We start from the raw sequence: 60,948 nt of genomic DNA on the forward strand, positions 1-60,948 counted from the left end.
TATCCTAAAGGAAATCAGTCCTGAATATTCATTGGAAGGACTGATGCTAAAGCTGAAACTCCAATACTTTGTCTACCTGATGCAAAGAACTGACTCATTGGAAAAGACCCTGATGCTGGGAAAGATTGAAGCCAGGAGGAGAAGGGGACGACAGAGGATGAGATGGTTGGATGGCATCACTGACTCGATGGACATGAGTTTGAGCAAGCTCTAGGAGATGGTGATGGACAGGGAAGCCTGGCGTGCTACAGTCCATGGGGTTGCAAAGAGCCGGACACGACTGAGTGACTGAACTCACTGAAAAACCAGCTTCAAAAAGGTGACAGAGGGGAACAATTTTAATACAGAAGTTTTGAAAATTTAGACACATTTAGAATAGTTGTGGAGAAGGCAATGGCACCCCACTCCAGTACTCTTGCCTGGAGAATCCCAGGGATGGGGGAGCCTGGTGGGCTGCCGTCTATGGGGTCACACAGAGTCGGACACGACTGAAGCGACTTAGCAGCAGCAGCAGCAGCAGAATAGTTGTAAAACACCTGCATAAACGCTTAAAATTAAATCCCTAGGGTGCACTGAAAGGGTTATATGCCACACTTTTTGCTTTGTTATTTTCCATAAAGTGATAATTTAGAGTACACTGTTTTTGCAAAAAAATACCAGTTAATGTGTATACATTTTAGGGAAAAGGAGAAGTCTTGAGACAACAAAGTGATAGAATTTGAGATGGTAAATTCCAATATGCCTAGATGTATCCCTTTTTATTGATATACTTTAATATCATTCAAATAGAATTACTTAATATTATTTATTTAGTTAATACAATTAATAATTAAAATTTTGAATTTTTGGTTTTACTGTATATACATTATACCTCAATTAAAAATATTAATTGTTGGTCAATTTGAGTACAGTCTCTTGGTGGAGAAAGAAGAAACATTGGAGCAAAGGAAAGGGGGCTTCTTTCTGCTCCTTGAGCAACATTTACCTGAGGTCCATTCATCTGCAAAACCACTGTGGTGCAATGTCACTAGGAAGTTACCAAAAAGCAGAGAAAAGTTTATTTTAAATATTGAAAAAAATTAAGTTGATTTAATATATGTATTTATGATTTTAAGATAGTTCACATACATTTTGTTAGTGTGTGTTTTGTTTCCCTGGAAACACTACCCCTGATGCTCATGCCCAAGGCCAGAGGCTCTGACAGAATCTGAGAGCCTGCGTTCAGGTCTGCAGGCCTCCCCGGTCCCCTTAGGTGACGGGTGGTGACTAGTGGTTTCCTCACCATTGCACTTACGGTGCAGCAGACTCTGTTAATGAATTACTCACATAACCAGCCCTGAACTTTCTTCTTGCAGAGTTTAAGGAAAAGATGGAACTTACCTGACAACAAATAAACAGGCATAGAAAATCCTGATTGGCATTATTAATCTTCCCTAAGGAAAAACACAGCAGGGCCCTTGAAAATGTCAGGCTGAGAGCTTTTGACACTGAATAGCCCAAGAGAAAAATGTTGCTAAGTGGGTTCACAGCCAGCTCCTCACATCCCTGCCTTCCGCAGTAAACTGCTCCGTGACGTCGGAAGTGGTGGAGGCAAACTTTGCTTCCATCGGAGCAGCGTGGGCTCTTGGTCAGGACTGGTTCCACCCTGACTCTCAGATCAGCGATGGTGACGGTTCAGATGAATCTCTGGAAGGGACTCATTGTCCTTCTCAGCACCGCCAGGGACCTCTGTTGTCACCCATGGGAAAGGCTAGAACTGCTGGTAGGTGTTGTGGGGGACAACATTGTGAACCCGAATCCCTACCTCAGGCAGTCTGCCTGGGGAGGTTACACACACACAGTGCTTATTTGCCACCAGAAAGTAAGGAAGGAGGGGATAGTGGCAGCGAGGAAGAAAGGGAGGGAGAAAAGAAGAAAGAAAGGATGGAAAGAACGAAGGAAGGAAGAGAGGGGAAAGGGAGGTAATTTTATTTTAGTTTTAGCTGCTTATTTTATATTGGAGTGTTGATTAACAATATTGTGTCAGTTTCAGGTATACAGCAAAGTGATTCATGTATCTATTCTTATCCAAATTCTTTTTGCATTTAGGTTGTTACATAATACTGAACAGAGTTCCTTGTGCTATACAGTAGGGACTTGGTTATCCATTTTATTTATTTTTAAAACCTTTTTATTTGGTATTGGGGTATAGCCAATTTGCAATGCTGTGATAATTTCAGGTGAAGAGCGAAGGGACTCAGCCACACGTGGACATGTATCCATTCTCCCCAGACTCCCCTCCCACCCTGGCTGCCCTGGAACACTGAGCAGGGCTCCTTGTGCTGCCCGGTAGGGCTGCTGGCTGCGCGTGTTAAACGCAGCAGAGTGCACATGTCCGCCCCAAACCCCCTAACTCCCCCTTCTCCCTCCAGCTTTCCCCTCTGGTAACCAGCAGTTTGATCTCTAAGGCTGTGAATCTGTTTGCAGATAAGCTCATTTGTACCAAAACAGAGGTAGTAAAAGAACTGCTTTCATGTGACCCCTGATCCTGGTTTTTAAGTTGAATTATTTAAGACTAATTTTTAGAGGTTCAATGCTTAATATTTTTTTTTAAAAAACTAATGACTTAGCATTTTAAAGAAATCACATTTAATTTCTAGTAATGCATGTCAGACACTACTTTATCAGTGTTTTGCTACCTACTTTGCTCATAACAAAACAAACAGAAAAGTATTTCCCTGGAAAAGCTCAGCTTTCTGAGGAGAAGAGTGAAAAAGAAGCTTCTTCACTTCTCCACAGGCAGGAGGAGGTGGCAAGAATCCAGAGACTGCCTTGAGTTACGTGGGATCACAAATGGAGACCTGTGTTCCTGTCTTTCCTTTGGGCTTCCCAGGTGGCGCTAGTGGTAAAGAACCCACCTGTCAATGCAGGAGACAAAAGAGACGTGGATTTTCAGTATTTCTCCAACTCTGTGGAAGGTGAAAGGGGTTGACTCACAGTAGAGCCAGCAGAAAAGGAGGGGAGCCACAATCTGACTGAACATCATTTGATTAAAATATAATTCTTTAATATAATTTTGCAGAAATTATTTCAAGTTTACAGAAGAGTGGCAAGAATAGTAAAATAAATTCTGTATAGTCTCCATGCTCCATTCTCTAACCCCTTTTCCCTCATGTGGGATTAACGTTTTACCACATCTGCCTCATCCTTTGCTCTCTGTAATTATGACTTTTTATTCATTTATTTGGCTGTGCCAGGTCTTAGCTGCAGCCCATGGAATCTTTGCTGCATCATGCTAATCTTTTGCAGCAGCTCAGGGGCTCCAGAGTTCCTGGACTCAGTAGCTGTGGAGCGAGGGCTTAGTTGCTTTGTGGCATGTGGGATTCTCCTAGATCACAGATCGAACTCATGTCTACCACATTGGCAGGTAGATTCTTTAGTACTGAGCCACCAGGGAAGCTCCCTCCATCTTTATTTGGTATTCCATGACTGTAGTGTAATTTTTTTTTTTAGCAGTACAGGCTGGTTACTTTTTAGAATGTCTTGCATTTGAGGTTTGTCTGATACTTGCTTATGCTTAGATTTAGTTTATACACTTTGTGGCAGGAATACCACAGAAGTGATGCTGTGTTCTTCTCAGTGAATCATATCAAGAGGCATGTGGTGGTGATTTGTCTGATCACTAGAGATGATAAAAGAGATGTTCCATTCTGTTATCATGCATTAAGACAGTGTCTAACCAAAATTCTCTACTTTTCCCAGTAGTCATGTACAGATGTGAGAGTTGGACCATACAGAGGACTGAGCACTGAAGAACTGATGCTTTTGAAGTGTAGTGCTGGAGAAGACTCTTGAGAGTCCCTTGGACAGCAAGGTGATCAAACCAGTGAATCCTAAAAGAAATCAACCCTGAATATTCACTGGAAGGACTGGAGCTGAAGCTGAAACTCCAATAATTTGGCCATCTGATGCAAAGAACTGACTCATTGGAAAAGACCCAGATGCTGGGAAAGATAGAAGGCAAAAGATGAGATTTACAGAGGATGAGATGTTTGGATGGCATCATTAGCTCAATGGAAGTGAATTTGAGCAAACTCCAGGAGATAGTGGAGGACAGGGAAGCCTGGCATGCTGCAGTCCACGGGGTTGCCGAGTCAGACACAACTTAGTGACTGAACAACGACAAGACTTTTATACCTTATAAGTCATCAATACGCATTTTATAGGAGATAGTTCAAGACTTTTTACATGTCCTGAAATTTTTGCCTACTAGTTTTAGCATCTGTTGATGAATCTTGCTGAGTCAATTGTTCTTGTTATAATTGCCAATTTGTTTAGTTCCATTAACCCTTTATATTTATTAGCTGTTATTCTATGATAAGATCAATCCTTCCTTTTTCCTTAATTTCTTTATTATTATGAGTGTGCATTCATGAATCCCTGTTTTATTCTGTGACTTATAACTTGTTGCTGCTACTGCTAAGTCACTTCAGTCGTGTCTGACTCTGTGCAACCCCATAGATGGCAGCCCACCAGGCTCCCCCGTCCCTGGGATTCTCCAGGAAAGAACACTGGAGTGGGTTGCCATTTCCTTCTCCAATGCATGAAAGTGAAAAGTGAAAGTGAAGTTGCTCAGTCGTGTCCGACTCGTAGAGACCCCATGGACTGCAGCCCACCAGGCTTCTCCACCCATGGGATTTTCCAGGCAAGAGTACTGGAGTGGGGTGCCATTGCCTTCTCTGTATAACTTGTTACTATCCTTATTTATTTTGATGCTGAAATGTTGCAGATTTGGCGAGGATGAGCCCTTTTAAGATGGTGCCCATGTTCCTTTGACAGATACTCATCATTTTTGGACCAGTTTCTTACTTTATGGCACAAAATGTTGAAGGCGTATCTTATGCTTTCCCTGCATCAGCCCTGTAATTAGCCATTTTCTGAGGAGCCTTGGTTCCTTTGAAAGAATATCTGTATGTGCTCAGTCTGCTGGGGTGTCATTGTTCTTAGGCCCTCTCAGAGCCAAGAAACGTGTGTGTGTGTACACATGCACACATACACACACAGGTATCGTGGTGGACATGAAAATGTACAACTCAGATCCCCCTACAAGGAAGGACTTGTTGCAGAGACAGGCCTTGCCCAAATCTCACCTTTTCAGCCAGCCCTCATCTAATGACTGATTTCAAGACAGGGGATAAAGATTAGTCATTTTGGTCCAAAGGGAGCAGCTCTGAGAGGCCATGTAAGCTCCAGAGCTGAGCTGACCAAGACAGTCCTGGGCCAGCATCGCAGTTCAATGTCCCCTTCTGCCCAATCCATCCCCTTCTACATATTTTGACCCCTAATAAATATCCTAACTCCAAACTTCATCTCAGTGTTTATTTCCAGGGAACTCAATCTGCAACACACACACACACACACACACACACACACACACACCTATTTCTACATTTATGAAAATACAAGTTCATACAGGGCCTGGAGGGAGGTGGTTGATTCATGGTAATATTGGCTCCAGAGAGACTGAGTGGCAGGGGCTCTCAGAATCTCCTTAGCTGCGGTTCACGTTGGTGAAGACTTGGGAGATTCTCACTGGCAGAAGCTGCAGGAGTCCACAGGAGCAGTGAGGCCTTTGTGGGGTCCTCAGTGGTGAAAGGTGCTGGGGTTCTCCTGCTCCCCTTTTCTTCCATGGAGTGAACTCAGGTCCAAGAGGAGTTCCTGAGCTGAAGGATGGAGCGACACACATATTTTACTAGATTGTTTTCATAAAAATCTGAACAGTCCATGCGTGGATCAGCAGCACGTGAGCACCCTGTTTTCCTGATGGTAAAGCACCAACAAGATCAAGCCCTGAGCCCTTGGAGTGGGAGCACTGACTCCAAGGCCCTAGACAACCAGAGAACTAACCTTAGGGAGTATCAAATAGTGAGAACTCACACAAAGGAAACCACTTGAATATAAGACCTGGAATCACCCAACCAGCAGTAGCACCCTATGCAGGACGCCTCATCCAAGCAACAAACAAAACAAAAATACAAACCCAATCATCATTAGGCAGGATTAGCACCTCACTCAGCCTTGCCCATTAGAGGAAAAACAAACAAACAAACAAACAAACAAACAAAAAAAAACTCAGCACAAATCTCAACCTATGCAAAGCTTACACAAACCACTGGACAAACCTTAGGAAGGAAGAAACAAAAAGGAAGAAAGAATTCAGTCTTGAAGCCTGGGAAAAGGAGACTTCAAACACAACAAGTTAAAAAAAAATAACGAAAAGGCAAAGAAATACTACATAAATGAAGGAACAAACTAGAAACACAGATGTCCAAATAAATGAAGAGGAAATAGGCAAAATACCTGAAAAAGAATTCAGAATAATGGTAGTAAAGATGATCAAAAACCTTGAAAACAAAATGGAGAAAATGCAACAATCAATTAACAAAGACCTAGAAGAATTAAAGAATAAACAGAGAGACAAACAATACAATTACTGAAATTAAAAATACTCTAGAAGGAATCAATTGCAAAATATCTGAAGCAGAAGAACAAATCAGTGAGCTGGAAGTTAAGTGGTGGAAATAACTTCTGAAGGGCAGAATAAAGTAAAAAGAATGAAAAGAACTGAGGATAGTCTCTGAGACCTCTGGGACAATAACAAACATACCAACATTTGAATTATAGGGGTCCCAGAAGAAGAAGAGAAAAAGAAAGGGTATGAGAAATTTTTTGAAGTGATTATAGTTGAAAATTTCCCCAACATGGAAAAGGAAATAGTCAATCAAGTCCAAGAGGTGCAAAGATAAACCCAAGGAGAAACATGCCAAGACACATACTAATCAAATTAATAAAGACTAAACACAAAGAAAGAATCTTAAAAGCAGCAAGGGAGAAGCAACAAGTAACATACAAGGGAAACCCCATGCGCTTAACAGCTGATCTTTCAGCAGAAACTCTGCAGGCCAGAAGGGAATGGCAGGATATATTTAAAGTACTGAAAGGGAAGAATCTACAACCAAGATCACTGTACCCAGCAAGGATCTCATTCAAAATTGAGGGAGAAATAAAAAGCTTTTCATACAAGCAAAAGTTAAGAGAATTCAGTACCATCAAACCAGCTTTACAACAAACGTTAAAGAGATTTATATAGTCAAAAAATACAAGAGAAGAAAAAAGATCTACAAAATCAATGCCAAACAATTAAGAAAATGGCAAGAGGAAAAAAAATCAATAATTAACTTAAATGTAAATGGATTAAATGCTCCAACCAAAAGACACAGACTGGCTGAAGGGATACAAAAACAAGACCCATATATGCTGTCTACAAGAAACCCACTTCAGACCTTAAGACACATATAGACTGAAAGTGAGAGGATGGAAAATATATTCCATGCAAATAAAAAGCAAAAGAAAGCTAGAGTAGAAGAAAAGCTGAAAAAAGAAGAGAAAAAAAAAAAAAAACCCACAGTTAGTAGAAGGAAAGAAATCATAAAGATCTGAGCAGAAAGAAATGAAAAAGAAATGAAAGAAACAGTAGTAAATATTAATAAAACTAAAAAATGGTTCTTTGAGAAGACAAACAAAATCAACAAGCCTTTAGCCAGACTCATCAAGACAAATAGAGAGAAGAATCAAATCAACAAAATTAGAAATGAAAAAGGAGAAGTTACAACAGAAAAGGCAGAAATACAAAGATTATTACAAACAACTATATGCAATAAAATGGATAACCTGGAAGAAATGGACAGATTCTTAGAAAAGTTCAATCTTCTAAGACTGAACCAGGAAAAAATAGAAATTATGAACAACTCAACAAGCACTGAAATTGAAGCTATGATCAAAAATCTCCCAAAAAACAAAAGACCAGGGCCAGACGGCTTCACATGAGAATTCTATCAAACATTTAGAGAAGAGCTAATGCCTATCCTTCTAAAACTCTTTCAAAAAATTGCAGAGGAAGGAACACTTCCAAATTCATTCTACGAGGCCACCATCACCCTAATACCAAAACCAGACAAAGACAACACACAAAAAAGAAAACTATAGGCCCATATCACTGATGAACACACATGCAAAAATCCTCAACAAAATTTTAGTGAACAAAATTCAGCAACACATCATAAAGCTATATATCATGATCAAGTTGGGTTTATTCCAGGGATGCAAGGATTCTTCAATATACACAAATCAATCAATGTGATACACCATATTAACAAATTGAAAGATAAAAACCATATGATCATCTCAATAGATGCAGAAAAAGCCTTTGACAAAATTCATCACCCTTTTATGATTAAAACTCTTTAAAAAATGGGTATAGAAGGAACCTACCTCAACATAATACAGGCCATATATGATAAGCCTACAGCAAAGATTATTCTCAATGGTGAAAAACTGAAATCTTTTCCCCTAAGATCAGGAACAAGACAAGGGTGTTCACTTTCACCACTGTTATTCAACATAGTTCTGGAAGTCCTAGATACAGCAATCAGACAAGAAAAAGAAATAAAAGGAATCCAGATCAGAAAAGCAGTAAAGCTCTCACTGTTTGCAGATGACATGATACTGTCCATAGAAAACCCTAAAGGTAGTATCAGAAAATTACTAGAGATAATCAGTGAATTTAGCAAAATTGTAGGATACAAAATCAATATACAGAAATCACTTGCATTTCTATATGCTAACAATGAAAAATTAGAGGAATTAAGGAATCAACCCCATTCACCATTGCAACAAAAAGAATGAAATATATAGAAATAAACTTACCTAAGGAGACAAAAGAACTGTACATAGAAAATTATAAGACACTAACAAAAGAAATCAAAGATGACATAAACAGAGAAATATTCCATGTTCTTGGGTAGGAAGAATCAATATTGTGAAAATGACTATACTGGCAAATGCAATCTACAGATTCAATGCACTCCTTATCAAATTACCAATGGCATTTTTTACAGAACTAGAACAAAAAATTTCACAATTCATATGGAAACACAAAAGACCCTGAAGAGCCAAAGCAGTCTTGAGAAAGAAGAGTGGAACTGGAGGAATCAACCTTCCTGACTTCTGATTATACTACAAAGCTATGATCATCAAGACAGTATGGTACTGGCACAAAAAGAGAAACATAGACCAATGAACAATACAGGAAGCCCAGAAATAAACCCATACACATATGGACACCTTACTTTTGATAAAGGAGGCAAGATATAAAATGGGGCAAAGACAGTCTCTTCAATAAATGGTGCTGGGAAAACTGAACAGCTACATGTGAAAGAATGAAATCAGAACACTTCCTAACACCATACACAAAGATAAACTCAAAATGGATTAAAGATCTAAATATAAGACCAGAAATTATAAAACTCTTAGAGGAAAATGTAGGTAGAACACTTGATGACATAAATCAAAGCAAGACCCTCTATGTCCCACCTCCTAGATAAAAATAAAACTAAACAAGTGGGACCTGATTAAACTTAAATACTTTTGCATAGCAAAGGAAACCTTCAGTTCAGTTCAGTTCAGTCACTCAGTCGTGTCCGACTCTTTGCGATCCCATGAATCGCAGCACGCCAGGCCTCCTTGTCCATCACCAACTCCCGGAGTTCACTCAGACTCACGTCCATTGAGTCAGTGGTGCCATCCAGCCATCTCATCCTCTGTCATCCCCTTCTCCTCCTGCCCCCAATCCCTCCCAGCATCAGAGTCTTTTCCAATGAGTCAACTCTTTGCATGAGGTGGCCAAAGTACTGGAGTTTCAGCTTTAGCATCATTCCTTCCAAAGAAATCCCAGGGCTGATCTCCTTCAGAATGGACTGGTTGGATCTCCTTGCAGTCCAAGGGACTCTCAAGAGTCTTCTCCAACATCACAGTCAAAAGCATCAATTCTTCAGCACTCAGCCTTCTTCACAGTCCAACTCTCACATCCATACATGACCACAGGAAAAACCATAGCCTTGACTAGATGGACCTTTGTTGGCAAAATAATGTCTCTGCTTTTCAATATGCTATCTAGGTTGGTCATTACTTTCCTTCCAAGGAGTAAGCGTCTTTTAATTTCATGGCTGCAGTCACCATCTGCAGTGATTTTGGAGCCCAAAAAAATAAAGTCTGACACTGTTTCCACTATTTCCCCATCTATTTCCCATGAAGTGATGGGACCAGATGCCATGATCTTCGTTTTCTGAATGTTGAACTTTAAGCCAACTTTTTCACTCTCCACTTTCACTTTCATCAAGAGGCTTTTTAGTTCCTCTTCACTTTCTGCCATAAGGGTTAGGCAAGGTGAAAAGACAACTCTAAGAATGGGAGAAAAAAAATAGCAAATGAAACAACTGACGAAGGATTAATCTCCAAAACACACAACCAGCTCATTTGTATAATATACAAAATATGCAACTCAATACCAGAAAAACAAACAACCCAATCAAAAAATGGAGAAAAGATATAAACAGACATTTCTCCAAAGATGGCTAACAAACACATGAAAAGATGCTCAACATCACTCATTATTAGAGAAATGCAAATCAAAACTACAATGAGATATCACCTCACACAGGTCAGAATGGCCATCATCAAAAAGTCTACAAACAATAAATACTGGAGAGGGTGTGGAGAAAAGGGAAGGCTCTTGCACTGTTGGTGGGGATTAAATTGATACAGCCACTCTGGAAGATGGTATGGATATTCCTTAAAAAGCTAGGTTAAAAATACCATATGACCCAGTAAATCCACTTCTGGGAATATACCCTGAGGAAAACCAAATTGAAAAAGACACATGTATCCCATTGTTCATTGCAGCACTATTTACAATAGCTCGAACATGGAAGCAACCTAGGTGTCCATCAACAGATGAATGGATAATGAAGTTGTGGTACATATACACAATGGAATATTACTCAGCCATAAAAGGAACACATTTGAGTCAGTTCTAATGAAGTGGATGAACCTAGAACCTATTATACAGAGTGAAGTGAGTCAGAAAAAGAAAGATAAATATTGTATTCTAATGCATATATACGGAATCTACAAAAATGGTACTGAAGAATTTATTTACAGGACAGCAAAGGAGAAACATGGAGAACAGACTTATGGACATGGGGAGAGGGGAAGAGAGGGTGAGACATACGGAAAGTAACATGGAAACTTACATTACCACATGTAAAATAGATAGCCAACGGGAATTTGCTGTATGGCTCAGGAAACTCAAATAAGGGCTCTGTATCAACCTCGACGGGTGGGATGGGGAGGGAGAGGGGAGGAAGCTTCAAAAGGGAGGGGATATATGTATACCTATGGCTGATTCAAGTTGAGGTTTGACAAAAGACAAAGAAAAAAATTGCAAGTTCAGACCAATATTTCCAATTCCAACCAATCACCATGGGTTTACCCCAGTCTCCCTTCCCCCATCATTGTCGTCAATATATTCATTTATTTTCTGTATCCCTCTGTATTTAGGCAATCTCCTAACTGGGCAGGGTGTCTCTTCATCCCCAATCCCACAAGCCTGACCACACTGGTCCTGATGACCTGTCTGGCTGTAGTTAGCTGAGTCTGCAGCAATGAATAAGGATGCAATTCATTGCATAAAACAGGGTTATAAAACTTCATATAAAAATACATTTTATTTGATTTAAAAGTGCATTTAAACTGTATATGATACTTATTTCCTTTTTAGTGGTGACTGTGGTCTATTAAAAATGAAATTCCTTATTAGAATTTCTGGCACATATGATAGGAGAGAAATGTCAAGAGAAGGCCCTAATTTTAGGAAATTGCTCAGTAAAAACAGCAATCATATCCTACTGAGCATTTGCAGAGGTGGTTGGGTTTGAAATGGCTTCTCTAGGATGTACTGGATTTCAATAAATGGATCAGAGAAACAGAAGATAGGACATGTTGCCAAAGAAGAAGCAGAATGAGTAAAATCAAGAAGTACCTGGGGGAAGTGAGTAGGTCAATTTGGCAGAAGAAAAAATTCATGAAGGCAGATTGAGGAACAAAAACATGTAAAGGTAGCCTGTGGAGAGGATCCTGGTGGTGGTTCAGATTTATTTTGTAGGCAATAGAGAGATACCATTCATCCTTTGAGTGTCATGATAAAGATGAGTCTAGCAGCAATGGTCAAGATGCATTGATGGGAGAGAGAGAGTTAGGCCACTCTTGCAGTGGTTTTAGTCTTAACAATAAAGGCACTGGTGGGCTGGTGGGTCAGTCAAGGTTTAATCTGGAAAGCAGAGCTACTCTGAGTATATGGAATAAGGATTTGTTGTAGATAAAGACCTTAACCATCATGAGAGAAGCCATGGAAGTAAGGGTCCAACAAGGGGAGTTGGAACATTCAGGATAAGTCACTAACTAGTCCACCTGAAGCACTGGCATGGGTGGAAAGCTGGAGCTTCAGCTTGGAGGATAGGTGTGTATAGCCTCCAGGGCGGGACCTCAAAGGAGAGGTGGCAGACAACTCTGTGGGAAGTTGTCACTTCTGCATGGCTACTCTTTCTCTGATCTGCAGCCATGTATTTGGTAGTGAGCCTGGGCTACTGTTAGTCATCAGAGCCAACAATTGGGAATGAAAGCTAATCATCTAGTAGGCGAGAGCAAGACAGTCCAGATAAGAAAGAACACCCCTCTTCCTCTGCATCTATCTGTCTCTACTTCTCATCATGATGACCTTCAGAGAGCAATGGCTGTGAATTCACTCCACCTTCCAAGACTTGCACAGATTATTTGAATTATTCTATGTCCCCTGGGAAGTAGAAGCCAAAATGGAGTTAATGATGCAAGAGACTTTTAAGGGAACCATCTCTGCAGGAAACTGGAGAGTCAGGGTAGGAGGGAGGCGAAAGAGCCATCAGACCATGAAGCATATCTGGTCCTGGGTGAAAGAGAGAAGGGAGAAATGATGGTTGGATGGATCAGCATAGTTCTAAGAGACTTTGGCAAAACCATGGGATTCCTTAAGCAAAATCAGAGGCATGTCCATCAGAGGAACCTTCCCTCTCATAGATATGAGCTGCTTTAGTATCCCTGCCACACTCAGTCACTGTTTGAGGGTGGCCCATGGGAAGTGAAGCCTGGGTGCTTACGTGGTGATGGATTTTAGAATCCAGCATCTGACACCAGTCAGTTGCACTCCCTGTAGCTGGAAATCCAAGAATCTTCTCATAGCCACCACATTCTTCTCTTGATCAAGTCTTCAGTTCAGTCGCTCAGTCGTGTCTGACTCTTTGCAACCCCATGAACCACAGCATGCCAGGCCTCCCTGTCCATCACCAGCTCCCGGAGTTCACCCAAACTCACGTGCATCAAGTTGGTGATGCCATCCAGTCATCTCATCCTCTGTCGTCCCCTTCTCCTCCTGCCCACAATCCCTGCTAGCATCAGGGTCTTTTCCAATGAGTCAACCTGAAACCATATAGGGAAAATACTAAGTTCTAGCCTAACTAAGGCAGTGGCACCCCGCTCCAGTACTCTTGCCTGGAAAATCCCATGGACGGAGGGCCTGGTGGGCTGTAGTCCATGGGGTCGCTAAGAGTCAGACACGACTGAGCGACTTCACTTTCACTTTTCACTTTCATGCATTGGAGAAGGAAATGGCAACCCACTCCAGTGTTCTTGCCTGGAGAATCCCAGGGATGGGGGAGCCTCGTGGGCTGCCGTCTATGGGGTCGCACAGAGTCAGACATGACTGAAGCGACTTAGCAGTAGCCTAACTAAATTAGCCACAATTGGTAACAGTAGGGATAAGCAGAGGACTTGGGAAATGCCTCAAGAAGGCAGACAAGGACAGGGGTTGGTGACTGGCTGGATGAAGGGGCCAAGCAGAAGAGGATCAAAATGTGTCTTGTCTAGGCTGCTGGGTATCTTTAAGAGAAAGAGAAAAGAAAGTTCAAAGAAAGAGCTGGTCTGAAGGAAAGCCAACAAATCTAGTTTTAGATGAATGAGAGATCCTGGAAGGATATGCAGGGAGAGCTTTCTAACAAGCAGCTGGAAACACTTCACTAGTTCTTGGGCAGAAGCACAGAGAGAAAGATTTGATGGTCATGCACCAAGGAGATCAAACCAGTCAGTCCTAAAGGAAATTAACCCTGAATATTCATTGGAAGGACTGATGCTGCAGATGAAACTCCAATACTTTGGCCACCTGATGCAAAGAGTTGACTCAATGGAAAAGACTCTGATGCTGGGAAAGATTGAGGGCAGGAGGAGACGGGGGCGACAGAGGACAAGATGGTTGGATGGGATCACTGACTCAATGGACATGAGTTTGAGCAAACTCTGGGAGATAGTGAAGGACAGGGAAGCCTAGAATGCTGCAGTCCACGGGGCCACATAGAATCAGACACAACTGAGTGACTGAGCAACAACAGCAACAACAAGGATTTGTGGAAGGCATGAGAATAGGTGGATTCTAGAGAGTGGAGAAAGAAGAGAGGACTAAATCCAGGCTTTTACCCACATCTAGGGAGACTCTGAGACCAAAGGGACATAAAGATCATTCTGAGATAGAAAGAAACTGGGAACCAAGATCACAGATGGCAATAAGGGCCAGATGAAGTAGAGTCTCAAGGAGGAAATGATCTTGGGTGGCCTTGGTTGAAGCGGCTTGAAACAGGGCTTTGCTTCCTGGAAGAGGTTGAGGTTGGGTTGCAATAGTGAGAGCACCAAATTCTAGCCCCTAGACCAGTGGTTGTAATCTTTGAAGTCTCACCCATGCAGTGGATGTGCTACCTGGGACCTTTTCCCAACTGGGACTCCAGATGTGCTGTGACATGGGACTTACCAGGGCTGATTAAGTCTGATATTGATTCAAACCTAATTTGCCTTGCCTTGGACACTGAAAAAAAGATCTTAATGACCCAGATAACCACGATGGTATGATCACTCAGAGCCAGACATCTTGGAGTGCAAAGCCAAATGGGCCTTAGGAAGCATCATTATGAACAAAGCTAGTGGAGGTGATAGAATTCCAGTTGACCTATTTCAAATCCTAAAAGATGATGCTGTGAAAGTGCTGTACTCAATATGCCAGCAAATTTGGAAAACTCAAAAGTGGCCACAGGACTGGAAAAGATCAGTTTTCATTCCAATCCCAAAGAAAGGCAATGCCAAAGAATGTTCAAACTACCCCACAATTGCACTCATCTCACACACCAGCAAAGTAATGCACAAAATCTTCCAAGCCAGGCTTCAACAGTACATGAACCATGAATTTCCAGATGTTCAAGCTGGATTTCGAAACGGCAGAGGAATCAGAGATTAAACTGCCAACATCTATTGGATTATCAAAAAAGTAACAGAGTTCCAGAAAAACATCTACTTCTGATTTATTGACTACGCCAAAGACTTTGACTGTGTGGATCACAACAAACTGTGGAAGATTCTCAAAGAGATGGAAATACCAGACCATCTGACCTGCCTCCTAAGAAATCTGTATGCAGGTCAAGAGGCAACAGTTAGAACTGGACGTGGAGGAGTGGACTGGTTCCAAATTGGGAAAGGAGTACGTCAAGGCTGTATCTTGCCACCCTACTTATTTAACTTATATGCAGAGTACATCATGCAGAATGCTGGGCTGGAAGAAGCACAAGCTGGAATCAAGATTTTTAGGAGAAGTATCAATAACCTCAGATATGCAGATGATACCACCCTTATGGCAGGAAGTGAAGAAAAACTAAAGAGCCTCTTGATGAAAGAGGAAAGTGAAAAAGTTTGCTTAAAACTCAACATTCAGAAAACTAAGATCATGGCATCTGGTCCCATCACTTCATGGCAAGTAGATGGGGAAACATGGAAGCAATGACAGACTTTATTTTCTTGGGCTCCAAAATCACTGCAGATGGTCACTGCAGCCATGAAATTAAAAGATGCTTGCTCTTTGAAAGAAAAGCTATGACCAACCTAGACAGCATATTACAAAGCAGAGACATTACTTTGCTAACAAAGGTCCATCTAGTCAAAGCTAGTTTTTCCAGTAGCCATGTATGGATGTGAGAGTTGGACCATAAAGAAAGCTGAGCACTGAAGAATTGATGCTTTTGAACTGTGTTGTTGGAGAAGACTCTTGAGAGTCCCTTGGACTGCGAGGAGATCCAACCAGTCCATTCTAAAGGAGATCGGTCCTGGGTGTTCATTGGAAGGACTGTTGCTGAGGCTGAAACTCCAATACTTTGGCCACCTCATGTGAAGAGTTGACTCATTGGAAAAGACTCTGATGCTGGGAGGGACTGGGGGCAGGAGGAGAAGGGGGTGACAGAGGATGAGATGGTTGGACTCGAGGGACATGAGTTTGAGTCAGCTCTGGGAGTTGCTGATGGACAGGAAGCCTTGTGCTGCGGCCTTGTGTGCTGCAGTCCATGGAGTTGCAAAGAGTCAGACACGACTGAGTGCGTAAACTGAACTGAGACCAGTGGTCAGTGACAAGGTCCTGCTCTTCAGCTTTGCAAACAAAGAATTCCCATGAAAAGGGAAAGTAGTGAAACAAGTAAAGTGTCTTATTAGGAGGAAAAAAAAAGAGTACAGTACACGTTGATAGCCACACAGGCGAACTCAGAGAGAGAGAGAGAGTTGGGCCCTCGTGTTAGTTTGAATCACTTTTATGGGGCATTTCGTTTGAGTTTCCTATAGCCAATCATTTTGATTTGCCTGGTTCTGAGTCCATATTTGCTATGTCTCAGGATCCTCCTATGTGTGCACATGTATCTCTTAGCCAAAATGGATTCTACTGAAAAGGCCTGCGGGTAGTTAGCATCACTTACTATGGGATGGCACCCCTCTTCCCATTTTGATCTTGAAGGAGGTTTTCTGCACATGCTTAGTCCAAGGGGTCCTCTTTCCTCAGAAACACCAGCCATACGGTAGATCCAGAGACACTAGGAGATTGAGGACACAGCACACCTGCTGTTAAATTTGGGATTAAAAGCCCATTTGAGTTTTTGCATAGTGTAATTTCCAAGGAGAGGCAGAGGTGAACACAGTTCTTTGGACATGAAGAAAGGAAGTGTTAGTCACTTAGTTGTGTCTGACTCTTGGTGACCTGATGGACTGTGTAGCCCCCCAGGGTCCTCTGTCTGTGGGGTTTCCCAGGCCGGAACACTGGAGTAGGGAGCCATTCCTGTCTCTAAGGGATCTTCCCAACCCAGGGATCAGACCCAGATCTCCTGCATTGCAGGTAGGTTCTTTACCACTGAGCCACCAGGGAAGCCCTGAGGAAATGAGCAGCAGGTTAAAAAAGTGGTGGCTGCAGGAGTAGGCTAGTGGAGCCGTCTGTCCACATGGAGAACCATGGAGGGTTCTCAGGTGAGGGCAGATTTGAGCAGGATTGTGTGCAGAAAGGGAGGAGCCGATAGAAAAAAAGAGAGGCTGGTAGTGTTACAAAGGACAATACCCTGAAAGGGCCTGGAAAGGTGGAACCAAGAGCTCAGCAGAAGGAGGGGTTGCTGTCAGAAGGAAGACACATGGACTTCTTTCACAGATACACCCCCTCCCCTGCCCCCAGCGGAGGTAATCCTGACCTCTTCTGTAGATGTCCTCCCTAATATCCTGAGAGTAATTAGCTCCATGCATTTTATTACAAACAGCACCTCATAAGCCAATCATACTTTCACAAATTAAAAATATAAGTCTCTTGGCTTTTTAACACAGCTTTTGCTTATTAAAACTAACTTCATGGAGCAATTAACAAATAGAAATATCTTGCAACTCACTAGAGAAGAATCATCCATAGATGTCAGAATTCTGGCATTTTATTCCTACATTAAATCTAAGGACATGGGGGTTTGTTAAAGTGCCTTTTTATTTGGAGATTTGTGGAGTTAGCATCTTCTGGCTGTCTTCAGCAAGATAATTTAGGTAAGAAAGTTTGTGCATATCTTTTAGCGCAGGTGACAACTTCCAATGAAGGATTTTACAGAGAGCAGAACACGGGCATTAATAACACAATGTCCTCACCAGTCACACATATTTCTTTTTTATAACAAGCATCTTGTTTGGTAATGCCAGGACAGCAGAGTGAAGATCCTGCCACATTGAAATTCATGAAGTCCATTCCACTTTATGAAATGCACACATAAAGACTTTGTGCTCAACTCTTTCTAAATTGCTGTATCTATCCTTATGACTTAGGGATTTGTGAAATACTCTCCTGATAATAATACTTTAAAATGCATCTCCCCTGCAGTATACCCATTATGTCGATTGAACTACATAAGAGATTCTTAAAATACAGACTGTCTTATTTGTATAAGGATCATTATCTGGGGAGGATGCCATGCTTGGGAGTAGGGGGAAGAACTAATGGCTGTATTAGAGGTCTGACTGGGGCTCAGCATCTTTGGAAGAGCAGCTGGACATCCATGCTGTCAAAGTACATGAGGCAAATCAAAAGACTAGAATTCATTTCCTTTTGTAAGATGAAAGGGAACGATGAAGAAAGTGTGCACTCACCATCGCTCTGGTTCAATCCCTTTCTGTAGGCTGCTCTGCCAAGCCTGGCTTATTGAGACTATCTAGGGAGAAGAATTGTCTGATTTATGGAATGTTTTCAAAGAAATTCACTTTTTATACTCCTAAACGCAAATAATCACTCAATAATAGCTCAGACTGGGTCCACATTTTCCCATGTGGGTGTCCTGACGAGCTGACAACGATTTGTAGTTAGCCTAGTGACTGTTGTGCAATATGTTGATGCTTCTCAAGGGCTGTCTTTAAGCACGCTTTTTACTCTCAGTATTCTTCCTGAAACTTTGTTTATTCTAGTAAGTAAACTTTTAGGAATAAGCTTTAGTCATGTCTCTGTTCCATGAATTAAAATTTAGTGGGGCCTCAAGTGAAGTGAAGTGAAGTGAAGTCGCTCAGTCGTGTCCAACTCTTTGCGACCCCATGGACTGTAGCCTACTACGCTCCTTTGTCCATGGGATTTTCCAGGCAAGAGTACTGGAGTGGGTTGCCATTTCCTTCTCCAGAGGATCTTCCCAACCCAGGGATCACAAGGAGGATTTATTTGTGTGTGTGTATGTGTGTGCACATTTGTATGTATGTTTTTAGCCATTTTATTTTTAACTCAGGAAGGAGAAAAAGAAAACAGCAAGTTATCACCAAGTTATAGGCCACAGTGTCATATAAGCTCTGAGCATAGTGATTAGAACATGATCTCAAGGGAGGTGAATTGGTTTTTTTGAATGTATGCTGTGCTCCAGACCATGAATTAGGTGATTTTGTGTTAGAATCCAGGATTTAGAAATCTCGACATACTGCATGCATGGTCACTATGCTAATTGCAAATCACTGTGGGTTCCAGTCACGACACCCACCTGGGAAAAGAGATTCTTGTAATCTAGTATTCTAATCATCTAATATCAAAATATGCTCCCTGAAAAGACACAGAAAAGCTTGAGATTAGGCCCTGGGACAGAGAGTAATCAGGAGGCAATTAAGTGGCAGCCTTGACTCACTGAAAAAAGCAGACGACCTAGAATAAAGACAAAGAAGGAAAAAAAACCAAAACCAGTGTCCCTCAAGATAAAAACAGTAACAAAAAAACCCTGAAGCAAAATCAAATACAGAGCGAGTAAAACAGATAGACTCAAATCAGCAGACTTAAGCTCACACGCTTTTCATAAGAGTCCAGCTTCATGATTCTTCACTCAGAATCAATATAGTCTTTTTCTAAGTTTTTTATTGTAGTAAAATTTACATAATATGAAACATACTATTTAGCCATATTTAACTGTATGGTTCCATGGCACTAAGTACATTGACATTGTTGTACAATTTTTATCATCATCCATCTCCTGAATTTTCATCACCTTCCTAAACTGAAACTCTGTCTCCCTTAAACATTAACTTCCTATTTTCCGTCCCCACCCCTCCCACCCACCCAGCCCTGGGCCTCTACCAATGTACTTTCTGACTCTCAGTTTGACTGTTTAGGTACCTCATGCAAGTGGACTCAAACAGTATTTGTCTGCATATTGTGCTTCCCTGGTGGCTCAGTGGTGAAGAATTTGCCCTCTATGCAGGAGCCACAGGAGCCGCAGGTTCGATCCCTGTGTTGGGAAGATTCCCTGGAGAAGGGCATGGCAACCCACTCCAGTATTCTTGCTTGGAGAATCCCATGGTCAGAGGAGCCTGGTGGGCTACGGTTTATGGGTTGCAAAGAGTTGGACGTGACTGAAGTGACTGAGCAACGTATATTGGAATGCATTTTTAGGGTTAATTTAATGTATGTCCTACAAACAGTCTTGTGCCTTCCTTTTCTATCCCCTGCGCTGTATAGGTTCTCACTAGCTATTTTATACACGGCAGTGTATATACATCAATCCCAATCTCGCGATTTATCCCACCCCCTTTCCCTTCTTGGTGTCCATACGTTTGTTGTACACATCTGTGTCTCTATTTCTGCTTTGCAAATAGGTTCATCTGTACTATTTTTCTCTATTCTTATATTGGACACAATTTTAACTCACTTCAATGAGTGGTTTCTGGTTTCTTAGCCAATTAAAGATTAGCAGCAACCTGTTCCATTAAGATGCTGGTAGTATCACCTGTAATTCTAATAGAAGGAGCAGCTATAGCCCACTATGTCTAGCAGATGTCCAAACTCAACATCTGCCACTCCAGGGTCTCTGACATAGAGGGTGAAGTGCTTCAATAATCCCTACATATACTTCTGTATTATAGCACAGAGAAATATGACTCTGAGTCATCAAGCAAAGAAGGGTTTATGTCCACTGAACTCATGTTAGGGTGGGAAAGATATCCAAAATATCAAAATATTTTGGAGTATAGTTTCTAATGCATTTAAATTTTATTTTTTAAAAAATTTTATTGTAATATAGTTGATTTACAATGTTGTGTTAGCTTTAAGTGTACAGCAAAGTGACTCAGTTCCACATTTATATATTCTACTTTACATTCATTTCCATTATAGGTTATCACAAGATATTGAGAATAGTTCTCAGTGCTATACAGTAGGTCCTTGTTTATTTTATATACAGTAACGTGTATATGTTAATCCTAAACTCCCAATTTATCCCTCCCCCACTGTAAATTTTATTGATAAGGGATATTTAATTCATGACAGAGATAGAAAAACACTAGTTTTTCTTTTATTTCATTCTTTTCCTCAGTCATTTACTTACTCATAATTTTTATCCATTCAACAAAATTTGATGTGGCTGAGATATGTCTATATTAAGACATTAAGGAAGTACTGTGTTTTCAGGTGGTCTGATTTCCAGTTGATTTTTTTCTTTATGGCCACATATAGCTGGGTAATGAGTTGTTTAACGGATTCCCTGTTGGACATGCAGATTACTTATAGTATCTTCTGCTACAACAGAACTGCCTCATTTCTCCAGCCTGTTCCCTGAGAGGGGCTGACCAGTGCCCGGTGGCTGAGCCGTGCCCTGCCCACTGCCCTCCCGTCTTCCCTGCTCTCCAGGTCGCCGCTCTGACCCATGTGCTTGGACGCTCCCCCGCCCCCCCTCCAGGGCCTTGGCCTGATCAAGCGTGGCCCTGCACCTTCCTCCTGTTTAGACATCTCTCCTCTTGGATTGGGACATGCTTCCAGTGCAAACCCCCATCTCCTCTTGAGGACTCCCCTGAATCCCCAGGTAAGGGGTCGGGGGCTCTCTGTGTATCCTATGTCCCTTGGCCAAACAAGAACCTCTTTTGTTGGGTTCTCCCTGGCCTCCCGCTGGGGTGAGAGTCTCCTTCCCAGCACAGGGCCTCGATCTTGCTGCTTTCTCAGGAAACACCAGGGGAATGAGCCCCTTGGGGTGGCATCAGGGGTCCCCATCCTCATGGAGGGGTAAAGTGTACCGGAACACCCAGAAGGTCCCAGGCAGGGTGGGAGAGCTGGAGTGGGGTTCAGAAACCAGGGGAAGACAGGATCATAGCTGGCCAAGAGGAAAGAGGGGGCAGTGATCACTGGTGGGAAATTGAGGGGATTCCTGGGGAGACAGAGAGGCGGGGGAAGGTATGGCAGGCTGTGAGCTGAGGAGTTTAAAGGCAGGGAAATGGAAGATGGGGCGGGGCCTGGCCCTGAGGGCTGGAGCTTAGGGAAGAGCCTCAACCAGCCCGCCTCGCTGGGTGCAGGCAGGGCTTCAGGACTGGGGGTCTGAGGGCGTGGGATTTGCTACTCAAGCACCTGAGAACGCTGTATGAAAGAGGGCAGGTGGCAGCTTACTCTAAGTGCCTCAGTCTGCCTGTTTGTGGGGTTGGAGAACCCTCCCTGGCTTGGAGAAGGTGACCCAAGCCTTGCAGTCTACTGCCTGCTTGAAGCTGGCACGGCTTGTTTGGCTCTGCCTGGTCCGGGTTCTCAGGGGGCTGGCTCCCCTGCTCCCCCTCACAGTCCTGGGATAGAGACCGATGCACACGCTCTAGGAAGGCTCTGATGGGGGCCTCCCCAAGTTGTCCTACTCGAGAACCATCTGGGAACTCAGAAAAAATTTCTGGTGCCAGAGGCCCCCCCAGCCTTGGTGACGGGGAATCCCTGGGGCTGGGGGCTGGGTGTGGGGCCTTTGAGGTTCCCCAGCAATTCCACTGTGAGGCTGAGTTGAGACCCCCCCTACCCCGCAAGCTGCACTGGGCAATGCTGACCACACAGCAGAGGAACCAGGCCTTTCCTCTTTTGCAGTGCTGGCCACGGGCCAGCCTGACACTGCATGTGACTGCCACCTGGAGTGGCCTGGGCGCCTAGAATGGGCAGCAGGTAGATTCACCTCAAAGCTATCCCCTCCTCTCTCCCCGTCCCACTGTAGAGGACATCTTTGTTGATCACGTCTGTCCTGGGCAGACTGGCTGACCAGCTCTACTAGTCCTGCGATCACGCTGCCTGGGCTGTCAACGCCACAATCCTCTATGTGGAATCCGCTGGCTGGCGGACACTGAGCACAGCCCTCTGCCTCTCTCTGCCGCAAGTGACATCGCCCCCACCTGGAGGCTGAAAGGGAGCACCTGAAATCCGGGGCGGATGGGCGATAGGCGGGAGGCCCAGGGGTCTTAACCTCTCTGCTTTTCTTCCTCCTGTCACCGCTTCACTGCCTCCGTCCCCAGTGCTGCTGGAACAGTTGAAAGAACGGATGAACAAACAGAGTTCCTCAAAGCTGGTGGCTTTAAGCAACACAAGTCGATCATCTTCAAGTTCTGGAGCTCAGAAGTCCAAAATGAGTCTCCCTGGGCTAACACCAAGGGGTGGGCAGCGCTATGCTCCTCCCGTAGGCTGCAGGGGAGGATCTGTTCCCCGCCTTTCCAGCCCCTCAAGGCGTTCCTCCGCTTGTGGCCTCTTCCTCGTCTTGGAAGCACATCCCTGCAGCCTCTGCTTCTGTCGTGACAACTCCTTCTCTGCCTCTGAGCCTCCCCTGCCTCCTTCCTGTGAGGATCCTCAATTAAACCCCATCTGTAAAGGCCTTTTTGCCCTAGTAAGGGAGCACACATCCTGGGGATTAGGATGCGGACATCTTCAGGGAGGGTGACTGTGTTCCTAGACCCAGGAAGAGGAAGTAACTTGAGGTCCTGGGCAGAGGTGGCTGGTGTGGCTGCCTTTCCCCAGGTCCCTGCGTCCTGCTTGCGCTGTCATCAGCAAACATCCTCAGATAAAACAGCCAGGAGTTTCCATTGGCTCAGGGCTTCCAAAAACCACAAGGTTTCTAAAACTTTCAAACAGTGGTTTCCTCCCCTCTGCAAATTTTCGGTGTGGCTTTGTTCAGCGTGCCCTGACCCAGAAAGCATGGGAGAAGCAGGGCCTCCGCGCCCATGTTTCCTGGTGGCAAAAGAGTCTCAGATCCCTGAAGGAGGGCGGGTTCTGATTGATCTTAAACTACACAGATCTAAAAACCTTTAGGATCCAAATGCGACCTGGGGAAATGTTTCCTGGATGAAAGGGAAATGAAGAGCTATGAGGGAGCCATAAGAGCCAAATCACAGCCCAAAGCATTTCCTTTGGGGAAAGTTTAATTGTAAGTAAATGAATGCTCTGTCATTAGCACAGATCTTGTGTACATAAACAGAGAAAAACCATTTGGGGCAATGTTATAGATTTAAAAGAATAAAAGGGAAAAGGAACAGAGGAGAAACAGAGAAAGAAAAGGAAGAAAACACTAAAACAGGAGGAGGAGGCCTGTTTCAGAGCATCAAGCTACTTCTCAGCTCAGGGTAAACTCTTTGGCTGCACCAAAATAATGTACCAACCCAAGAGATACAGAAAACCAGTCTGAACCATGTTCTAAGGCAAAGCTTACTCTGCTTGAAAACTCTCTTTCAAAGTTGGGTTTCGTTTATGCGTACAGTTGTGTTCAGCTAATATCTCAGACATTTATTTAGCCTTAAAATATTGTAGGGTTATTCAATCTACGCACTCTATTAAAACTATCCCTTACCAATTAGTTCCAAAAATATTTGGAGAGACACACATACGCCAACATTTGTATTACTTTTAAACAATCCTAATCAAGTGTACCACTTCTTTGTGATCACTGTCTTTTTGATCTCTGGCAGCCTTGGTCAGCAGTGACTTGAAGCAGAATTTTGATTCCCAGCCAGAGACTGAGGGCGGGTCATGGCAGTGAAAGCTCCAAATCCTAGCCCCTAGATCGGTGGTCAGTGACAAGGCCTGGCACTTCATCTTTGCAGAAAAAGAATTCCTACAAAGACAAAAAGTAGTGAAACAAGTACAGTATTTATGAGGAGGAAAAAGAGTATAGTATGTGTGGGTAGACACACAGGCTGACTCAGACAGAGACAGTTGTGCCCTTGTGGTACTTTAAATCACTTAAATGGGGCATTTTTTCCAGGTTTCCTTTGGCCAGTCATTTTGATTTGCCTGGTTCTGAGTCCATATTTGGTATGTCTCAGGCTCCTCCCATGTGTGCAAATGCATCTCTTAGCCAACATGGGGTATAGCGAAGAGGCCTGTGGGTAGTTAGCTGCACTTCCATGAGGTGATGCCCCCTCCCCCCCACTTTTTTTACAGGTTTAATGGGTTTAATAAGTTTACGTCTTCAGTTCCTATTTGCAGCACCCAATATTCCTTTGAAACACCAGACAGACCCAGCAGTGGCCAGACAGACCCAGCAGTGGCCAGCAGTCAAGTTCAGACAGCCAGAGTTTAAAAGTTCAGCTTCTCTGATTCTGTGCTGCAGTGGCACTTGTTGGAAATTGGCACCTCCCTATCTCTGGGGGAAATTTAAATGTAGATGCCTGTAAAGGGAGTGACCAGGAGCAGGGGAGCCTCCGTCCCTCCCGCATCCAACATGTGTGCTTCACAGAAAAATAATAATAATAGGTCCACAAAATACAACAGCTAGAATTACAAAAGTCCATTCATCCAAGGGCAGCAAGAAGGTGGTGGGGGGCAGGCAGAGGAAGTGGGAGGGGAAAAGGTGCAGGGAGAAAGGGGATTCAGGTCAGTCTAGGCATGGGGCTGGCAAACGCTAGAAAAGAGCTGTAGAAAAACCTGCGGTCTTTTCAGACTCACTGGTGTTTAAAATCCATACTGGTGTCAGGAAGATTCTGCCTTACATGCACCAGAGACAAAAATCCGGATTCCTCAGAGAGAAGGGACTGCGGACAGGGCTCTTGACAGGCGGGCCCTGCCTCCCCTGGGAGGGGTGGAGGGGAGCCAGCGGCTTCCAGCCCAGCCAGCCCCTCTGGGTGGCGGGCGACCCCTCCGCGGCCTGCAGCAGCCTTCAGTTTGACAGGAGCTGGTGCGGAGAGGGGGACTTTTTCCGCAGAAGTGGAGCTCCTTAGGGCCGCTCGCAGGTAGACCAGCTTGTGGAAGAGGCTATTGCTTAAGAAAACCACCAAGGAGAAGAGGCGCACCTGGAAAAGCTATGCTTTGCCGGGGTCTTTGCTTCACTGGCGCTGATGATGAATAGAGGAAAAAGGAGAGAGAAGAGGATCCACTGAGAACGCAGGAGGACCGCCTTGTGAGGAAAGCCAGGCAAACCAATCCAAAGTGGCAAGGCCAGTTCCTTTCTATGCCTGACAGCCGTGGGCGCATTTCGATTCCTGAAGGAGGAAGAGGGCCTCAAGCAAGAGGTTGAAGAGCGTGTCAGCAACGCCAGGGAACGGGGGAGGCCTCCTCACAGATAGCTCTAGTGCCAGGTCAGCTATGTCCTGAAAGCAAATCGCACCGAGGACTTTGCTGAGCACAGAGACGGGGAGCATCCAGACAGCACTGAAAACTGACGTGAGGAAGAATCGCAGTCACCAGCAGACATCCCCGGGTAGTGACAGATCACCAATCTGGATCACCCAGATCACCAGTCTGGGCCGTTACTGACTGAGGACAGGAATAAACACTGGATAAAACAAGAGGAGCCGGAACCAGACACAGACCACCCTTCCAAGCGCAGCACCGAAAATCTCTGCTAACAGCCCGGTGGCTCACCCCCACTGCTTCCCCTCTAGCTCTGGGCTCTCCTCTGAGCCAGGACACCTCTTGCCCTTCTCCGAAGCCTTCTCTCTTTTGCTGAATTCGAGCATTCAGCTTTGAGAGGACACAGATTCCCCAGATGGCGTCTTTGATTCCCCTGGTAAGGTCCTGCGGAAAGGTTTGACCCTGTCCGCCATCTCGTTACCGCCCAAACTCTCAACAACACGTGGGAGAGAGCAGTATCCCCAGACGTTCCATCGGAAGGACCGCGCAGCTTCGCTGCACGGCTCCGGCAGAGCGCCCGCCGCGGGTCGCCTCTCTGAGGCCTCCGCGCCTGTGCCCGTCTGACCTCCAGTGTCGCAGGGAGGTCTCCTGACTGAGGATGAGAAAGTGTGGTTTCCTGTGCTCTGTCTGTGCAGGGCGCAGCCTCCGCTCCCAACCGTCCTGCTATTTTCTTCTTGGAGTATCTTCTTTTCCTAAACAACTGGAAGCCAGAGACATCAAATCTTGCACACACAGCCAAAGTGTCACAAAACTGATTCAATAAAACTGTGAAATGGGCTCACTTGATTCTCTTTGCTTTCATGACTTGCCTTTCTTGTAACATCTTTTAATTTCCTCATTTATCTTCATTATTAATTTCCTCATTTATTTATTGAGCACTTACTATCTGCTGGTATTAAAACATCTTAGAAAATACTAAGAATAATTTTTTTGACTTATTTTAGGCTGTGCTTTCCTCACTGCTGCACGAGCTTTTCTCCAGTTGCAGCATGCGGGCTTCTCACTGCAGTGGCTTCTCTTGCTGTGGAACGCGGGCTGCAGGTGCACAGGCTGCTGTAGTTGCAACTTGCACTTTCCAGGGCACAAGGGCTTCAGTAGTTGTGGCTCCCCGGCTCTGGAGCACAGGCTCAGGAGTTTGGCCGCTTGGGCTTAGTTGCTCCGAGGCATGTGGGATCTTCCTGGATCCGGGATTGAACCTGTGTCTCCTATATTGGCAGGTGGATTCTTCACCCCCAAAGCCACCAGGGAAGCCCCAAAAATATTTTGATATAATTTGTTTGTTTATTTCATTAGTTGTTTAAAGTTTAGTTTAGTTGCTCAGTCGTGTCGGACTCTTTGTGACCCCATGGACTGTAGCCTACCAGGCTCCTCTGTCCGTGGGATTGTCCCAGCAAGAGTACTGGATTGGGTGGCCATTTCCTTCTCCAGAGGATCTTCCCAACCCAGGGATCGAACACGGGTCTCCCACATTGTAGGCAGACGCTTTACCATCTGAGCCACCAGGGAAGTCCTATCATTACTTGTTAATTTACTTACAAATGAATATCTATCCATTCTTTTAAGTGTCAAGCTAGGTACTGGTGTTGCACTAATATACAAGATAAATATATCTATAGTCTAAGAGTATGGTCTGTAAGTCAAAGTGTTGCCTTCCCCAGGATATCTGCTTTTAAACTTTTTCAGATTGTAGAATAAAAGACTTTGAACTGTAGGATATTTAAAGAAACCTCCTTCTCTACCCTCTTATATGTGTCTGGAACCTGAGGATTAAGCTGACAAAAGACAGATTAATGCACAGGTGGGGAAAACAGGTTGGGGATAAATTGGGAGACTAGTATATATATATTATATATATACTACGTATCAAATGGGCTTCCCAGATGGTACTAGTGGTAAAGAACCTGCCTGTCAATGCAAGAGATTTAAGAGATGTGGGTTTGAGCCCTGGGTCAGGAAGATCCCCTGGAGGAGGACATGGCAACTCACTCTAGTATCCTTGCCTGGAAAATTCCATGGCCAGAAGAGCCTGGCGGGTATTAGTCCCTAGGGTCACAAAGAGCCAGACTTGACTGAAGTGACTTAGCACATGCATAAAATAAGTAACTAATGAGAACTTATTGTATAGCAGAGGGGGGAAAAAAGATGGTACAATCTGTTTGTCGGACATATATTAAATTCACCTTAAAAGTGCATTTCTGACAAAACGAGTTCTGACAAAATGTGGTTCACTGGAGAAGGGAATAGCAAACCACTTCAGTATTCCTGCCTTGAGAACCCCATGAACAGTATGAAAAGGCAAAAAGATAGGACACTGAAAGATGAACTCCCCAGGTCGGTAGGTGCCCAATATGCTACTGGAGATCAATGGAGAAATAATTCCAGAAAGAATGAAGAGATGGAGACAAAGCAAAAACAACACCCAGTTGTGGATGTGACTGGTGATGGAAGCAATATATTATATATAATATATAAATATATTATATATTATATAGAATATATTATATATTAAATATTACATATATATATATATATAAAACCAAGGTTGGATGCTGTAAAGAGCAATATTGCACAGAAACCTGGAATGTTAGGTCCATGAATCAAGGCAAACTGGAAATGGTCAAACAGGAGATGGCAAGAGTGAACATAGACATTTTAGGAATCAGTGAACTAAAATAAACTGGAATGGGTGAATTTAACTCAGACCATTATATTACATATTATAATTATAATATTATATAATATATATTATTAATAATATATAATATAATATATAATATTATATAATATATCTATTAAATAATATATAATATAATTAATACATAATATAATATTATAATTATAATATTATATAATATATATAATATTTATATATATTGTATTATATATTATATATAATATATAAATTACATATTATATAATACATAATATAATATTATATAAACTACATATTATATAATATTAATATTATAATTATAATATTATATAACTTAGACCATTATATTATATATGACCATTATATCTACTACATGGTCAGGAATCTCTTAGAAGAAATGGAGTAGCCATCATAGTAAACAAATGTCTGAAATGCAGTACTTGGATGCAATCTCAAAAACAAGAGAATGCCTATTCTCTTCCAAGGCAAACCATTCAATGTCACAGTAATCCAAGTCTATGCTCCAACCAGTATGGTTCTATGAAGACCTATAAGACCTTCTAGAACTAACATGCCGAAAATATGTCCTTTTCATTATATGGGACTGGAATGCAAAAGTAGTAAGTCAAGAGATACCTGGAGTAACAAGCAAATTTGGCCTTGGAGTACAAAATGAAGCAGGTCAAATGCTAACAGAGTTCTGCCAAGAGAATGCACTGGTCATAGCAAACACCCTTTCCAACAACACAAGAGAAGACTCTTGTGGTCAATACCGAAATCAGATTGATTATATTCTTTGCAGCCAAAGATGGAGAAGCTCTATACAGTAAGCCAAAACAAGACTGGGAACTGACTGTGGCTCAGATCATGAACTTATTGCCAAATTCAGACTGAAATGGAAGGAAGTAGGGAAAACCACTAGATCATTAGTATGACCTAAATCAAATCCCTTACAATTATAAGGTAGAAGTGAGAAATAGATTCAAGGGATTAGATCTAATAGACAGAGTGCCTGAAAAACTGTGTATGGAGATCCATGACATTCTACAGGAGGCATTGATCAAGACTATCCCCAAGAAAAAGAAATGCAAAAAAGTAAAATGGTAGTCTGAGGAGACCTTACAAATAGCTGAGAAAAGAAGAGAAGCTAAAGGCAAAGGAGAAAAGGAAAGATATACCCAATTCAATGCAGAGTTCCAAAGAATAGCAAGGAGAGATAAGAAAGCCTTCCTCAGTGATCAATGCGAAGAAATAGAGGAAAACAATAGAATGGGAAAGACTAGAGATCTCTTCAAGAAAATTAGAGATACCAAGGGAACATTTCATGCAAAGATGGGCTCAATAAAGGACAGAAATGGTATGGACCTAACAGAAGCAGAAGATATTAAGAAGAGGTGGCAAGAATACAAACTTGCCATATACAAAAAAGATCTTCAGGACCCAGATAATCACGATGGTGTGATCACTCACCTAGAGCCAGACATCCTGGAATGTGAAGTTAAGTGGGCCTTAGGAAGCATCACTACAAACAAAGCTAGTGGAGGTGATGGAATTCCGGTTGAGCTATTTCAAATCCTAAAAGATGACTCTGTGAAAGTGTTGCACTCGATATGCCAGCAAATTTGGAAAAGTCAGCAGGGGCCACAGGACTGGAAAAGGTCAGTTTTCACTCCAATCCCAAAGAAAGGCAATGCCAAAGAATGTTCAAACTACCACACAATTGCACTCATTTCACAAGCCAGCAAATTAATGCTCAAAATCCTCCAAGTCAGGCTTCAACAGTACGTGAACCATGAACTTCCAGATGTTCAAGCTGAATTTAGGAAAGACAAAGGAACAAGAGATCAAATTGACAACATCCACTGGATCACTGAAAAAGCAAGAGAGTTCCAGAAAAACATCTACTTCTGCTTTATTGGCTATGCCAAAGCCTTTGACTGTGTGGATCACAACAAACTGTGGGAAATGAAGATCTTCAAGAGATTGGAATACCAGACCACCTCACCTGCCTCCTGAGAAATCTGTATGCAGGTTAAGAAGCAACAGTTACAACTGGACGTGGAAAATCAGACTGGTTCCAAATCAGGAAAGGAATACATCAAGATTATGTATTGTCACTCTGCTTATTTAACTTACATGCAGAGTACATCATGCAAAATGCCGGGCTGGATGAAGCACAAACTGGAGTCAAGATTGCTGGGAGAAATATCAATGACCTCAGATATGCAGATGACACCACCCTTATGGCAGAAAGTGAAGAACTAAAGAGCCTCTTGATGAAAGTGAAAGAGGAGAGTGAAAACGTTTGCTTAAAAGTTAACATTCAGAAAACTAAGATTATGGTATCTGGTCCCATCACTTCATGGGAAATAGATGGGGAAACAGTGGAAACAGTGAGAGACTTTATTTTAGGGGCTCCAAAATCACTGCAGATGGTGAGTGCAGCCTTGAAATTAAAAGACAGTTGCTCCTTGGAAGAAGTGCTATGACCAACCTAGAGAGCATATTAAAAAGCAGAGACATTACTTTACCAACAAAGGTCTGTCTAGTCAAAGCTATGGTTTTTCTGGTAGTCATGTATGGATATGAGAGTTGAACCATAAAGGAAGCTGAGCACTGAAGAATTGATGCTTTTGAACTGTGGTGTTGGAGAAGACTCTTGAGAGTCTGTTGGACTGCAAGGAGATCCAACCAATCAATCCTAAAGGAAATCAGTCCTGAGTGTTCATTGGAAGGACTGGCGCTAAAGCTGAAACTCTAATACTTTGGCCACCTGATGCGAAGAACTGACTCATTGGAAAAGCCCCTGATGCTGGGAAAGATTGAAGGCAGGAGGAGAAGGGTTCGACAGAGGATGAGATGGTTGTATGGCATCACTGACTCAATGGACATGAATTTGAGCAATTCTGGGAGTTGGTGATGGACAGGGAGGCCTGGAGTGCTGCAGTCCATGGGGTCACAAAGAGTTGCACACAACTGAGCAACTGAACTGAAAAATGCATTTCAGTAAACACCAGGTGCAGACAAATACTGTTTGATTCCACTTACAGTCAAATTCATAGAGTCAGAAAGGACATTGGTAGGTGCCAGGGTTTCAGGGATTGGGAGTGGCAGTGGGGGAAGGGGGCTTGGTGTTTAGTGGGGACAGAGTTTCTGTTTAGAAAAACGAAAAATTCAGCAGATGAATGAAGGTGAGAGTTGCATAACAATGAGAATGTACTTAGTGCCACTGAACTGTACAGTCAAATATGGTTAAAATAGTATGCTTTGTATTATGTGACTTTCACCACAATAAAGAGCATTTTAGAAAGGACGAATTAAGAGGAGAAAAGTCACACACAAATTTTACTTGATGGTAATACTTTATTTTTTACGTGCACAGAGAACTTCACAGAAAAGTTAAGACTCAACAAGGCAGTTAAACCTGGGGGCTTATATACTATTGTATCAAAGGGCAATATATTTACAGAAAAACGACAAGACAAGGCAATAAATCGTGGAAAGAGAAATATTTGAAAGTGAAAGTCACTCAGTAGTGTCCGACTCTTTGTGACCCCACGGACTATACAGTCCGTGGAATTCTCCATGCCAGAATCCTGGAGTGGGCAGCCTTTCCCTTCCCCAGGGGATCTTCCGGAGTCGAACCCAGGTCTCCTACATTGCAGGCAGATTCTTTACCAGCTGCGCCACCAGGGAAGCTGGGGAAAGCTAATGGAAGGTGGGTGCTGTTTCAGCAAGACTCGTTTGTGCAGACCCATCTTGGGGCTTTCTGTCTCCTGGCTGTTCTCCTGATGTGGAAGACAGGAAAGAGAAAATGGTTGCAAAGGAAACTTTTTAGTCAGCTTTCAGGCAGGTAGGGCGAGGGCAAAGAGCTGTTTCTGAATTTGCCACTTCTTAACTTGTTTAACTCAGAAATAATCTCTATGCCAAAGTGGCACATCTTAGGGTGTCATATTCTGATCCTTTCAGTTCCTTATTAAAGGGGTGAGGGTACTGGGGCCCAGAGACGGAATCCCTGGGGACCACATCCCATCTGGATGAAGGCGTTAGGAAGCTGGAGGCTTGAAGGGCTTTCTTTCTGGACCAAGGTACTGGTTATCATCTGCACAGCATACTCTCCAGTCAATCCTTTTGCATTGGTTTCATCTAAGTCACTGAACTTGCCTTCTGTTAATTAGCCTTTAATTTGGGCTTCTAGTGGTTGAAATCCCTGGTTTCATCCCTGTGTCATGCTCATCGCTTTCCGTTTCTCTGTCTTCTTCACCACTCAACCCCCTGCCCTGGTGGAGCTGATTTTCCTGGGCTGTGAGATTTCTTGTTGGTTATAAATGTAGGTGAAAAGAGGGCCTTGGAGACATCAAATCTGCACTCCTCAGTCTACACCTCAGTGACCTTGGGCAAGTTATGTAATTTTCTAAATCTCTGTTTCTTCAGCTATGTTGTTGTTCAGTCGCTCAGTCGGGTCTGACTTTTTTGTGACCCCATGGACTGCAGCCCACCAGGCTCCATTGTCTGTGGAATTCTTCAGGCAAGAGTACTGGAGTGGGTAGCCATTCCCTTCTCTAGGGGATCTTCTTGACCCAGTGATTGAACCTTGGTCTTCTGCATTGCGGACAGATTCTTTACTTTCTGAGTCAACAGGTTCACTCTATGTACAGTGTTGACATTATGTACATTCAGTTCAGTTCAGTCGCTCAGCCGTGTCTGACTCCTTGCGATCCCATGGACTGCAGCACACTTCCCTGTCCATCACCAACTCCCAAGTTTACTCAAACTCATGTCCATTGAGTTGGTGATGCCATCCAACTATCTCGTCTTCTGTCATCCCCTTCTCCTTCTGCCCTCAGTCTTTGCCAGCATCAGAGTCTTTTCCAATGAGTCGGTTCTTTGCATCAGGTGGCCAAAGTATTGGAGTTTCAGCTTTAGTATCAGTCCTTCATATGAATATTCAGGGTTGATTTTCATTAGGATTGATTGGTTTGATCTCCTTGCTGTCCAAGGGACTCTGAAGAATCTTCCCCAACACCACAATTCAAAAGCATCAATTCTTTGGTGCTCAGCCTTCTTTATGGTTCAACTCTCACATCCATAAATGACTACTGGGAAAACCATAGCTTTGACTAGACGGACCTTTGTTGGCAAAATAATATCTCTGCTTTTTAATATGCTTCTAGGTTTGTCATAGCTTTTCTTCCAAGGAGCAAGCACCTTTTAATTTCATGGCTGCAGTCACTATTGGCAGTGATTTTGGAGCCCAAGAAAATAAAGTCTCTCACTATTTCTATGTTTCCCCATCTATTTGCCATAAAGTGATGGGACCAGATGCCATGATCTTAGCTTTTTGAATGCTGAGTTTTAAGTCAGCCTTTTCACTCTCCTCTTTCACCTTCATCAAGAGGCTCTTTAGTTTCTCTTCACTTTTTGCCATAAGGGTGGTGTCATCTGCATATATGAGGTTATTGATATTTTTCCCAGCAATCTTGATTCCAGCTTGTGCTTCATCCAACCTGGCATTTAGCATGATGTACTCTGCATATAAGTTAAATAAGCAGGGTGACAATACACAGCCTTAACATACTCCTTTCCCTATTTGGAACAAGTCTTGTCCCGTGTCCAGTTGTAACTGTTGCTTCTTGACCTGCATACAGATTTCTCAGGAGGCAGGTGAGGTGGTCTGGTATTTCAGTCTCTTGAAGAATTTTCCACGGTTTGTTGTGATCCACACAGTCAAAGGCTTTGGCATAGTCAATAAAGCAGAAGTAGATGCTTTTTTGGAACTCTGTTGCTTTTTCTATCATCCGACAGATATTGGCAATTTGATCTCTGGTTCCTCTACCTTTTCTAAATCCAGCTTGAACATCTGGAAGTTTATGGTTCACATACTGTTGAAGCCTAGCTTGAAGAATTTTGAGGATTACTTTGCCAGCTATCAAAGAGGGCTAATAACAGCTGCCCAAAGACTCTGAGAATTTTATGTATTGAGAAACTCTCAGTTACTTACAACTAATATTTATTGAGTATTTATGGAATACCAGGCACTTTTCTAAATACCTGAAGTATATTTATCTCAGTAAATCATTTTAACCAGGGTGTAAGTAGACGTCATTCTTATACTACTTTTATAGAGGAGGAAAGTAGAGGGGAGAGAACCTAAATATGGTTATTTAGGTGCTAGAGCTGTTTGGGATTCACTCTATCAGGCTCCAGAGCTCTGGTTTGTAACCTCTATCTTACTGGCAGCCAGCCCAACCACATTTTCTCTCATTTTTTTTGAGTGTCCTCAATCTTGCCTAGGGCTTCCCTGGTGGCTCAGAGGTAAAGAATTTGCCTTCCAGTGCACGAGACACAGGTTTGGTCCCTGGGTCGGAAAGATTCTCTCGAGGAGGAAATGGCAACCCACTCCAGTATTCTTGCCTGGAGAATCCCATGGACAGAGGAGCCTGGTGGGCTACAGTCCATGAGGTCACAAAAGAGTCAGACACGACTGAGCGACAGAGTCCTGACGCACGCGCGCGCGCACACACACACACGCACGCACATACACACACACACACACACACACACACTACACACACACACAGAGCTTGCCTGCTGTCCTGCTGGTCCTCTCTGCTGACCCCTACTGGACACCACACAACAGGGCCAGTTGTCCCTTGGGTGGCTGAGGACGTGTTTTCATAAGCCTGAGGGATGAAACTCAGGAACCAGCTCCTTAGGAGCCCCTCCCCCTGGCCTATTGCATCACACCCGCCACCGACCAGCAGTAATTGCCCACAGGTCTCACCAGCTGCAGAAACTCGAGTCTCTGGAAAGCAAACACCAAAGTTCACAGGGTCTGGCATTCAGATCCTTCTCTTCCGGTTTGGACCCAACGCCCAGATTAGCCACCTAAACAACAACGCAACGCCCAGATTAGCCACCTAAACAACAACGCAGCCCCCAGATTAGCCACCTAAACAACAACGCAACCCCCAGATTAGCCACCTAAACAACAACGCAGCAAGACTGGTTTGATGCGTGATTTTCTGCTTGCATTTGTTTTCTCCCCTGATAGCTGGCCTCATGTAGATGAAAAGTGAAAGTGTTAGTGGTTCAGTCTGACTCTTTGTGACCCCGTGGACTGTAGCCCACCAGGCTCCTCTGTCCACAGGATTCTCCAGGCAAGAGTCCTAGGGTGGATTGCCATGCCCTCCTCCAGGAGCTCTTCCTAACCCAGGGATGGAACCCACATCCTGCACTGATAGGCAGGTTCTTTACCACTAGCGCCACCTGGGACTTTGAAGTCACACAGTTGGAATCCCAGCAACACCATTTCCTGTGCATTGAAGAGTCACTTAGTCTTGCTGAGTTTCCTTCTGTATGACATGGACTGGGGCTGGGGAGAAGGTCAAGTGACTGGATATGTGAATGGCACCTTGACTGATGCCTGGGATCTACTCCCATCCCCAAAGACCCCTCCCTTCCTGCCTGGGAGCCCCTGCTCCAGCTAAGTAAATAGCAGAACTCTGGTTTCCCATGACAACAACTTTCTCATTATTTAAAAGAAAGAAAAAGTGCTTTATAATGAAAAGTGATCAAAACAAGATTGAGGTAAAAGACAAGGCGATCAGAAAGTAGGAAATGAACATGGCACCTAAAAAACTGCATAAAGCCATGAGAGACCAGGGCAGTGCAAGCTGGTAATTATGTGTTAAGACTGAAGCATTTATTTCTCACAAGTTAACATTTTGCATGATGAACCTTCTGTGAGTAAATGCATGGGTTCTTTTTTGTTCTTATAGATTTTTTTTTAACCACAAACATGGCCTAGAAGAAAGGAGGAATAAAAAGGAGAATTGTTTCTTCATTATCAACATAATTATTCAGTTGTCATGGATTACATTTTTATTTTGGCTAGTTTGGGTTCCCCAAGTATGGGAAGCATTTGAAAGACTATAAAAACAAACAAATTGATAAAAGATTCTTGTAAAAAATGAGCTCTGCTAAAAGGCTGCTAAGTCACTTCAGTCGTATCCGACTCTGTGTGACCCCATAGATGGCAGCCCACCAGGCTCTTCCGTCCCTGGGATTCTCCAGGCAAGAACACTGGAGTGGGTTGCCATTTCCCTCTCCAATGCAGGAAAGTGAAAAGTAAAAGTGAAGTTGCTCAGTCATGTCCGACTCTTAACGACCCCATGGACTGCAGCCTACCAGGCTCCTCCGTCCATGGGATTTTCCAGGCAAGAGTACTGGAGTGGGGTGCCAATGCCTTCTCCGCTGCTGAAAGGTTAAAGATGGCTATTTGTTCAAGGGGAAAAAGTGGAAATTTACCAGTCAGTGCCTTTTGTTATAGTAGTCAGTTATTTTTCTTTGCCAAGAGGAAAAAAGGAATAGATTTTAGCTATAGCCAGAAATGTTGAGAGGCTACAATGGAACCTCATTCCAGAATTACTAAGCGTCCATGTGACTGCAGTGTTAGCACAGGGCGTGGCTCTGAGATAAGGACCCGCACGCTGCTTTCTGTTGATCTCATTACCCGCACCCACACGCACTCAGTCTCAGCTCCAGGGGACAGATGGTTGGAGCCGCTCCTGCCAACTGCCTGGTGAGCAATGCTCGGTGGCCTCTGCTGAGTCTGGGATTTGACTCCCAGCAGCGCACTTCCCAGGCCCGGCCGGGGCAGAGCACAGGGCAGTGAGCTCAGTATCAGGAGACCTTGCTGGCAGGTCCTGCTCCCCAACCTGCCTGCCTCCTGGGATCAAACGAACAGGTTGATCTTAATTGTAGCGCTTTTCAAATTTCAGTGCAGATGAAAATTTTGACAATTATTGGATTATTTATTTATTTTTGAGAGGGTGCTTGCTTAAATTCCAGCTTTCTAGCCCCTTCCCTGACTTCCTACGTGGCGCAGTGGTAAACAATCTGCCTGCCAATGCAGAAGATCAGGTTTGATCCCTCGGTCAAGAAGACCCCCTGGAGGAAGAAATGGCAGCCCACTCCAGTACTCTTGCCTGGGAAATGCCACGGACAGAGGAGCCTGGTGGGTACAGTCCATGGGGTCGGACAGAGTTGGACGTGACTGAGCACACACATACATCCGATTCCCCACGTAAACTTTTATTTTTTATTTTTACGTGGAATGGAGCACAGGACCCAAAGTTATGTTTATTAATAAACACCTGATATGAATAACCCTTGGGCTAGTGTATTAGTTTGGGAGGGCTGCCATAACAAAAGACCACAGACTAGGTGGCTTAAGCAACAGACATTAGTTTTTTTGCAGTTCTGCAGGGTGGAAGTCCAAGATGATTGATTGACAGGCTTGGCTTCTCCAGAAACCTCCTCCTCTGGCTTGCAAATGGCAGCTTCTTGCTATTTGTTCACAAGGTCTTTTTTCTGGTGTCTAGGGGCTCAACATACAAATTTGGGTAGGGGGAAAAATTTGGCCCCTGACAGCTAGATAATCTCTAAAATTCTATGACTGATGAAAGCTAGGTCATACCTCTCTCCAGGCTCAGCTTCTTTACTTAAAAAATATTTATTATTTGTTTATTTGGTTGCACTGGGTCTTGGTTTCGGCCCATGGGATCTTTAACTTTGGTATGAGAATCTAGTTCCTTGAGCAGGGATTGAACCTGGGTCCCTGCATTGGGACTGCAAACAAGTAGCCACTGGACTGCCTGGAAAGGGACTAGCAGGTAAGTCCCTCAGCTTCCTTTTTGAGACTTCTTGTAGCACCAGGGTGGAATATCGAAACTAGTCTCTCCACTTCTCCAGCCGGAGCTCCCAATCCTACTTTGGTGACATCTGGCCTTAATTTCCTGCCCTAACTGCTGCTACCACCCTATCTAAGGTGCCTGCCACCCTGTCCTCCTACACTGATTTGAGGTCTTGATTTATTTATCTGTTTCCTCATTTCCTGTTTTTCTCCCCTGCTGCTGCTGCGTCACTTCAGTCATGTCCGACTCTGTATGACCCCATAGACGGCAGCCCACCAGGCTTCCCCGTCCCTGGGATTCTCCAGGCAAGAGCACTGGAGTGGGTTGCCATTTCCTTCTCCAATGCATGAAAGTGAAAAGTGAAAGTGAAGTTGCTCAGTTGTGCTGACTCTTAGCGACCCCATGGACTGTAGCCTACCAGGCTCCTCCATCCATGGGATTTTCCAGGCAAGAGTACTGGAGTGGGGTGCCATTGCCTTCTCCGGTCTTTCTCCCCTGCTGGACTGTAAATTCCATAAATCAACCTAGCACCACACACAGTGCCTAGCATACAGTAGGCCCTCGTTAAATACTGATGCATGAATCAATGACTGAACAATTGAGCTAAATTGAGAAGACCTTAAGGTCCATTCCAACCACAGAATCACCTTGTCTTCTGTATCCTTTCACTTGGACAATGTTTAAGAGACTTCGCCCCAGCCAGAGGCAATAAAATCTGTAATGCTATCCACCGTGATATCTTCACGGAGGCCTGGGAGAGGTGAAATTTATGCTCACTTATCATCCTACTAATGTCTTGGTCACCAAAGTGTTAACAGTGCCCTGAACCTATTGTCCCCGGACTGCACGACCCGGAGACAGGTCAGGGACGGAGGGCGGCAGCTTGTCAGCCGAGAGCAAGCGTCACCCATCATCCACCTCGTCAAAAGCCCCGCGCGGATCAGGAGTCTGCGGGTGACAGGGTGGGACCTGGGACCGCTGCCAAGGTAAGAGTGTTTGCACCTGGACAAAGTCTCCTCCAGCAAGCAAACACAAAGAAACTGTGAGGACCGAAAAATAACTGCATGCATGCACAGTTGGGGCAATTAGGAGAATAGGATACCAAAGGCCACAAACCAATGGCCGTTCCTGAGGTGCAGGGAGCAAAAGCGGGCTACTGCGCATGCTCCCTGCACACACCACTAGGGCAGGGGGTCCGTAGACCCCCTAAGCTACACCTATTGCCCCACCCACCGACCCACCCCTGTCCTCACCCCAATTAAGGAAACAGCGGGACCTAGAGACTGTCATGCTGAGAGAAGTAAGTCAGAGAGAGGAGAAACATTATATAACACCCCTTACATGCGGAATCAAAAAGACATGATACAAACGAACATATTTACAAACAGGAAGAGACTCACAGACTTGGAGAAGGAACTTATGGTTGCTTGGGCCTTGGCGGGGAGAATAGGGGGACGAGACAGGTAGTTTTGGGTTGACATGTAACTCTTCTACATTTAAAATGGATAATCACAAGTTATCCTACCGTATAGCACAAGGAACTCTGCTCCATGTTATGTGGCAGCCTAGATGGGAGGGGAGTTTGGGGGAGAATGGATACAAACGTGTGTGTGGTCGAGGCCCTTTGGGGTCCACCTGAAACTATCGCAACTTTGTTTATCAGCTATACTCCAATACAAAATAAAAAGTTAAAAATAAAAAGGAACCAGCTCACCTCTGGCCCCAGTTGGATAGAGAACAAGAACACCTGCTTCTTGTTTTCATCCCCTTGTGCTGTAGCCCGACCCCAGGAAGGCCTCATTAACATCTATTGATTAAAGAGTTTTCAAGAGCCTGGGGTGGTAACACACAGGACTCACAACCAGGGTCTGGATGTGATCATCCGTCTTCCCGCAGCTGGCCAAAAGCTCTTTTTTATAAACTTCAGGCCTGAGACATTTGCCAGGAAAACAGTTAAGCTTTTTATTGCCTGTCATTCTTTTAGGCTGATGGAGAGAAGCTGGACTGTGTCAACAAAAGCAACACTATTAATGCAATAAGACTAAAAATAAATGAAAAAACAAACTATCAGCAATAGTTTAAAGAAGACAGTCTCAGCTCACTGAAGACAGGTGAATTTTAATCCCAGATTGGGTTGGATCTACATAAATGAAAGCGGGATCATATCTTTGGGCTGCTGCTGCTAAGTCGCTTCAGTCGTGTCCAACTCTGTGCAACTCCATAGACGGCAGCTCACCAGGCTCCGCTGGATTCTCCAGGCAAGAATACTGGAGTGGGTTGCCATTTCCTCCTCCAATGCATGAAAGTGAAAAGTGAAAGTGAAGTGGCTCAGTTGTATCTGACTCTTCACGACCCCATGGACTGCAGCCTTCCAGGCTCCTCCATCCATGGGATTTTCCAGGCAAGAGTACTGGAGTGGGGTGCCATTGCCTTCTCCGATCTTTGGGCTACAGGGAGGCAATATTTTTAGATAGTGCTCATGTGTATTTTCACCAAAGGCCTCACCCCAGGTTGAGTTGATTGCTTTTTCCTTATACTTACTAAATTTGTGGGCATATATTTCTTTCTATGCCTGTTTCCTCTTCTATACCAGTGGTTCCTGGAGAACAATAACCACATCTTATTTATTTCTGCATCTCCTGTACCTGCTACTTGGCCTCAAATATTGAATGAATAACTTAACAAGGAGATTTAAATATTGACTAGTAGGTACTGCCAAAATGTTTTATGGCAGATTAGTCAGAGACATATTAATTACTGTCATAATCATCCAATATATCCCACTCTCAATAATTTTATTTACAGAATTAAAAAAAAAAAAATCCCACTGGTTTTAGCCTAAGGCTAAAATTTCTTAGAATGGGCCATACCATGCATGTCTGGGGGAGGAAAGAAGCCAGAGGAAAGATGTATGCATGGCCCACCTCTGGGAATGTAAAGTGATTTTCAAATTATGCCTCATCAGACAGAATCAGAAAAGGAAATGTATTGGACTTCCTTGGCAGTCCAGTGGTTAAGAATCCGTCTGCCAATGCAGGGGACATGGGTTTAGTCACTGGCCTGGGAAGACCCCACATGACGCAGGGCAACTAAGACTGAGAGCCACAACTCCAAGGCCCATGCTCTAGAGCATGGGGGCCGCAACTGCTGAGCACGCACACTGCAACTGCTGAAGCCTGCGCTCCCTAGAGCCCACGTTCTGCAACAACAGCAGATCCCACAGTGAGGAGCCCACGCCCTGCTACTCGAGAGCAGCCCCTGCTCACCACAGCTAGAGAAAGCCTGTGCACAGCAACAAAGACTCAGTGCAGCCAAAAGTAAATGAGTTAACTTTAAAAGAAGGAAATGTCTTAGAGGGGAGTCAAAGTCCTGGAAGTGAAGTGACGTGAAAGTCACTTAGTCATGTCTGACTCTTTGCGACCCCACGGACTATACAGTCCATGGAATTCTCCAGGCCAGAACACTGAAGTGGGTAGCCGTTCCCCTATCCAAGGGACTTTCTCAACCCAGGGATCGAACCCAAGTCTCCTGCGTTGAAGGCGGATTCTTTACCAGCTGAGCCACAAGGTAAGCCCCTAAATACCTGGAACACAACGCAAAGCATTAAAAAAATCATCATGTGCTCCAAATTATACACAGTATTGCACCACTCGATAATGTACATAATGGTAAATTAGCTCTAATTATTAATACCAATAGCCTCATTCACTGAGAAATCAGTTTATAATAAAGAGCTATTTAGCTTCTGAGCTCCTGAGGCCACAGCCAGAGAGGCAGTCACAGGGGATCACTGTTAATTATCTCCCAATCCCGCCCCTCTCCCTGAGGAAGAGCCACAATGTATGCTCCACATTTAATGAGGGCAGGAAGGCGCCATCCGTGCCTCCCTCGCTGTTTGAGGGTCCTTTCAACAGGGAGATTGTCCTGAGTTGGCACCGAGGACCACTTAGCAGGTAACATAGCTCGTAAGAAGCTTTTAGAGTTGCACAGAAATTTCCTTCTTGAGCTAATCTTTCTCGTTGTGCTCCCAATCAAACTGATTTTTTTTTCCCCCTCTTTTTTAGAAATAGCTTGGGGATGTGTTATGAAAGAACCGAGAAGCATCCTTAAGTTGAATTACGCTTTAAAAAATTACGGTAAAATACATAATAAATGTAACATTTTGACCATTTTAAAGTGTTCAGGTTAATGGCACTTACTTCATCCACAATACTGGGCAAACAGCACCACTACCCAGGTCCAGGAGACTTTCATCTCCCCAAAAGGAACCCCCTCCACCTTTAAGTAGTTTGTCCCCATTCCCTCTTCCCACCGCCCCCTGGCAACCACTAACCTGCTTGTTATCGCTATGGGTTTGCCTGTTCTGAATATTTATTATTCAGTCTGTGACCTTTTCCAAAGAGCTGCCTTTGCTTAGCTAGGTGCGTCCACTTTGTGGCATGTGTTAATACCTCACTCTTTTTTATGACTGAATAGTATTCCACTGCATCACACTTTGTTCTTTAGTTGATGAACACTGGGTTGTTTCCATCAACCAACCTTTTTTTTCTTTTTAAAAATTTAAAAATTTTATACAATTTTTAATGTTTACTTTCTGTTTATAAAATATTGGCTACATTTCCTGTTCACCAACCCAACCTTTTAAGGCTAGCCCCTATGTATTATCTCCACTTCCTTAACCTAGTGGGATCTGGCTTTGGCTTTAACCAGAATAACAGCTAGTATTGACTACAGCCAATGGTGATGGAGAGCTTGCCCTGTTCTAGGTATTGTACACAGAGGTTTATGGGTATAACCCCACCTAATCCTCATGGGACAAAAGCTTGTGCAGGTTAGCCTTACACTAGACAGCCCAGCACAGGGGCTGGGAAGTGAAAACCAGCCCAGAGTCTGGTGGCTGTGTCTGCCCTGAGGGAGAGGCACTGGTCTCCCCAGTGTGCACAAAGGCAACTCTGTCACCAGCACTTGGGGTAAATATTATCTTTATTCCTGGAGAAGGAAATGGAAACCGACTCCAATACCCTTGCCTGGAAAATTCCGTGGACTGAGGAGCCTGGCAGGCTACAGTCCATGGGGTCAAAAAGAGTCGGACACAACTGAGCAACTTAACTTTCTTTTTTCTAACTATCCTTATTCTGAAACTATACTTAAAGTGTGTTGTGTTAGTCACTCAGTTGGGTCTGACTCTTTTTGACCCCATGGACTGTAGCCCACAGGCTCCTCTGTCCATGGGATTTCCCAAGCAAGAATACTGGAGTGGGTTGCCATTTCCTTCTCCATTCTACACTTAAGGAAAGGGAAAATTTGAGAGTTTCCATAATAGTCAAGATTATACAAATATCTAACAAAGAGGAAGACACCAGGGCTTAAACCCAGACCCAGATGAGTTTATATCCTCAGCCTTGTACCCTGTACCTGGATAACATTGGGAAGAACTTCTGTGCTCTCCCTCTTTCAAGATTCTTCCACCATAATCCAAAGCAAAAGTTATGTCTTACCCATTAGCTAATCACATATATAACAAAATGAGTTTCATGAAATTCTACTTAAGCTCAGTACCAGCAATGTACTTTTCCAATCTATTTCATTAAAAGAAGTACTGGTGAAGCTCCACTAAACTGGCTTTTGACAGGTTGTCATCCACAGTTTCAAAACCATGGCTGAAAACCAACCATTCATTTTTCAATCTTTTTTTACTTGAACTCTTGGTGATACTTAATGTTAAATGAGCATTTACTTCTTGAAATTCACCCTGTTTTGGGATCACTCTCTCGCAGGCTTGAGAGTGCTCTGTCCAGCTCTTTCTCCACTGCTCCCTTATCTTAGTTAATGCCTTCTCTACTTTCCCAGTCTCTCAAGGTATATAACTAACGCATAATCAAAAGACAGAACAGGTGCTTTATATTTTTTACCTTAAAAATTTTTATTTATTTATTTTCTGGCTGTTGTGGGTCTTTGTTGCTGCACGTGGGCTTTCTCTAGTTGCATGGCTGCTCCTGCTGTGGAGCGCAGGCTGGAGGCACGCAGACTTCAGTAGCTGCAGTGCATGTGCTCAGCAGTGGCAGCTCGCCGGTTCTAGAGCACAAGCGCAATAGTTGCAGCCATAGGCTTAGTTGCTGCACAACATATGAAATCTTCCTGGGCCAGGAATCGAACCAGCGTCCGTTGCACTGCAAGGTAGATTCTTAACCACTGGACCACTAGGAAAGCCCCCAGAACAGATGCTTTAAAAAGAATACATACAAATGGACAAGCGCATGAAAACATTGCTTAACATCATCAGTCATCAAATAGATGAAAATTAAAACCACTGTAAAATACCATTATATACCCACATGAGTACTTGCTAAGTCCCTTCAGTCATATCAGACTCTGTGCACAAGAATGTCTAAAATTAAAAGGAAACATAAGTATTGGCAAGGACATGGAGCGACATGTATTGCTGGTGGAAATGCAAAATGGTGCAACCACTTTGGAGAACTGTTTGGCAGTTTTTTATAAAGTTGCTTTTACATTTACTCTGTAATCTGGCAATTCACTCCAAGCTATTTCCTTGATAAGAAATTAAAAACATATTTCATACAAAGAAACAGCTTTGTTTGTAACAGCTTCAAATTGAAACCAACACAAACATCCATCAGCGAGTGACTGAACAAATAAAACAGAGTACAGGAAACAACAGAATAATATTCAGTGAAATGAAGGCACAAACCACTGATACAGACAGCATCCTATATGACTTTCAAAACTATTATGCTGAGTGAAAGAAGGCACATTCAAAAACAGTGCGTGCTGCAAGATTCTACCTACATGGAATTCTAGAAAAGAAAAAAACTAATTTATGAGGACAGAAAGTAAATGTATCAGTGACTATCTGGGCAAGGTAGGGGAACTGCTTACTGACTGAGAGCATAAGAGAACCTTTGGGATGATGAAAATATTTCATGTCTTGGCTGTGGTTACATGGATGTATATATTTGTCAAAACTTATGAAAATCATATATCAAAATTGACACATTTTAACTTTATGTAAGCGTAACTTTGTAGAGTTAATTTAACCAGCCAATAAGAACTTTTCAAGGAGTGTTCAACCTCTTCCTTCTATTCCTTTTTGTCACCTCCTCCAACTAATCAGTTATTCAAATCTCCTGCTTTGACTTCAAACATTTCCCCCAGATGAGTCTCTCCTCTCACCCTCTGTCCCTGGGTCTTAGTTCAGGTCCTTAGAGTCCCTGTGCTGAGGTGAGAGCCTCCAGTCTTTCCTCAACGCCTCACCCCTCAACTCCAGCCAGTGTTTTCCTCCTCACTGTTCCTATTCACATGCTGCCACTCCCTGATGAAATCGCTTCCGTTGGCTACACTCTGTTGACAGGCTGAGACGCACGTTTCCGCTTCCTCCCGCCCTTCTTCCTCTCAGAGATGCTCACTGGCTGGGCGCAGGCAGGCACTCAGCTCTGCAGGGCATGCCGAGTGGCTGCACCCAGCCTCTCACAGCCTGGCCTCCCTCCAGGCTCATTGTTAGTCCCTGGGAGCTTTCACAACTCTGTTTCTTTATATCTTCTATACCTGTTACCTGTTTGCCCTTCCTTCTCTCTCTTCTTGGGCTTCCCAGGTGGCTCAGTGGTAGAGAGTCCATCTGCCAATGCAGGAGACACAGGAGTCTCAGGTTCCATCCCTGGGTCGGGAAGATCCCCTGGAGTAGGAAATGGCAACCCACTCCAGTATTCTTGCCTAGGAAATTCCATGGTCAGAGGAGCCTGGCGGGCCATGGCTCTTGGGATCACAAATAGTCACAACTGAGTATGCATGCACTCTTTCTCCTTATTGATTTCTATTTCTTAGAGATTCACACTCTGGGAAGCTTTCCTCCATCTACAGGCAGATATATGTGTCTCAGTACCTTTTGCTTACCCTTAATGTAACATTGCCCAGTTATCATTTCACTGTCTATGAAGATTGTTCCCTTTTTAGACTGTATGATTTTTTTTTTACTTATAATGTTCTCTTCATTTTTCATTTTTTATTGGGCTTATTATCTTTTTACCTTTTGGCACATTCATTAAATATATCGGATTTTTACTGCAAGTGCAACAAATGTGTTTTTACTATAAATGCACAAATATTTTCTCTGAGTCTATGAAGCTTATGAACAGAAATTCTTAATTTTACAATGATTTAATGATCAAGTTCTCACTTCTTATATTTATTTTTCAGTGTGTGTTTTAAGAAATGTTTTTCTTGAAGTCACACGTTTATTCTTTAATATTCTTCCCTAAATTATCAAAATTTAAGTTTTTAATCCATTGGAATTTTTTTATGTGTATGGTATGAGGAAAGGATCTGATTTTACCTTTTGCTAAGACTGTATGATTTGATGCCATAGCCATATCTGTGCCTCTAATAACTAACATGATGGTGCTTAATAAATATTGTTTGAATTAGAAGAACCAGACACATACATTGGCCATACTTTTTTTGATGATGAAGTTAGCATCATAAAAACTCCTGTTAGAATTAATTTTTTCTTCTCCTGTCCTCCTGTAATCTTTTGTCAATGCCTGTTTTATATTGCTTTTCATTTCTCTACTTGATTGGGACTTTTTTAAAGTTTTGAAATATTCTAAGCACCTTACGAAGTGTATAGCGAATAATAAACTCCCAGGTACCCATTCTTGACAAATCATAGCATTTTTGCTCTATTTACTTCAGAGGTTTTAAAAAATTAAACATGACTTTTGTAGATACGGTTAAAGTCTCATAGGACCTCTTCCCAATGCCTTTCCCTTTCCTCACTCTCAAAGGTGCTCACTCTCTTAAATTTTGTATTTATTGTTTATTTGTATATTTTTATATGGCAACCCACTCCAGTACTCTTGCCTGGAAAATCCCATGGACGGAGGAGCCTGGTAGGCTGCAGTCCATAGGGTCGCTAAGAGTTGGGCATGACTGAGCGACTTCACTTTCACTTTTCACTTTCATGCATTGGAGAAGGAAATGGCAACCCACTCCAGTATCCTTGCCTGGAGAATCCCAGGGACAGAGGAGCCTAGTGGGCTGCCATCTAGGGGGTTGCACAGAGTTGGACACGACTGAAGTGACTTAGCAGCAGCAGCAGCATACCATGTATGAGTGAATTCACAAACAGTGCATGGTGTTTTTACATATTTAAACTTTATACAAATAATATAATATTGCACATATTATTCTGTAAGTTGTTCTTTTGTTTTGTCTCAACATGATATTTTGATTTATCCATGTTGCTACATGCAACTCTAATTTAAGTGAGGTAAAAATATATGCCTGCATAAATGTTAAATGAGGTGTAACCCATTGTAAGCAGAGAACAGATTTATGCTGTGCAGTCATGATTCTCTTAATTTGCCTGCAACAATATGAGACATCATTAGCTTGCCTACTGTTGTCTGCTGTACTGGAGACCATGTCACAGTACAGGACAGATATCTCTGCAGACACATTACATGAAGAATCAGGACTGGAAAGCATCTTTCATAAACTATGGAGATGGACTGAATCTACAGATTTGAAATTTAATGAAGACAGATGGAAGATGCTACGTTGGGGTAAAAGAAATCCAATGGCACAAATATAAGGGGGGAGATGTGGCTTAGAAGCAAAACATGAGCAGAAAATGGGATGTTTTGTAGTTGACAAGCAAGCAAGGCTGTGAAAGGAAGCCCCAGCTGGGAATCACTGAGATGAAGTATGGAATGAGGAGGCTTGGTAATGGAGTATGCTTCTTGGGGCTGCTTGGACCACACAGGGAGGCAGGCTTCAGTTTCTGGATGTGGAGCTTGTTCGGAAGAAAGTAATGAGGATATTTGAAGGAAAAGTGTTGCTTTCAAGAAAAGAGGTTGAGGCCCACAGGGATCTTGACATTTGATTTCCATGATGGAAAGGAAGTTCTCTGTGGCCTCGAGAGAGGGCTGAACCAGTCCTGCTCCTCCTTCTGAATTCCTACCTGTGCACACCACCCACCCGGTCCCAAAGCTGGAAGCCTGCCCAGGGCCTCTCCTCTGCCTCGCGGCCTGCCTCCTCCCTGCGTGGCCGTCACCTCACTTAATCTCTCAGCAGCCTCGCATGCTTGGAGCCAGTCTTCCTGCACAAGACACTATCTGCTGCTGGTTTTGTGTATTGTTTGTTTTCCTGAACTTCCTCCTACCTCTAAGAATGCCAGAGGTGCAACCAGATTTTGTGGAGACAGAAACAGTTTCAATGTAGGGGTCTTTCTTTAAAAGAATACAAAATTATGAACAAAAGGCCTTGGATGGGGCTCATACCAGTGGGAGAAGTATTTCCCGGCAAAACCACCTGAGGCCTTTTTACACTCATCTGCTTTTTCCAAGCTGCATGGTCAAATCCCTGAAGACACACCCAAGCCCTTTTCTCTCCTGGCTTGGAGGATTCCATTCACATCTTAGATGTCCACGAATGCCTGGTGACGCCCAAGTTTCTGCCTCCAGCTCTGGCCTGCCTGTCTCCAGTCCGGTGCTCAGACAGCCATCCTCACCAAGATACCATAGACCCCCTGTGGCTGAGATGGAATGACCTTCCACTGAAGCATCTGGCCCTCTATAGGGTTCCCATCCCACTAAATGGTACCAGCATCTACCCAGTTCCAAAAACTAGACGCCCAGGCGCCATCCTTAAGACTCCTTCTCCCTCAGGCTTATATCCAATCGTCTTCAGCCCCGTCACATTTAACTTAAATACCTCTTTCTCCTCTCCACCCTCTTTACCATCTTCCCGGCCAAGGCGTCTGCAGGCCTTGGCTGGACTGCCACTAGAGTCTCCTAACTGGTCTTCTTGCATCACAATCTGACCATCTCCCTCCTCCTCTTCTCCACACAGCTGCCAGGGTATCTTGCCAAGGGGCCTGTCTGATCAGATATGAACTTAAGACGAGGACCAGACAAACCACAGAGCCCTGATGGCCCCGCTTGGTCTGATCCTGCCCGGCTCTCAGCTCCCCTCCCATCAGCTGCCTGCTCTCTGTTCTCTCGGGACCCCTGCTCCCTGGCCTTTGCTTGGAAACCTCTTCCTCACCCTCTCCACTCCTAACTCTTCATTCTAGGCCAGGTCCCCTGAAGATGTCATTTCACTCCTGAGTCTGTGGATTCAGTAGCACACGTTCACTAGTGTGACTGACTTGATTGATTTAATGTCTGGCTTTTAATTAGACTCTCAGCTTCATGCAACTTAGACATGCTTGTCTCTGTTGGCTTTTCCATGTGCCATAGCAAGTCCTTCAACAAATATTTGTTAAAGAGCATTATGAATAGATTCCTGGAAATGGATAAAATAAAGTAAAATAGGATGATGCAAGCCTAGCTTCTAAGTCTTGGGTCAAAGAATCTTTAACTTTGAAAGAACAAGATTCAAGGACACTGTACATTGTGGAGGCATCTACCCTGTTAGGTCAGAAAATATATTTCTCTTCAAAGGTTGGGATTTAGCAATTCCCGAAACCCTGTCAGAAGCCAGCTGGCTGCCCACACTTTTGAAAGCATGGTGATACATTAACCCTCAATGGCAAAGTCCAAGGGCACGGCTTTGCCGTCAGGGCCACCGTCTGCCCCCCTGTAGCTTTAACAGCCTGTCGCCAAGTATGCAGTGACGTCAGAGGGAGTTCCTTGGGCCCAGAGCATCTGACTCAGCCTCTGCAGTGCAGTTTGGAACAAAGGATTTGGCCCGAAGACATTTTACCTGCTACCTCTTTGGGGCTTAGAGTGAAATTTAGCTTTTATACTTCTCTTTTGACCTGGTATAATTTAACCTTCAGTTACTGTTTGTATTTCCTATTTCATTATTTACAAACTATTAAATAAAACTCAAAATGTAGCTCTGGGGCTAGCGAAGGGGAACAGAATCGAGTTCTTTCTAGTCTTTTCCCAAAGTTCCAAACTGGCACCGTTAAAGGTACAGGAGAAATGTTTCGTCATTTTAGGATATGACAGGGGCTGAAGGATCTAAAGTGTTTGGTGTTTTTTTTAATTATTAAAGGAAATTTTTCTGACTTTCAAAATAAAATGGATTAGCCTATGGGATCCCAGAAAATTCACACCAAATGACTAATCAGAGCAGCATATTATATTGGGTTGGCCACAAATTTCGTTTGGGGTTTTCCTAACTTATTGGCCAATCCAATAATACAAGAAAGATGCTTGTAATGAAAAAAAAAAATATCCTGTCAACTCTTCTTTAAAATACAATATAGTAAGATGCCCCAATATTGTCAGAAATGTTTCCAGGGGCCTTAAAATAAGTTCCCCCTCTTTGTGCTCTCCAAGTATCACAGACTCACCTTCCCAGTGCTTCTCAGGGCACCATGATGGCTGTGGAGCATGTCCTTGTGGAGACTGTGAGCCCCTGAGGCCGGAGCGCGTCTTTCAGCTCTCTGTGACTTTGTGACAGGCCGCACTTCAGGGTGTCTGGCACACTGTAGGTGCCAAGAGAACAGGAACTGGAATCAGAGAATTCTGTGCTCCAACCCCGTTCTCGTATTTTCAGACTCTACGACCTTGGCAAATTCTTAAAGTCCCCAAATTTCATTATTCTGTAAAATGGGGAATCACACCTCCTCACAGAGTAGCTATGAGACTAAAATGAGGTGTGTGTCCTGCATGCAGTAGGGACTCAGTAAGCTGATATTACTAAGGACTTAGAGCTAGGATGCTGGGCTCTGCCTTTTGCTAGCTGTGTGACCTCGGGCAGTCCCATAACCTCTCTGAGCCTTGGCTTCTGCTTTGTAAAATAGGAATAATATCTACCCATTGGAGTTGTGAGGAACAGGTTTTAGACTGTTGGATTCAATGGGCCAAAAACAGTCTAGTGACTCATGCATGGTTGCCAATCTTTTATTTTTTTCAGATAGGAATATTTCAAAAAATAAACTATCATCTATCCTCACGATAAGAGTATTTTAACACCAAAGGAGTAGGAAAAGTTAATTTCTTTAAGTGAACGTAGCTTAAACAAACAGTGTTTTCCAACGGCTTTATTTTTAGACTGATGACAACTTTAGTCCCATGCCAGCACTAGTCTGTGTCCGGCCTTTGGAAGCCATTCATTATGAGGATTAAATGAGATGATACGTGTAAATAGCTGAGCATAAAGCCCAGAACATGGGAAACACTAAATAAATTTAACTGCTGCTATTTAATATTATGACCATAAATCAAAGTACATGACTCATCCATTAAAAAGCATAATAAATGAATGAACTAAATACCTGTTATGCTAGTAGTCAGTGGAGCTAAAGAAGGAAAAGAGGGGATGATCTGAATGACTGCCCAAAAGCTTTAGGAAGAAGAGTATTATTGATAAATACTCACTGAGGGCTTTCTATGTTAGGTGCTCCAATTAAGGAATTTAAATGCATGATCTAATTTGTGCCTCATAAAAGCCCCATTTTTACAGACAATGCAGCAGAGAGATTAGGGGACTTGATCCAGTCACTGGTTAGTAAATCGTGAGGCTGAGATTCCAGCCCAAACAGACTTCATCACCATGATCTTTCGCCTTCCTCTAATAAACATAGGGGCTTCCCATGTGGCACTAGGGGTAAATAACCTACCTGCCAAAGCAGGAAATGGAAGAGACATGGGTTTGCTCTCTGGGCTGGGAAGATCCCCTGGTAATGGGAATGACCACCCACTCCAGTATTCTTGCCTGGAGAATCCCATGGACAGAGGAGCCTGGTGGGCTTCAGTCCACAGGATTGCAAAGAGCTGGGCATGACTGAAGCAACTTAGCACATAATAAACATAAGATATAGGATACATTTCCATTTAAATGATATAAAAGTAGAGAAAAGAAGTGAAAGATGATTCAAAGGAAGAGTAGTAGACTGTGTCATTGAATTAGATTTGGGGGCAGAAAGAAAAGCTTTAGAAGATGGGCTTGTTGCCCTGTAATCATATCCAGTTTCGTGTAAACTGTCCTGCTCTGGAAATGTGTCAGGTACCATTTTCAGTGCAGTTGAAGAATTTGATAGGTTGAGTGTTTTGGCGTGTCTCCTTTGTTTTCTGCAGGGCTTCTCGGCTTCTCCATGTGTGTTCCCTGAAGTGTGACATACCTCTGATGGCAATAATTGGAAGGGGTTGGGGTGAGAGTGAGGGAGGAGCCTGTCCCTTTGGCTCTGAGTCTTGCTGAGGTGTTTTCAATTCTCTGTATTGCCATGACAGCTAGGGGGGAGTTCTGGGAGGGCAGCATGTTCCAGCTAGGGTCTAGAAGAGAGATCAGATGGGCAGGAGGCACCTCCTCGTCATTGGTCACCTGCGTGGAGCCCAGGCTGGTGAGTCAGTTTTCCTGAGGAGCAGCCGCTGTTCCATCGCTCTGCACCAGCTCCATGCCAGAGAGAAAGCAAGCTCTGGAGACGCGCCCGTGCAGAACAGAATGAAGCAAGAGGTCACATTTTCCCACAGCCTCACTGACAGCACGTGGCCAGCGTCCAGCTAAACTTGGCAGTCGTGGCCACCCAAACCTCCCTCCAGCCAAAAGCGGAATGACTGACTTCTTGGAGACGGTTCAGTCACAGCCGTGCCTGGACCGTTCCCTGGCGGACGCTTCGAAGCAGGGACCCAAGGAGGGCCCAGCCAAGGTCCCAGCCACCTGGAGGGGCTGCCAACGCCAGTTGCTCTTTTGACGACCGGAGACCTCTGTGTGGGTTGGGGTTACGCCTGTGGGGTTCACAGGATGCCAAGTCACACATGATTTCCATCATCTCATTATCAACCTTGTTTCTTATTAACCCAAACAAACACTTTAGCCTTGACATCTGTGCTAGTCAGCACAAAAATTATCCCCTCTTTGGGGTTTAGATTGATAGCATTTTCTGTGTTCCAGGCACTGATCTAAGCACTTTGTGTAGATTATCTACTTCTCCCAGCTGCCCTTTGCAGAAAGCGACAGGAAAGCTCAGAGAGCTGGAGCAATTCACCAAGGGGCGCACAGCACGTGCACAGCGCCCAAGTTAATTCTGGGTCTAAGAGCTCTGACCACATATCAGCACCTGTCTTGAGTGAGGGTCACAAAAAGAATTATTATATAAGCGTTCAGGTTTCTTTTTTCCTTCCTGAATGTACTACAAGCTCCTTGAGGGAAGGGACCATTTCTTACCAAGGTGCTCTCATAATGTCTCTTTCATCTTGGATTTCTGTAACAAATACCACAGGCTGGGTGGTTTAACTAATAGGCATTTATTTCTCAGGTTGGAGGCTGGAGATCAGGGTGCCAGCCTGGTCAGATCCTTCTTGAGGACCCTCTTCCTTGGTGGGTGCAGGCAGAGAGAGACCTTTCTCCCTTCTTTTGGGGCACAGATCCCGTCCATGAGGGGTGAGACCTGATCACGACTTCATCGTCTCCCAAGGACCCTACCTCCTCATCCTATCACGTGCAGGGTGAGGAGTTCTTTATTTTAACACTTTTTATTTTGCATTGGGGTATAACTGTCACAATGTTGTGATAGTTTCAGGTGAAAAGGGAAGGGACTCAGCTATACATAGACATGTATCCATTCTCCCCCAGACCCTGCTCCCATCTAGGCTGCCACATGATGTTGAGCACAGTTTCCTGTGCTATTCAGTAGGTCCTTATTGGTTACTCATTTTAAATACAGAAGTGTGTACATGTCCATCCTACACTCCATAACTATCCCTTCCCCTGGAAACCATAAGTTCATCCTCTAAGTCTGTGAGTCTCTTTCTATGTTGTAGGTAAGTTCATTTGTATCATTTCTTTTTAGATTCCACATACAAGGGATGTCATACAATATTTTTCTTACATACAAATTGGGAAGGGGACTCAGGCATTCAGTCCATAACACATAATATTCATTGGTGCATTTGGGAAACATTTATTGAGGACCTATTATGTACTAGGAACTGTGCTAAGTATTTGCCAAGAGAAAGACAAAAAGATCACCAGGTCTGTTCTTTGGGAGCAGCTAACAGTCCTATGAGGGTAACATCTAGGGATGTCGATGACTTTACAGAATAACCAAGACTGCCTGGCATGACACATGCCATGCTAGCAGATCTGAGCAGTTATTTACAGACTATTAAGACATTTTATCTTAGATTCAATGAGCAAGAGTGTTATTCTCAGGTAAAATACTTAGATTAGTCCAATGATGGGTGTAGCATAATCAGAAATATCTACGTGGCCTTTATTTCCAGTTCCGGACACAGAGCTCCTAAATCTTTTGGAATTTCCTGAGTGATAAGGATGCAAGGAATGTTCTTTGTTTTAATGAAGTACTCTTGATGGGCCCCTGGACAGCTTCAGGATGGGGGCGTGTTGCCAGAAAGACCAAATCTTGATTAGAAGTCTAGAAATTTCAGCCTCATTCCCCAGCCTCTGGGGAGGGAGAGGGGCTGAAGATTGAGTTACTAACCCATCAGGCCTACGTGATGAAAACTCCAGGAAAAAAAGCCCTAAACAACAGGGTTTGGAAAGCTTCTGGTTCAGTGAGCAAACACCTCGAGCTATAGGCAGGCATCTTTTGGACTCTTTCTGAGTTCTAGCTTTTATATTAAATTGATAATCGTAAGTGAAGTGTCTTAGGAGTTCTATGAGCCATTTTAGCAAAGTATCAAACCGACTAGGGGGTGGTGGGAACTCCCACCTTAAAGCCCGTCACTCAGAAGTACAGGTGCTCCAGGACTTGTGATAGACATCTGAAGTGAGGCAGCCTTGGGGAACTGAGCTCACTGCATTGTGAGTGGTGGTGGTTTAGTTGCTAAGTCACATCCAATTCTTGTGATCCCCTGGATGATAGCCTGCCAGGCTCTTCTGTCCGTGGGATTGCCCAGGCAAGAATACTGGAGTGGGTTGCCATTTCCTTCTCCAGGGATCTAACCCGGGTCTTCCGTGTGGTAGGCAGATTCTTTACCAACTGAGCCACCAGGAATCAGACGCTAACTCCAGGTTGGTAGCATCAGAATTAACCTGTGGGTTCCCCAGCTGGTGCCTGGAGACTCGGAATGGGTCACTGGTGTTGGAAAACACGCCGGTGGCCTTCTTGAGAGAACAACATAAAGCTGTCCATCTTTAAACATGAAGAATGTCAGAAGATACAAACATTTCTGTCAAAAGTTGGCAGCCAACTCAGAAGCACATACAGTTTAATTTTTATGAATTATGTAAAGATCAAAATAAGAGATGGGTGTTCAGACATTTTATGTTGTATAACCTTGCATCCAGATTCTTATAAAGGCCTCCTAACTCCTCTCCCTGCTTCCACTCTTGTTCTGCTCTATTCTCTCTGCACTGAGCAGCCCGGGATCTTTTTAAAACAATAAATCAGACCATGTCACTTACCTACAAATTCCTCATCAATGACTTGCAGTTGTTTTTAGATTAAAACTCAGATTTCCTATGGGCTGCAGTGACCTGCATGGTCTATCTCCTAACTCTACAAACTCGTATGATGATGACAATTGATAGACAGACAGCACTTTTTGAGTATCCATGATGCACTCTACACGCTTTCTCTCACTGAATCATTTCAACAGCTCTCCTAGCTGTTTCTCAAGCTCTCCTGCCCTCGAATTTACACACGCACTCTGCTCCTTTTTATTCCAAATACCCAGAAAACCCTTTCCCAATCTGGACCTTGGCATGTGCTGTGCCCTGGACCCTGGACGCTCTACTCCAGTTCTCATGAGTGGCCCCTGTGCACCCAGTCAGGAGTCTGTGCAAATGTCACTTCATCTTAGAGGCCGTTCTGATGGTGTAAGCAGCTCCTCTCGTTGTTTCCTGCTGATGAAGACTTACTAGGGCCTCCCGAGGTCATGTTTATTTCTTTTCTTGTGTTCATCTGCTTTCCCACCTAGAACATTTTGTAAGATCTTCATGGTGGTTTTCTCACTAGTTTTGCCCACTGCTCTATCACCAGCACCCAGTGCATTCAAGGAACAGAGGAGACGCTCAATATGTAATTTTTAAAATTTTTATTGGAGTATAGTTGATTAAGAAGAGGTGGCAAGAATACACAGAAGAACTATACAAAAAAGATCTTCACGACCCAGATAATCACGATGGTGTGATCACTCATCTAGAGCCAGACATCCTGAAATGCGAAGTCAAGTGGGCGTTAGGAAGCATCAGTATGATCAAAGCTAGTGGAGGTGATGGAATTCCAGTTAAACTATTTCAATCCTAAAAGATGATGCTGGAAAAGTGCTGCCCTCAATATGCCAGCAAATCTGGAAAACTCAGCAGTGGCCACAGGACTGGAATAGATCAGTTTTCATTCCAATCCCAAAGAAAGGCAATGCCAAGGAATGCTCAAACTACTGCACAATTGCACTCATCTCACATGCTAGGAAAGTAATGCTCAAAATTCTCCAAGCCAGGCTTCAACAGTACATGAACCGTGCACTTGCAGATATTCAAGCTGGATTTCGAAAAGGCAGAGGAAACAGAGATCAAATTGCCAACATCCATTGGATCATCAAAAAAGCACAAGAGTTCCAGAAAAACCATCTACTTCTGATTTATTGACTATGCCAAAGCTTTTAACTGTGTGGATCACAACAAACTGTGGAAAATTCTTCAAGAGATGGGAATACCAGACTGCCTGACCTGCCTCTTGAGAAATCTATATGAAGGTCAGGAAGCAATAGTTAGAACTGGACATGGAGCAACAGACTGGTTATAAATCAGGAAAAGGCTGTATATTGTCACCCTGCTTATTTAACTTATATGCAGAGTACATCATGAGAAACTCGGGGCTGGATTAAGGACAAGCTGGAATCAAGATTGCCAGGAGAAATATCAATAACCTCAGATATGCAGATGACACCACTCTTATGGCAGAAAGTGAAGAACTACAGAGCCTCTTGATGAAAGTAAAAGGAGAGTGAAAAAATTGGCTTAAAGCTCAACATTCAGAAAATGAAGATCATGGCATCTGGTCCCATCACTTCATGGGAAATAGATGGGGAAACAGTGGAAACAGTGTCAGACTTTATTGTTTTGGGGCTCCAAAATCACTGCAGATGGTGATTGCAGCCATGAAATTAAAAAACGCTTACTCCTTAGAAGAAAAGTTATGAGCAACCTAGATAGCATATTCAAAAGCAGAGACATTACTTTGCCAATAAAAGTCCATCTAGTCAAGGCTACAGTTTTTCCAGTGGTCATGTCTGGATGTGAGAGTTGGACTGTGAAGAAAGCTGAGTGCTGAAGAATTGATGCTTTTGAACTGTGGTGTTGGAGAAGACTTGGACTGCAACGAGATCCAACCAGTCCATCCTAAGGAGATCAGTGCTGGGTGTTCATTGGAAGGATGAATGCTGAAGCTGAAAGATGGAAACAAAGAGTTGATTCATTGGAAAAGACCCTGATGCTGGGAGGGATTGGGGGCAGGAGGAGAAGGGGACGACAGAGGATGAGATGGTTGGATGGCATCACTGACTCTAAGGACATGGGTTTGGGTGGACTCTGGGAGTTGGTGATGGTCAGGGAGGCCTGGTGTGCTGTGATTCCTGCCCCCAATCCCTCTCAGCATCAGGGTTTTTTCCAATGAATCAACTCTTCGCATGAGGTGGCCAATGTATTTGAGTTTCAGCTTCAGCATCAGTCCTTCCAATGAACACCTAGGACGGATCTCCTTTAGGATGGACTGGTTGGATCTCGTTGCAGTCCAAGGGACTCTCAAGAGTCTTCTCAAACACCACAGTTCAAAAGCATCAATTCTTTGGCGCTCAGCTTTCTTCACAGTCCAACTCTCACATCCATACATGACCACTGGAAAAACCATAGCCTTGACTAGACGGACCTTTGTTGGCAAAGTAATGTCTCTGCTTTTTAATATGCTATCTAGGTTGGTCATAACTTTCCTTCCAAGGAGTAAGCGTCTTTTAATTTCATGGCTACAGTTACCATCTGTAGTGATTTTTAGAGCCCCCCAAAATAAAGTCTGACACTGTTTCCACTGTTTCCCCATCTATTTCCCATGAAGTGGTGGGACCAGATGCTGTGATCTTCGTTTTCTGATGTTGAGCTTTAAGCCAACTTTTCACTCTCCTCTTTCACTTTCATCAAGAGGCTTTTTAGTTCCTCTTCACTTTCTGCCATAAGGGTGGTGTCATCTGCATATCTGAGGTTATTGATATTTCTCCTGGCAATCTTGATTTCAGCTTGTGCTTCTTCCAGCCCAGCGTTTCTCATGATGTACTCTGCATAGAAGTTAAATAAGCAGGGTGACAATATACAGCCTTGACGTACTCCTTTTCCTATTTGGAACCAGTATGTTGTTTCATGTCCGGTTCTAACTATTGCTTCCTGACCTGCATATAGGTTTCTCACGAGGGAGGTCAGGTGGTCTGGTATGCCCATCTCTTACAGAATTTTCCACAGTTTATTTGATCTACACCGTCAAAGGCTTTGGCATAGTCAATAAAGCAGAAAGAGATGTTTTTCTGGAACTCTCTTGCTTTTTCTATGATCCAGCGGATGTTGGCAATTTGATCTCTGGTTCCTCTGCCTTTTCTAAAACCAGCTTGAACATCTGGAAGTTCATGGTTCACATATTGCTGAAGCCTGGCTTGGAGGATTTTGAGCATTACTTTGCTGGCTTCTGAAATGAGTGCAATTGTGCAGTAGTTTGAGCATTCTTTGGCATTGCCTTTCTTTGGGATTGGAATTAAAACTGATCTTTTCCAGTCCTGTGGCCACTGCTGTTTTCCAAATTTGCTGGCATATTGAGTGCAGCACTTTCACAGCATCATCTTTCAGGATTTGAAATAGCTCAACTGGAATTCCATCACCTCCACTAGCTTTGTTCATAGTGATGTTTTCTAAGGCCCACTTGACGTCACATTCCAGGATGTCTGGCTCTAGGTGAGTGATCACACCATTGTGATTACCTGGGTCATGAAGATCTTTTTTGTATAATTCTTCTGTGTATTCTTGCCACCTCTTCTTAATATCTTCTACTTCTCTTAGGTTCATACCATTTCTGTCCTTTATCGAGCCCATCTTTGCATGAAATGTTCCCTTGATATCTCTAATTTTCTTATATTCAGTAGTGTGTATATGTCAGTCTGGATCTCCCATTTATCCCTCCCCTATTCTCCTCTGGTAAGCTCAATATGTATTTGGTAAATGATGTCTTAAGAATATTAAGTAATACATTATAAAAATATCCCGAACATTTCTTTGTAAGTAGTGACCACCTAACCACGTTAATGTTCATAAATTAGCATGACATGTTTTAGTATAGTTTTAGTATAGTCACTGTGGTTGGCTGTGGAAGTGGGAAGAGCTTAGGAACTGAGAATGGTAGATTCATGCCATGTAGGAGAGAGGACACGGACTGCAGAGAGCAGAGCCTGCAGGCAAGACGTGAGGCCCACGGTGCAGTAGGAATGGAGAGGCTCTGGGCACTGAGTTCGTGCTCTACGTGTTTGCTCAGGAAACAGCAGATGTTAAAAATACACATGATGAAATATACAACACATCATATGAACTGATTAAAGGAAATGTGGGTGCTGGGATAGGGTGGTATGTACTTCCTTAAGGCCAGTGTGATAGACAAGCATTGCGTGTCCTTGAATGAAGGATCGTAGATACAGTTTGTAAGTAGGGCACAGGCTTGAGAACCAGAAGGGTCTTCAGAGAAGGCCTGTGTCCGGTTCTTCATTTTCACCTGTGCGGCCTTGCTGCTTTCACCAGGGCTTTCTTAGCTTTCCCTGACTATGTCACATGTGCGCCACCTCCAGAGTTCTGCTCTTGATGGTTTCTTTCCCCTGTCCCTGCTGGCTGAGACCCTACTCATTTTTTTGGCCAAGATACAGAGTCATGTCTGATGCCTTCCTTACCCTCATTCAGGTAAAATCAGTAGCTCAGCTCTTTGTTTCTGTGTCATTTGCATTGAGGACTATTATGTGAATACTCACTGGGGCACTATCTGCGGTGAGTGGGTAGTCTAGGGTGGACTCTTTTTTAAAATTGAGCTTTAGCTAATTTCTTACAATTTTGTGTTACTTTTAGATGCACAGCATAGTGATTCAGTATTTTTCCAGATTATATTTCATTATAGGTTATTACAAGATAAGGGGTATAATTCCTCATGCTATACAATCACTGTTATTGTCTACCTATTTTATACATAATAGTTTGTATCTATTGCTCCCATGCTCCTAATTTGCCCCTGCCTTTCCCTTTCCCCTTTGGTAACCAGACATTTGTTTTCTATATTTGTGAGTCTGTTTTGCATATACATTCCTTTGTATTATTTTTTAGATTTCACATATAAATGATATCTACAGTATTTGTCTTTCTCTGACTTATTTCACTAAGGATAATATTCTCTAGGTCCATCCACATTGCTGAAAATGGCATTATATCATTCTTTTATATGGCCAAGTAATATTCCTACATATATATATTCTCTTTGTTTACAAAGTGTATATATATACATATGT

General features: G+C 43.5%; 1 pseudogene; it reads right to left on the minus strand.

Moving 5' to 3' along the window:
• Positions 1 to 22,843: 22,843 nt before the first annotated feature.
• Positions 22,844 to 53,234, minus strand: LOC102277757 (etoposide-induced protein 2.4 homolog; annotated as a pseudogene).
• Positions 53,235 to 60,948: the final 7,714 nt, after the last annotated feature.

The sequence above is a fragment of the Bos mutus genome, chromosome 29, assembly GCF_027580195.1.
Source record: "Bos mutus isolate GX-2022 chromosome 29, NWIPB_WYAK_1.1, whole genome shotgun sequence".
NCBI classification, from domain to species: domain Eukaryota; kingdom Metazoa; phylum Chordata; class Mammalia; order Artiodactyla; family Bovidae; genus Bos; species Bos mutus.